Source organism: Ceratotherium simum, chromosome 4 (genome assembly GCF_057802395.1).
Source record: "Ceratotherium simum simum isolate JZ-2026a chromosome 4, ASM5780239v1, whole genome shotgun sequence".
Lineage (NCBI taxonomy): Eukaryota > Metazoa > Chordata > Mammalia > Perissodactyla > Rhinocerotidae > Ceratotherium > Ceratotherium simum.
The window spans coordinates 85,862,295-85,934,383 of NC_141903.1; the positions used below are offsets into that span (position 1 = coordinate 85,862,295).

General features: G+C 36.7%; 1 protein-coding gene across 10 annotated transcripts; it reads right to left on the bottom strand.

Moving 5' to 3' along the window:
* Positions 1-360: 360 nt before the first annotated feature.
* On the bottom strand, positions 361-48,161 carry ZFYVE16 (zinc finger FYVE-type containing 16). Of its 10 annotated transcripts, XM_087430114.1 has the most exons (21): positions 47,233-47,430; positions 46,213-46,335; positions 44,929-45,051; positions 35,417-35,525; positions 32,513-34,779; positions 31,518-31,614; positions 28,579-28,740; positions 26,519-26,661; positions 23,523-23,901; positions 22,170-22,292; positions 21,287-21,442; positions 20,491-20,715; positions 16,979-17,061; positions 16,094-16,198; positions 15,563-15,710; positions 13,319-13,399; positions 6,264-6,426; positions 5,661-5,762; positions 5,301-5,406; positions 4,215-4,382; positions 361-2,320 (listed from the first exon to the last, which is right to left on the bottom strand). In XM_087430114.1, the coding sequence occupies exons 4-21, from the start codon at positions 35,484-35,486 to the stop codon at positions 2,159-2,161; spliced, it is 4,740 nt and encodes a 1,579-aa protein (XP_087286240.1). In that variant the 5' UTR covers positions 35,487-35,525; positions 44,929-45,051; positions 46,213-46,335; positions 47,233-47,430; the 3' UTR covers positions 361-2,158. The 10 variants fall into 10 exon arrangements, 9 of the variants coding, with proteins under 9 accessions (XP_087286240.1, XP_087286246.1, XP_087286241.1 ...); XM_087430120.1 differs by lacking the exons at positions 44,929-45,051; positions 46,213-46,335; positions 47,233-47,430 and adding an exon at positions 47,781-47,882 and having other exon boundaries at positions 32,513-34,317; positions 34,453-34,779; XM_087430115.1 differs by lacking the exons at positions 46,213-46,335; positions 47,233-47,430 and adding an exon at positions 47,781-47,866.
* Positions 48,162-72,089: the final 23,928 nt, after the last annotated feature.

Below are 72,089 nucleotides of genomic sequence, written 5' to 3' on the forward strand. Positions count from 1 at the left end.
TACTCTGTTAATTATCTGCTTCACACATTCAGCTCCAAGAGGGAAAGAACTATTTTATTCACCTTTCAATCAATGAAGCCTAATAAAGTACTCTGCATATAGCAAGTATATAGACACTGTTTGCTGGATGGCTGCATAAAACAAATGAGCTAGAGTTTACTTCATATTTCAAAATTCAGAGAAAGAGAGTAGTTTTAGAAGGCATAAGACCAAAAATAGATCACTGCAGACTGACTACAAAGAACCATTCTATTTCTTCACCTTTAAAAAAATTGAAATTTCAAATTAAGTACCAATGTGAAGAACAGGACCAAATAAGTAACAAATGCATTCAGAAACATATTCTACATCTACAAAGAATACTTTGAAATGTGCCTCCAAAGGCACGTAATTCCACTTTTTATTAAATGTAGAGACTTTATGAAAACAAATCCAAAGTTATCCCATCATGGGAAGAGTCCTCCACTGTTTGGTTATTTTAAGGTTGAAAGTTCAGTATTCAGAGATTGTGCAATTACTTATACTGCAAAAGAAACACACTATATAAAGAAAAATAATATAAATTGAATTTGATATGTAATTGCTTTATCTTACACCATTTCAATAAATTTCACAAATTATTACGTGTTGCCATTTTATTTGATATCTGCAACATTTTACACTGTTTATGAAGTAGCTACTTCCAGAAGACTGATATTCTCCTCCATACTGTGTCTTTGGCTAGTACTACAGATGTGATTCAGTAAGAACCATATGACCAAACTGATTACCATTCTCAGTCTCTCCTAGCCTGAGACCTCAGATCCTGAGTTATAACCCTGACTTGGTCTTCAAGTTGAGATGCTTTGTAAATATTTTTCTTAAAACAGGGCTCTTTAGTGTAGTTTATTTTTCTTGAGATATACAGTGAGTGTTTTTGATACAAAAACATACATAGTGCACATGAGAAGAAAAGAAGCATCAAAATAATGATTATATTTTATATAACTTAAATGACAGGTCTAACTAAAATATGCCCTTTTTTTTAATGCAACATACTTTTTTTTTTTTTTGCTGTTTGAAATAAAGAGGAAAGCTCTGCAACAGTTTCAAATACATAGATAACTTATGTTAATATCCTGTTATAAAAAATAACTATCATAGAAAGAATTTAAAATATGCAAAAGTGCTTAGTTCATTAAAATTTATATTTAATACATTGGTGTCAATGAAAATATGCAGACTTGCCAAGAAACTTCTAAGGTTTAAAGGAGAAGTAAAAAGTAAAAAAAAAAAACCTGTTTCAGGCTTCATTTATTGCTACATAATGACTACTTCAAGGGTCATCTGGCCTGTCGTCAATCACTCTCAGAAGTGGTAAATACAGTGGTATACTTTGGAAAGAAAGGAGGAAAAATAATATACTGCAATACAAAAATATTACCTATTTATAAATTATTAAAGATTTATAAAACACATACCGAATCACATGTTCTCACTATAAAAACAATATACTTAAATGTAGAAGCACAAAATCCTGAAGCACCCACAGTTATTTTAAGAATACCCATTTAATCAAGAAAAAACCATATATATATATATAATAATCTGAGAAGAAAAAAGGCAAAAATTCTGATTTTAATCCAGAGTTTATCTAATCATGGAGGTAGGTCTCCACTCCAATTATACAAATAAGTTATCTGCCTTATTCAAAGAATTATCATATAAGTCTAAGATCTGGAAACTGGTCTGTGCCATTGAAATACATTTTTAATAGATTTTAGAACCCAAATACACAAAGCAGATATTTCCCTTATAACGTTACATCTGAAAAGAGCCTTCATTAAAATCATTCTTGGCATAAAGAGGTATACCTAAGTGCAGATACTTTGGCTTATCATTTAAATAACACAGTAATGCTACAAATATCTTAAAGGCAGAAGAAATCCTTGTCTTTTTAGTACTTGTATTAAGTGTAAAGCTTCAAAAACTGTGGATCTCTTACATTTTTAGAGATTTAAATATTGTGCTAATGATTTAAAAAAATCATTCCTGCCTAAAGCAAAGCTTACACGTTTCAAACATTACATATATATTTTAGTGTTTGTAGTATTTCAGCTTTAATGCTGGAGTTAGTTTTAACAAATCAGTTTGCAATATATATGACCCACATCTTTCACTAAAAAAGATTTTCTATAATGAAAAATACTAATTCTATTTCTAATGGTAAACTAGTAGAGTTGGAGGTTCCACCGTGGATCACAGGGATTAGAGCACTATCAAGATCATTGAGATAATGCTGAGGGAGAAGTTGGCCTTCAGATCCTGCCTGAAATTCAACCTGGAAAAAAAAATCTGAATAAGTCAACCCTAGAAAGTGAGCAATCTTGTTTAGCTCAGCAGATGAATATAAAATAATTAAACTATTTAAAAATATCATTCAGTTTAAGCATATTAAGAAAATATTTGATATTTTATTCATAAAATGTTTTACATTCTCCTATACTTCTTTTATCCATCTACTACATAATTTATAATTGTCCCTCCCACAGATAACATAAAAATTTAAAAAACTGCCACTACTTCATATAGTTTCTTTTCAATGAACATGTGAATACATTGGAGGACTAAGGTTTTGAATGATGATCAACATGACTTAAAGAAAAACCACATTGGTATTAAAAAATAATCTAAAATATTTTGAATTTGTTGTTGCAATAATATTTAATATTTGAATTTCATGTTGCTTGTGAAAATTACACCTTAATACATTTGACTAAAAAATATATTAACAGTGCTTACTCAACAATTACCCAATGCTTCCTTGAAAAATGAACTTTTAACAGTGAGATGAAACTCTCAGTTCTTCCTTCCAATAAGAACTATGAGTATAACACATCCTGGCTGAAGAAGAGCAAACCTTCAGCATATGAACTCATTCATGTTTATATTAACCATTCTAATTAAGAAACTGCTTTGAAATCTCCTATATTGGATATTGGAAACAGTTAGAAATGCATATTAAAATAATACTGGAGTACCATTTTTCACCTATCAAATTGACAAAGTTCAAAAGTTTGATTACATACTGCTTTGATAAGGATGTGGGGGAAAGAACACTCTCAAATTGTGGTAGAAAATTAAACTGGCAAAACCTCTATTTGAGACAATATGGTAATATCTATTGAGTACGTACTTGGACCTGGCAATTCTACTTCTAGGAATGTTTCTTATATACTCACGCAAAAGCATAGTATTGTGGATAACTTAAATGTCAATCAGTACATACCAAGCATGCATAAGAACTAGTTAAATAAATTATGGTACATTTATATAATCAACTACTACTACACAACCGTTAAAAAGAATATGTAGTAATACGAAATATCTCTAAGATATATTGTTAAATAAGCGAGGTAAAAAAAAAACAACAGTGCAAAGGGGGGGCACAAAAAGGACACACATACTTACTTGCTCGTAAATGCATAAAATCACAAAGAATACATTGAAATGGGTAACATTTCATTGCCTGACCAGGAAAGGAGGATGAAGGGGAGTATAGAGGTAGACTAAAGGGTTAGGAATCAAGGCTAGGAAGGAGATCTTTCCAGGACTGTAATCTTACATAACTCTACTGGGAAGCATTTACACTGTAGCCTGGAGTTATTATCTCCAGGGGCCACCAAGTACACAGACTACAGTGTGAATGCTGCTCCCTGGAAACGGTCAACGAGGTGGTCCTGTTACAGACACACTGTTAGACTTCTGTAATTTTAAATCATGTGAATATAGAATCTAGTCAGAATAATAAATAAAAAACCCTACTTATCACGCAGGATTGTTGTGGAGCAGGGGTCAGCAAACTATGACCCGAGGGCCAATCTGGCCCATCATTTTATAAGCAAAGCTTCAGTGGAACACGGCTGAGCTTGTTAGTTTACATTCTGTCTAGTGCTGCTTTCGCACCATAATGACAGAGTGTAGTTGTGAAAGAAATCATACAGCCCACAATGCCTAAAATATTTACTGTCTGGCCTTTTACAAAAACAAGTCTGCTGATCCCAGTTGTGGAGAGTAAAGGAGATAATGTACATGAAGTGTGTAGCATACATTGATGATCAACAAATTTTAGTTCTCTTCATTCACCCCAAAATAAAAGGCTAAAGAGAAAACTTTTCATTATTTTAATACATGACATATTCATTTCAAAAAGATATCACAAAAACATGCCTCACCATATCAGTGTCAATGGAAACTCGGAGGCTGATTTTATTCATCCCATTACTCTTTAGAGTTTTCAGGTGAGGGCACAGTGCAGCACTACAAGCCATGGCTACTTCTTTTGCAAACTGATAACGAGTTGCAGAAATAGATAAATCCTGGTCCTTTAGGAAGTAAAACACCTGAAATGTATTTATTAGGAAACAAGTCATGATTAAGACTAAAAGTAGCTTTAAAAATGCAACAATTGCTACTTTCAATTCAACTTTAATAAAATCCCAATGTTAGTGCCATGAAATTCACTAGTTAAGAGCATTATATATATATAGCCTAATCTATACTGTAAGTAAAAACTTAAAACTGAAGGTTATGGAATATGGAAATGATTTAGCTATTTTTGCCTAAAGTTAACCTGCAGTAACAAAAGCCTTGTTAACTCAGTTTAGAGAAGGGGACTAATAAGTCCATCCTATAAGAGTACCATCTGATAAGGACATCTTAATGAAGTTAAGATCAAATAAATAATATTCTATAATTTCTGTGTCCTCTATAGTTTTGATCTATCTTGTACAAGCATAAAACCACAAAGAAAACATAAGAAATGAGTAACACTGATTGCCTGACCTGGGTGGTAGAATGAGGGGGAGTATGGACATGAACTAAGGGGTTGGGAGTCTATAATTTCATATCCTCTTATTAAAAAAAAATTGGAACATACGAAAATAACTGTCATATATATGTGAATGCTAATTATAAACTGATGTCAATATTTTATTTTTTGTAAAATAAGAGAAAAATGAAAATAATATGGTCAAACAACACATTACTGTACAAAGATGGCAATGATGCCAAAACTTAACTGTGAGCTGGCAGGCAGTACCACCCTACAACAGCCTGAAATAATCCTATGGAAATCCAAATCTGCTGTATAAAAGGCAGTCTGGGGTGAATACATGTGTGTCTCAAGGTATAATGTAAATAGTATAATGAGCTGCACTTAAACCTTCAGAGGTTAACTACTGCAAAATCTCCACGTTAAAAAAACAAAAACCATATCCAAACACAGCATGCAAAGGGAAGGAATCTTCTTTCTCAGTTACCTCGGTACACTTTACAATCTTCTCATCATTTTCAAAATCTTCTTCCAGCTTTATTTTTTCACTTGGAAATCCTTCTAATGATATTCCATCCACTGAACTGATAACACTACATAATACAACATAATACAACAGAATTATTAGTACCAAAGTGCTTCCTATGAAATGAACTATTAGATTTGAACAAATGGAATAAGGAGAAAAATTATGAAAGCTATAAATTTAAAGCAGTAGTAAGATATCTCAATTATATACAAAATAATTAAAACTGTAGTTCATATTCATTTACCAAGATTTCTTGATTGTGTAGCAAATTATATCTACTTTTTCATATGCCCAGTTCAGACCTGAGATTTAAAATACCTTAAATAGTCTCCTAACAGAAAAGCTGTCTCATGAATTTCAAAAACTCTACTTTGGAGTCCTTCAGCATTAGCCCTCTTCTTCCTTCTTTGCTCCAGAACCCTTAGCCAATCTCCAAAAAAGAAAGAAAATGAGTAACTGAAAAGAGGGAGTGGCAGTAATATTCTGTAAGGCCTCTAACGTATATATTATTGAGTTCAGTTGTTTGTAGTTACAGTGAATCAACATAATGCAGAATAAACATCCAAAAGGAATCCTCTACTTACTTGACAAAAATAGGCACCATATGACAGAAAAAGTGTCTTATCTTTCTCAGCCCTGGCATCAAGACCACAGTGCTACACAATGGACATTTTATCATTGGCCCCCTCCCAAACTGACCACCCTTTAATAATCTGCAGCATCCCGGCCAAGAAAACACCCATGCGGCTGGTCAGGCACATGTTTGAAAAAACAGACTGCATTTATTAACTGGAGTATAAGCATTTACATTCATGGTATAATTCTATATTTATTAATAAATATTTAATTTTATTAACAGGATGTTTCTATCCTTCCCCCATTGAACAAATCAATTAGATTTTAGTCACAAAAAATGCCTACCCTTTGTTTCCTTTTTCTTCAGAATCTACCCAGCAGATATCCACATATTCTCTCAGGTCTACAGCATCAACTTTCCCACATGTAATTTTAAAGTCCTTTTGTTCTCGTAGAGCTAACCGCAAGCCCTCCATGGTCTCTGGAGTTATTTGTACCATTAAGCCATCTAAAAATGACAGTTATGTTTCACATTTATTTTACTAAATATCAATTTATACGTCTAAGCCACAAAATTTGCTATCAAAATATGTTCTGTGCAAGTTTTAGATCATGTGTTAAATCATCTTAATTTTTTTTTCTACTAGGAAATAAAAATATTTCACAAAGTTAAGGATTCTTTTTTTTTAATGGTTAAAAAAGGTGAGAATTTCCATTTCTGGCTATACTGAAATAACTGATATAAAATTAGCCCTTTCATAACAACCAACCATAAGACTAGATGAGATGTATAAGGCAATTGTTTTCAGACTGGACAGCAGAAGTGCAATACGATGATCCCTAGAGGAAAACTCAACAGGTGAGCCCACAATTGCCCAGGCTCTCTGCTTGGGCACAACTTCTACATGGTGAACCATACTACTACAATGGCCCTACTGGGCAAAGAAGTCAGAGATGAGAGTTTGGGGAAGCCTGGAACCTGGGGTCAAGACACTGAAAAGGGGGCACCAGAAGACTCTGTAAGGGTCCTTTGGAGTCTCTGGACTAGAACTGGGGACACGTTAACAGAATGAGACTAGATGAAGCCTACCAGAGAACAGCTGTTCTAGTGCTGGGAACAGAACAGAGATACCAAAACTCAAGCAATCTTAGAGGATATTGGTGGCCTGGCCCAACCAAAGTAGAGAGACCTCATTAGCACCTCACCAACTTCAGCTGTAGCAAAGCCAAAACAAAGGCCTTACAAAATCTACAGAAAAAACAGATTTGGAGAATGAGTCTCGTCAGATTAGAGAAGATTCGTAAACACCTTAGAATTTCCACAGATCCATCCTAAAGTGAAAAATAAAGTCTACAGAAGCCGAAGGTGATCAGCCATGAAAATGCCTTTTGCAACACAAATAAGCCTTCTTCAGCAAAAGCCAATAGAATCTAAAGTCTCTAAAGCATATCAACAATGGCAAATACATAATAAAAAATTACTAGACAGAAACAGGAAAATGTGAGCCCCTACATAACCAAAACCAACCATGAGATGGCCAAGACATTGGCTTAAACACACAAACACTTTACAACATCTATTCTAAATACATTCCAAGACCTAAAGGAAAACACATTCAAAGAACAAAAAGCAAATATGGACTAAATGAATACACAGATAAAAAAATCTTAGAGAAACAGAAACTGGAAAAAGAATCAAAAAAAAATTCTAGAACTGAAAAGTGTAATCTAACTGAAATTGAAACCTCAATGGAAAGGCTTAATAGTAGCTTGAAGATGGCAAAAGAAAGAATCAGAGAACATGAAGAAAGATCAATAAAAATTATCCAATGTGAAGAACAAAGAGAAAAAAGACTGAAGAAAAATGAACACCGCATCAAGGACCCATGAGATGGTATAAGACAGTCTCATAGACAGATAGATAGGTAGATAATTTAGATATCTCCCCAAAGAAGAAAGACTGGGAGATAAAAATAAGATATTCCCCAAATTTGATGAAAAATATTGACGCACATATCCAAGAAGCTCAACAAATGCCAAGCAGGATAAATAAAAAGAAAACCACATTGAGGCACATCACAGTAAAACTGGTGAAAACCAAAGATAAAGAGGATATCTTGAAAACAGATTAAGGAAAAGGGCACATTAAATACAGGGAAACAAATTATTACTGACTTTTCATTAGAAACAATGGAGGCCAAAAGACAATAAAATGACATCTTTAAAGAAAATAACTTGCAAAGCAGAATTCTATATCTAGCAAAAATATTTTTCAAAAATGAGGAAGAAACAAAAATAGCTTCAGATAAATGAAAGCCCACCTATTTGTGCTACAAAAAAATGCTAATAACTTCTGGTTTCTGTTCCAATGTGTAAAGAGCTTGGAAGTCGTCACTCCTATCCTCACAGTAAGAAAAAAGCTGAACAAAGTGAAAATGAACAATTCTTAGATCTATCAGAGAATTGAGGTCACAGGGCAAACCGCTGCCCTGGAAAGAGTTTTCAACATAAAATCACCAGACATGCAAATAAATGGTAAAATATGGCTCACACACAGTGGGAAAAAAGCAGGTAATAGAGAGTGTCCCTGAGAAAAACCAAGACACTGTACTTACTAAACAAAGACTATAAAATGAGTTATTTTCAGTATGTTCAAAGAACTAAAGGAAAACATGTCTAAAGAACCAAAGGACAGTATGACAATGATGTCTCACCAAATAGAGAATATCAATGAAGACACAGAAATTATAAAATTATAAAATAGAACCAAACAAATTCTAAATTTCAAAAGTAGAGAAACTGAAATGAAAAATTGACAAGTGGAGCTCTACAGCAGATTTGAGTAGGAAGAAAAGAGAATCAGTGAACTTGAAAACAGGTCAATTGAGATTATCTAGTCTGGTGAACAGAAAGGAAAAAAAGAATGACAAAAAAGGAACAGTCTCAGAGACTTGTGGGAACATCATCATCATCAAGAGTACCAATGTATGCATAACAGAAGTCCCAGAATGAGAGGAGACAGAGAGAAAGAGGCAGGAAGAATATGTAAACAAATAATGATGGAAAACTTCCCAAATTTGATGAAAAACATTACTGCACATCCAAGAAACTTAACTTCATGAGGATAAACTCAAGGGGATCCATACCTAGACACATCTTAATCAAACTGTGAAAGACAAAGAGAGACTCATGAAAGTAGCAACAGAGAAGCAACTCATTACATTCAAACAATCCCAAATAAAATTAGCAGCTAATTTATCATCAGAAACTATGAAGGCCAGAAGACAGTGGGATGACATATTCAAAGTGCTGAAAGAAAAAGACTGTTAACCAGGAAATTCTATATCCAGGAAAACTGTCCTTCAAAAATGAAGGAGGATTTAAGAAATTCCCAGATAAAAACTGAGACAATTTGTTGGTAGCACACCTGACCTACAAGATATATTAAAGGGAGCCTGTCACACAGAACTAAAAGGACACTAGACAGTAACTCGAATCTACATGAAAAAATAAAGAGCACTGGTAAGGTTACTACATAGGTAAATATATAAGACAATATAAATGTATTTTTGGTTGTAACTCTTTTTTCCTCCTATCTGATTATTTTTTTTAAATGTTTTATTTATTTATTTTTTTCCCCAAAGCCCCAGTAGATAGTTGTATGTCATAGATGCACATCCTTCTAGTTGCTGTACGTGGGACGCGGCCTCAGCATGGCGGGAGAAGCAGTGTGTCGGTGCACGCCCGGGATCCAAACCTGGGCCGCCAGGAGCGGAGCGTGCACACTTAACCGCTAAGCCATGGGGCCGGCCCTCCTCCTACCTGATTTAAAAGACACTGCATAAAGCAATAATTATAAATCATTGCTGATGGGCACACAATGTATAAAGATGTAATTTGTATGACAATAATAGCACAAAGGAGGAGAGAGGGAATGAAGCTACATAGAAGGAAAGTTTTGGTATACTATTGAAATTAAGTTGATATTTACTTGAACTGTATTATTATAAGTTAAGATATTAATTGTAATGCCCATGGTAAGCACTAAGAAAATAACTCAAAAAATATATATATAAGAAATGACAAATGAATTAAAATGGTACACTAGAAAATATTTAACGCAAAAGAAGGCAGTAATGGAGGAATAAAGAAACAAAAAAGAATGGACAAATCTTTAGCTAGGATGACCAATAAAAACAGACTGTGACCATATTTGGAGACAAGGCCTTTAAGGAGGTAATTAAATTTAAAGGAAATCATTAGGGAGGTGCCCTAATCTGATAGGATTGGCATCTGTATAAAAATAGACAACAGAGCTCACTAGCCATACACATGAACAGAAAAAGGCCCTATGAGGACACAGTGAGAAGGTGCCATCTGCAAGCCAAGGAGAGAGGCCTCACCAAAAACAAACCCTGCTGGCCCTTCAATCTGGGACTTCCAACCTCCAGAATTGTGAGAAAATAAATTTCTGTTCTTTAACCCACTCAGTCTATGTATTTTGTTATGGCAGCCCAAGTGGACTAATACATTAAATATTAAAAGAGCTTGAGGAGACATAATCATCTGAAGTTATTGGATCTCATTTGGATATTGATTTGAACAAACTTAAAAAAAAGTGAGATAATGGGGGAAATGTGACTAGTGATTGGATATTTGATATATAGAAATTATTGATACATTTTTTAGGTGTGATAATAGTATTGTGATTGTGTTTCTGAAAAGATGCTTCTTTTAGAGATATATATTGAAATATTTATGAATGAAATTATATAATAAAATAATCCAATGAGGGGAGAATAGATAAGGATATAAGTAAAATAAGATTGGCCATAAATTAATAATTATTAAAGACGGATGATGGGTCCATTAAGGGTTTATTATTCTTTTTTACTTTTATGTATCTTTGATGTTTTCATAGCAAAAGTAAAAAATGAAAAAATAAAAATAAGATAGTATGGTACTGGTGCCAAGTAAGACAGACCAGCCAAAACAGTTATAAAAACTGAACACAGAGCCCAGAAACAGATTCTTGCACAAGTAAAACCTGATATGCAACAGGATTACATTAAAGATTACTGGGGAAAAGGGACTGTGGTATAATAGGAAATGTATACTTGGTCTTTGTCCCTGGGTCCTGGCACACACCTCCTAAAACCCTTGGAATCTCCAGAAGGATAGGAGTATCTTTTGTATGCTAATGAGATAAGAGGTGGCTGAGAGCCCCTAGATAGCTTCAGTATAGGAGCTGATCCCCAGACAGACTAAGGCATGATTAGAGGATTGAAGGTTGGAACTTTCATCCCACCCCCATCTCCTCTCGGGAGGGGAAAGAGGCTGGAGGTTGAGTTCAATCAGCAATGGCCAATGATTTAATCAATCATGCCTCTACAATGAAAGTTCCATGAGAACCCCTAAACACTGGGGCCTGGAGAGTTTCCACATTGGTGAACACACCTAAAGTGCTGGAAGGGTGATGTGTTGGGAGGGTGGTACACCTGGAGAGAGCGTGGAAACTCCATGACCCTTTCCCCATACCCTGCCCTATGCATCTCTTCCACTTGGTTTTTCCTGAGTTGTATCCTTTACAAATGCTTTATAATAAACTGGTTAACATAAGTAAAGTGATTTCTGTTAGCCATTCTAGCAAATCAGCCAACCTGAGGAGAAGGTGGTGGGATCCCTTGATTTATAGCCAGTTATTCAGAAGTACAACAGGCCCGACTTGTGACTGGCATCTAAAGTAGGGGGCAGTCTTGTGGGACTGAGCCCTTAACCTACGGGGTCTGTGCTAACTCTGGGTGGTTCATGTCAGAACTGAACTGAATTGTTGGACACCCAGTTGGTGTCAGAGAAAACTGGTTAGTGTGAGGAAAAAAACTCACACATTTGGTATGAGAGGTGGTGTGAGTGAAAAATCTCTCTCATTAGGACTATTCAATGACTGACGCTTGATCAATTCCTATTCAAATGCAGAAAAACGTCACTGGATCCCTACCTTACACAATGCATAAAAATAAATTCCAGATAAATTAAGGACTTAAGTGTTAAAGGTAAAACTTTAAATCTTCAGGGACAAGACAAGAGAACATCTTTTTAACCACAGGATAGGAAGATTTCTTAAAAAACATTAACCATAAAAGATTAATAAATTATACTGTATTAAAATGAAGGCCTTCTATTAAAAAGAGACTATAAAATGGTAGGGGAAATCTACAACACATATAAAACTATATAACTATAAATCAGTTAGAAAAAGACACAAAACAATAGAAAAATGGGCAAAAGATGTGAACAGGCATTTCACAGGAGAGGCAATATACGTGTCCAGTAAATATGTCATAAGATGTTCTACTTATTAGAGGAATGCTAATTATGACCATGTTCAGAGATACCTACCAGATTGACGTAACTAAGTAGTCTGATAACACCACGTTTGGAGAACATGCAGATCAATGGAAAATCTTATATATTCTTTTTTTTTTTTTTTTAAAGATTTTATTTATTTATTTTTCCCCCAAAGCCCTAGTACATAGTTGTCTGTCATAGCTGCACATCCTTCTAGTTGCTGTATGTGGGACACGGCCTCAGCATGGCTGGAGGAGTGGTGCCTCGGTGCGCACCCGGGATCCGAACCCGGGCCGCTGGCAGCGGAGAGCACGCACTTAACCGCTAAGCCACGGGGCCGGCCCGAAAATCTTATATATTCTGAGGGTAATGTAAACTGGTACAACCACTTTGGTGAACAATTTAGCAATATTTTGTAAAGCTGAACATTTACTAATCTACTGGCCAAGAAATTCCACTCCTGGATACATACTCTAAGAAACTCTCAGACACGTGCCAAATGCCCACATACACCACTAAGAATGCTATGAGCAACATTTGATAATAGCAACAAAGCAAGAAAACCAGATGTTCATGATCAAAAGATGGATAAACTGTCATACCTTCACAAAATAAAATATTTAATAGCCTTGAAATTGAATAAGCTGTAGTTGCCGGCAACAACATGCAAAAATTTTAGAGACATAATGTTGTATAAATACAGTTCCATAAGACTATGTGAAGAATGATATCACTTTTATAAATCTCCCAAATAAGCATAAACAAACAATAACATATGTTTAGGCATATGTTTATACAGAGTAAAAAAAAATTAAGAGAATGATAAACACAATATTCAGTCTAATAGTTAATTCTTGGATAGAGGAGGAAGAAGGCATAAGTAGACCCAAATACTGGTCATGTTCTAGTTCTTGGGTTGGGTTAATTTCATATAAGTTTGCAGTGCTATGCTTTATAACTTACATATATTCTTTTATAAGTATCAAATGCAGTTTTAAAAGGAAATGGAAAAAATCTTTACATTAAAACAACCTTAAAGATGGTGCTCATACCTTCAACTATGCTGGACTTAGCAAGAAATCCTGAAGAGGTTTTTAGAGCTCCATTGAATACCACAAAACTTGCACCTGTAACTGATAAAAAAAAAAAATACAACAATTATGTTTTAAGCTCCTCTTTTTTATCTGCTATTTGTTAAACGCATGATTTGGAGCATGGCAAATTTTACGTACTCAATGAATGCCATGCCCATACCACTTACATTAGAAAGCTAATAAACAACCAAACTAAACAAAATTAAGATAAAATACTGTATAAAGGTAATTTTTTTTTTTTTTTAAAGATTTTATTTATTTATTTTTCCCCCAAAGCCCCAGTACATAGTTGTCTGTCATAGCTGCACATCCTTCCAGTTGCTGCACGTGGGACGCGGCCCCAGCACGGCCGGAGGAGTGGTGCCTCGGTGCGCACCCGGGATCCGAACCCGGGCCGCCGGCAGCGGAGCGCACGCACTTAACCGCTAAGCCACGGGGCCGGCCCTGTATAAAGGTAATTTAATGTTTGTATCTAATAATCGATGGAGTGTTGTATTATTTGAAATGTTTATGTCTGTATCAGAGAGAGTGTGGGAAATCAAACATCCACTACTGGTGAAAGCATAAATCAAAACTATCTCTGTGGAGGACAACTTGAAAATTATCTATTAAAGTTACAAATACATGTATCCTTTGATGCACCAATTCCACATCTAGGAATAAATGGCACGAATACAACGTTATTCACAGTACTTTTTTTTGCTGAGGAAGATTCACCCTGAGCTAACATCTGTTGCCAATCTTTCCTTTTTGCTTGAGGAAGACTCGGCCTGAACTAACATCTGTGCCAATCTTCCTCTATTTTGTATGTGGGTCACTGCCACAGCATGGCTGCTGATGAGTGGTATAGGTCCATGCCCAGGAACTAAACCCAGGCTGCCAAAGCAGAGCACGCCAAACTTAACCACTAGGCCACCGGGCCAGCCCCCACAGTACATTTTTATAAATAGCCAAGGATTGGTAACAGCTATATCCATCAATAAGGGACAATTAAATGATGTAAACATATAAAGTGGAAAGTTATGTGGAATGTGAAAATTCTTTAAATACTAACATAAAATAATATTGAAGATATGTTAACAAAAGAAAAAGCAAGGTACAGAATGGAACAAATGTTACCACTTGTTTAAAAAAGTGGAAGAAAGATGTGTGTGTGTTTGCTTAATTACACATATAAGCAAAAAAGTCTCAGAAAGGATATACAAGAAACTGGTAACACTGGTTTGGTTGCCTGTGGGGAGGGGAAGAGGGCAGCTTGGGGGTCACAGGAGGAAAGGAGATTTTATACTATAAATATTTTTATCTTTTGAATTTTATACCACAGAAATATATATCTATTCAACAAATAAATATCAAATAGTTGTTAACTTTTAATGACAAAAATGTCAATACCATGTTAAGTTAAAAAAGCACAATATAAAAATATAAAAATATCCAGTATAAAATCATCTATTTAACATATATATTAATATAGGAAGGAAATATAGTAAAATGTCAACAATGGCCATATGTTGGCACTTTCTTTTCTTTTACTATTTTTCAAAACATATTTTCCAAGCTTACTACAAATAAGTATACATTAATTTTATAATCAGAAGAAAACATTTTATTAGCTGCCAGAATGTCAGACTATTTTAAATATGTTATTTTATCATAATGTATTCATTTTATGGAATATTTACTTCCACTTAACTTTCAACTTGTTAGGCCCTCTACTGCAAGGGTTTGGTAATTGCAGCATTTACTGAGGCCATTCAGCCAGAGCTGAGAGTAATGTCACCCACACACGCTACACACTCCACCATTTTTATAGTTTTTATATCCCCAACCACTTACGGTTTTATAAATCATTCTTGATCGTTATCCACCCTGCGTTCCCCTAACTAAGAGGAGTTGGAGCAGACAGCAAACAAAGGTGAAAAAACCTCACTCCAGAGAGAAATTACTGAAAATAAGACTTCTACCATATGGGACACAATAAGCCTGAAGATACCTAAATACAGTATTCCAAGTCTTTAAACCTAATGTCGCCCAAGAGAAAAACACAAAAGCAATTTTTTAATCTGTGTAGCTAAAATTTTAAAGCATACTGTTTTATTACTATGGATTCAGCAAATAAGTAAAATATATATATTTCCTCTTTGAAAGGAATTCTATTTATTGAGGTGGTTTTACGGGTCAACACTAGGAACCAACACTCACCTTTTCTAGGATGGCCAGTGGCACTGCTGGCCTGTGTTTGATAAACTCCATCATTCTGTATACAGACTAGATGAGAATCTGCTTCTGTACTAAAACTAGCTCCAATGCTAATGACATGCTCATTAGAAGAATTTATTACTTTCATTACCTGGAAAAAAACAACATCCACTTAGAAACACTTTTATTAACATTTTATGCCTTTATCAGTTACAGTAATTCAAAGAGTCACATTTCTGACCAGCTTCATAATTATCAAGCTTTGATCTGAACAACTCTCTGAGAATGTGATAGAAACAAATGTTTGAAGATAAAATCACCTCAATTAATAGATAGATAAAACAGAAAAGAAAAAAGATGAAAAAATAGGATTAAACAAATTCCTTACTAGGAAACAAATCTAAAATTTCAAAAACAGTATTTTTTGCCATTATATATTAGTCTGATTCAAAACAAATTTAATTTGACACACTTCAAAGGAAATCTAATGTTCAATAATTATCTTCCAGATTTGAAGAAAGTGATTATACTTACATCACTGTATTTTTTCCGAGGTATTTTTATGCAGCTTTTCCCCATTTCCATATGAATCAATAGCTGATCTATATTATGCAAGGTATACTGGTAATTTCGAAGGTCCTACACAAAATGACATTTCCATAAACCTTAAACTACTATCCATGAGCATTTACCCATTCATTAAATCCTTTTTTAGGAGGATCCATCATTTTAAGACTTGTGATACATAACTGTCCAAATGCCATCCAGAAAGCAGTACCAACTTAAAAAACCAACTAATCCTTCTAGCTCCTCCACAACAGTAATAAGGAATATTGTTCTCAGGAAGAATTCTGTAATATTTGGGGTTCATCTCCTCCTAGTTATAGATCTTCCAAAATAGAATAAGTCTTCAACTGAACACATATAAAGGAAACTAAAGTTCACTGAAATACGTTTCTATGGTAACAGGTAAACACAAAATTACAGAAATTAGAGGTGGAAGGGAACCTGAGACTTCATCTAATCCAATCCTTCCTATTACAAATGAGGAAACTTAGGCCACAACTTGCTCAATATCACCCACCTGATTGACTTTACTAACACTTTCACTAAAGCTTCAAAAGCTTCAACAATTGTGTGATCTCATATTACCTAAATGTGTAAGCACTGCAGCAGAATGAATCAAAAGGCAATTAGAGTCAGGTACACATAAATTAGGAGATGTGTTCTAAAAAGCAATTCATCAAAAACAGGACCCATTTATATTATATTAAATGAATTAGGATTTATTATCAATGAACTTTCATCATACCAAATATGCCAAAGTAAAATAGGAAAATACAAATGTGTAAAATCTGCTAAATAAAATTTTAAAGTAACAATATAAGAACATTTAATAAAAATAGTTCAATTACTCACAACAAGTAAGTTCATAATAGTGTGTCCTATTTCTCCAAAAAGAGGTTTTCGGCCTCTGATACTTGTTAGAGGAGCAGGATATGCTATATATAAGAAAGGACAACAGGTGACTGTCAACAAAAACCCAAAAAAGTCTTGAATTTATTACCTTTAATTCTCATTTTTCAAACATCGTGGATAAATACCACCAAATCAGTTCTTTGTGGAAAGTGAGAGATGACATTAACCCATACTGTGTATCTACTAGCTGCTACATTGAACTGAGAACTTTACATACATTATCTTATTTAAACCCTATAACAACCCAATGAGGCAAGTATGTCTATCCCTACTTTACAAATGGGAAAGTAGAGACACAGAGATTAATAAATTTGCCTATGGTGACTAAGTTAATAACCAGTGAAACAGACTTGAAACTAGGCTTGCCTGATTCCAAAGCATTTCACGTTTTCATTATACCTGTTTCCACCAAATTATTATGGCTGGAAAATTACAATGATGGGCTAGACTCCTAAAGCTCTGATAATTTAAAAAAGAAATACAAAGAATTAAAGATTTTTAAGGCATTTACAATTAATTTTCAATTGTGCTAATTCATGGATGGTAGTAAACTTTTACAGTTCTTGTGTCAGCATGATGAAAGGGGCATGCAGAGTGAGTGAAATCAATGCAGAGAAGAGGGGACGTGGAGTCTGTCGCCTAACTACTTTTCTCTTTCTTTAGGGCACTATAAATACTGTGCACCAAAAAGGAAAAGATAACTTGCTGGCAATGCAGCAGGGCCTCTGGAAGAAAAGGAAGGTGAAAAGAGGAAGGTACGACTATTTCTATGATGACAAAAAGCAGACACATTTTTAACCTTCAGTTCTCAGCTTAGGTCATAAGCAAACAAACCTCTCTAATACCTATTATATAAATATACTTCCTTAAAATTCTAAGAAAACACACTTGACATTATCCTTTTTTTTTTTTTTTTTTGGTGAGGAAGATTGGCCCTGAGCTAACATCTGTTGCCAATCCTCCTCTTTTTGCTTGAGAAGACTGTCCCTGAGCTAACATCTGTGCCAATGTTCCTGTATTTTGTGTATGTGGGACGCCGCCACAGTATAGCTTGATGAGCAGTGTGCAGGTCCACAACTGCAACGTGAACCCTGGGCTGCTGAAGCAGAGCATGCGAACTTGACCACTATGCCCCCAGGCTGGCCCCTGACATTATCTATTCTAAAAACTTAAGTCACAGTAACTCACATCTTTGCTATTACAAACATATTTTGTAGTTTCAAAAAGGACAACTAAGTTATTTGGAGGACAGAGGGTGTAGATAACAAAAAAAATAAGAGTGTAAAAGACATTAAAATGATATATAATATGATTAAGGTAAATGCTGACTTTTTACTTCATCTTTTATGAATGTGGAAGCATCCTTGCAACTTGATAGAGGTAATTTTATTTAAAACACTATTTTCAAAAGGTTATGGCTTAGAATGACATCCTGTTAAAGTTACAAAGGCACTCCATAAATCATCTAATCTAACATTTAATGGTAATAATCCAAACAAATGGTCTCAACCTAAAAGCACAGATAATCCCCATTTGAAAATTATTAACTTTGGACAGTCTTTCAGTCTTTAATCTTGGAACTCTAACATCTGACATTAACTTTTCCATACGTATGTACCTCTACAACAAAATAAACGCACATTCACACACATCACACTTCCAAGTTGATATCTAAAGAGGCACAGGCACCAATAACATCAAATGCCAGTCTATCTAAACTCCAGCAGAACACCAAGAACTCAGGAAACAGCAGAGGCTAGTTAACTGCTGTGTGTAACCAGTGATTTGCCCTCATCATCGCTGAACAGCTGTCACAGCTTTACAGCACCAAGCCCTGTGATCTCTTGAGAGGTTCCTCATGTTGCTCCATGATTTCCCTACTTCAGTGTGAGACACACAGACTTAGTATCTAGAAGTGATACTGGCCAAACGTACAGATTATATGTGCCATAATGATTTAAGATTAGCTAGTATATTGACCTAACCTATAAAAATAGCATTCAAATATTAACATCAGAGAAAATATCAGGCTGAATGGATGAAACAGTTGGCTTAGAATGAAATTTCTTAAGCTCTTTGGTTTACATAGTACAAAACCTGAGATGAAAGTTAAATCTTCTTTCTTTTCACACAATTTAATAGCATTACATATTTAAATCCTAAATGGTAAGGACCTCCCCCCAAATCAGAGTTTAATAAAATTTGCCAAATAGAGGGATTTAAATGAATATCTCTTTCACTGAATTTGCCCATTTTGAAATAGTAATGGTCACTTTTATAACTTCCCTACATTTAATTTTCCTCCAAAAAAATATCTATTAAGTTATATTAGAATCCAATGCCTGAAACTTCATTACATGTGATGTACTGCACATGAAATAAATAAGTTATTTCTTGAAAAAAGCGAGGGTTAAAGGTAGGAATTCAAAAAGTTTAACACTAGAAATGATTTCAACTTAGAAATAACTGTAAACGTATTTCATAACAGCTTTAGACTCTCCAGTTATGTCAAGAGTAGATATGTAAATACACACACACACACTCACATATACATAAATGATATAGTCCACACATAAATGATATAGTCTACATCACTTTTGGATGATAAGCTAAACATCAGGAATATAAAATTAAGAATCAGGAACCTCAAGCTTAAAAAAGATGGCACCCACTATTTTTAAGTATTTCCTTCTCTAGAAAGTCAATTCCTGATTATAGTAAGTAACTGAAAGCAACAGCACTGATAATCCAAAAATCCTTTATGTTTGGCTTTATGATGTACACAAATGGGGGGGCAAAAATTTACCTTAATATGTAGGCAACATAACAAAATGAACTCCTTACAGTACATGCTTTTAAGAAAACTTTTCAAGGTTTATATGTTTTGTTCTGAAATTCAAAAAAAATTTCTTTAAGATAAGTTAATATAATAATTATGAACATCCAGAAAGTTCATGACACACCAAGCTTGTGTAGACTAATTTGGTAGTAGAGGAGGGTTGTTTTGGAATTTTAAAAGTACATCAATACAAAAGTAGTCCCATTAATCCATTAAAAAATTGATTTTAGGGCCGGCCCTGTGGCTTAGCCGTTAAGTGCGTGCGCTCCGCTACTGGCAGGTTCAGATCCTGGCCGCGCACCGACGCACCACTTCTCCGGCCATGCTGAGGCCGCGTCCCACATACAGCAACTAAAGGATGGGCAACTATGACATCCAACTATCTACTGGGGCTTTGGGGGGAAAAAAAAAGGAGGAGGATTGGCAATAGATGTTAGCTCAGAGCCGGTCTTCCTCAGCAAAAAGAGGAGGATTAGCATGGATGTTAGCTCAGGGCTGATCTTCCTCACAAAAAAAAAAAAAAAAAATTGATTTTAATGATATCCCTGAAATGCTTATTTTACAATCAGTATATTTGAACCTATGTAATTTAACTTATGATTCTAAAACTTACCTTTATATTCTGCACCCAATCTCAACATCAAACGCATGGGAAAAACCTTTGCCCAAGGAATCTCTAGCTTCTGAATAAGAATTCCACAAAGGAAAGGATTACTTGGTAATGGGAGATCATCAAGTTTCTGAAAAGTAGGTGTAATAAACAGAAATCCTCCATGATCCTTGCTACTGAGAAAACTCTCAGTAAAGGTAATATTGTCCAAGTTTTCTATGTATTTTCCTGGAAATAAAATCATTAATAAAAAGATTTTAAGTTGTTTTAAAGAGGCATTCTAAGTTTGAATGTCTCAATATAAACTTTCTTAAATTAAGGCAATGTAGAATTTTTTTTTCTTATTTCCACTCTTAAAGAAGCATCTATTGAATACCTTGTGTGCACAAAGCTCAGTTATTCCTGGAGACTCAGAATTGTGAACAAAAATTTGAAAATGTTTCTAACCACAGGTGTTTTTAAAATTTTCTCCTTACTGCACGGTCAAGTGAAAAATCATCCTGTTCCCCCAATCTTATAGAGACAGTAAGAAAAGTATATAGACATTAAAAAAAAAAAAAAAAAAAAATCAAGAAGGCAAATATATTTCCATTTCTTAAATTTTAAAAAATCTGTATAAAGACACTAATCACATAAAATGCTAGATTTAAGGAGACTGAAAATGATTACGATTTGTTAAGAAATCAACAGTCTCTTCACAAAACAAATCTTTAGTACAGTTAGCATAATGAAAAGCATAAATGCCTTTAATTAATTTATCCATTCCCTAGTCTGAACAGTTCAAAATAAAATGCTATACCTTTGAGAGCATCCTTATATATGGTGATAAATAGTGTGAAGATGTCCTTAGGAATAGTATCTTCATTTGGCAAACATAACAATAGAATAATAATTTCTGCCTGTCCCAAGCCATGCAATCCATTGGTTGAGAAGTACCAATATTTGTCTGAGGAATCTTAAGTGATAAAAGCATACAATTATAAATGTCAACTTCTATTAACCAAAAAAAACTAAACATAATTATTCTTTGCATGAAGCACCACTTTTCAAATTCCTTATTTTCCCAAAGTTCTCTTCACAAAAACTTTAAATTGAATTGTATAAGATTAGTATAAACAAGATAAAGGATGAAACATTATCTTATGGAGTTAATTAATAAATAACACTAAAATAAAAGATGCACTAATATGCTGAAATGTAGTGGGTAAGAATCAGTTTAGTTTCAAAGAACAAAAAGCTGAGAGATGCATTGTTGAGTATTGAGGATTATTTATTACTGAGGATTATTTATTTCCTTACTTTTAATTAGGTCACATGTCACTTACTTTAAAAGTGTCTTTATTGCTACTAAATCAGGATTCTTGCTTATCTCAATTACCAAATTTCAGTTTATCTAAAAGCTATATGAAAGACTCAATTATATCATGAGCACAAAAATACAGCTCAGCTGAGCCCATGACCTTAACCTAGGACTGACTGAGGGACACTAGTAAAAATCTGTAAGCTTGTATTTCAAGTCTTACTGAATATAAATTTGCAAAATTTATTTATATTCATATTGGCTGAAAAATCAATATCCAATGCACCTTATTTTTCACAGTTGCCACTCAAAATCTAACCTGAAGAGTAATTAATTCAGAAACTCTGCTTAGCAATTAGGCAAAAAAAGATGCATTACTTACAAAATACTAACTTGACATTCACAAGTAGATTAGCATTTAGGACAAATGTAACAGGATGAAAACCTTCGCCTTCAAGAAGGAAAATAATCTGCTCATGAGATGGGTGTTCTTCTACTACAGGCACTAAACCATGAAAGTAACATGTTAATTAGGATAAATAGGACTTCCTGTTAAATATGCTTGCAAGGAAAAAAACACATTTATAAATCTACCAATGGTTTAATCAAATTTAAAAACAAAAGCAAACATGTTTCATAAAATCAATCAACACCCTAGACAACTGTTATATACTCGTTACTTTTCTGTTTAGTAAAGATATCAATACTGTAATACATATAATCCTGATATATTATATATATAGTGTACATGCAAATATGTTAAACAGCATATTTATACAATTTTAGCACCTTTAAAGTTTTAAAACATTTTTGTAAAGTGGATTCCAGTCTGCCAGCTGCTATAATTATAAATTCTGAAATCTACAAGTCTGTGAAAATAACCTAGACCCAAGTTGCACATGCTGCTTGCTGCCATATGCCCTATGTCAGTGACAAGTGGCAAAAAAAGATCTTGACAATCAATAGGAAAATATGCATGGCATGCAAAGAACAAAGCTTAAGGCAGTTTTGCTACTACAGCTACGTTCATGAAATAGGTCCTACTGACAGAACAGAGATCCTAAGCTTCATTCCCATATGTTATCATGCACAGAACATAATCATTTCATGCTGCAGGATGCAGCTTAATGCCTGGGGTGACAAGGATATATCCTAGGGAACTACTTTTGAGGTGGGAGCTAGCCACAGAATCTCCAACTTGAAAAGGACGTTAGAGATCATCTAGGTTCTCTTCTTTTACAAAGGAAACTGAGGCCTAAAGAGATTAAATAACATGCTACAAGTCATACATGTATTAAGTAGCAGATGAGGATCTAAAATTCCTAGCTTTGTCATCCAATCCAATACTCTTTTTTTTTTTTAGGCACTATGCTCCTTTAACAAAAAAATGGCATGGAGTCAAAACTCCAATACAATGGAAATATTTTCATTTTGAGTTTCACTCAAAACTCTATGAGTTTCCCTGTTGTACTGGACTTTTGCCTCATTCTAAGTTAGGGACCCAGATGTGATAAATGAATCATATTCAACTCAACTCAAAAGTTCAGATCTTTTTAGAACTTGTTTTTATGTAAGACTTTCTGTAAACTAAAGTTACCAAGCCTTAGTACATATTTCAACCAAATTGTCTAAGTGTAAAAAAATGCATTTCATATAATACAGACAAAATCCATCAGTACATCCTTTTAAAAAAAAAAAAAACCTCTTTTTTAAATTTAAATAACTATTATCCTACCTGATCCCTTTTCTCCAGATGCAACCAGAAGAGGGGGCAAGCTGTCCTCATCATCAGGTAGAAGGCTAATCTTATTGCAAACATTCTTGTCAATACCACACAGTAACCTATAATCTGAAACACTAGCAACAGGTAAATTGCTGTTAACTAGGACACCAGTAGGACCAGATGGTTCCTCAATTTCTGCAAAAACATCATCATCTAGTGTAAAAGAACCAGAAGTAGATAACCCCTCAGTTCCTGTGTTTATAGGCAGTTTTTCCACAGATGGAACCTGAGAAATAGGATTCCGAATTATCTCATTTCTTGTAATATCTCCTATCTCATTGTTTGGTTTTTCCACTGTAGGAGAAGGGGCATGATCCACTGTGTTTACCATCTGTAAAATATGGAATAAAAAAAAAACCAGTTCATATTCTCTGTTCAACTGTGAAATGTTGATCTCTATAACCAAACGCATTTTTTTTTTTAAGATTTTATTTATTTATTTTCCCCCCAAAGCCCCAGTAGATAGTTGTATGTCATAGCTGCACATCCGTCTAGTTGCTGTATGCAGGACGCGGCCTCAGCATGGCCAGAGAAGCGGTGCGTCGGTGCACTCCCGGGATCCGAACCCGGGCCGCCAGCAGCGGAGCGTGCACACTTAACTGCTAAGCCAGGGGGCCGGCCCACCAAACGTATCTTTTTAATAAGAATATATAAAACCAAAATGGGCTCAGAAATTCTTTAGAAGCCAAATTTCCAAAGAAATAGTACCATTTTACTTTTTTAAATTCAGAAGTATAAGGTTTGGCTTTGCCATAAGCTTGGGGTAGGTATTAATGACTTTAATTTTATAGACTGGAAACAAGAGGCAAGGCAAACTTCAGAATCTTTACCATATCACAACAGTGAGCAAGCTGAGTTCAACCCAAGGCTCTCCTTCTCATGATGGCCAAAAAAGCCTTGAGTGGGCAAGGGAGAGGAAAAGGGAGGAAGACTGGGAGGCGAGTGGGAATGGTTGGGAAGCAGAGTGGTGAATATATGCCACAATAGTAACCACCTGGAAGAAATTACACCTCGGGTCTGCTTAAATGAAGCCCTTTTTTTTTAGACTGGCCAAACCTGAGTGAATATTAAATGAGAACCATTTACGAACTCAAGTAATACTTACTAGCCTGTTCAGAGCTTTCATTTTGTTAAAATATTGATTAAGAGTAGAAGCTAGCTAAGAAACATACCTTTCGTAATTATGGCTATTTGTAAAATCCAGCTCATGAATTCTTATCAAAAAACAGTATATGTTTATATGGTATGTAAAACTAAACAGAGCAGGATACATATCCATCTTGCCTAATGTATGTACCCAGGATAAACCACGTAACTGGCACAGAGTAGATGCTCAATAAATATTGTTCAACGAATAAAAACATTCCTATTTCATGTATTAATACTTGCTTCTATGAGTATTTTGCTCCTTTACAATGAGAGTTCTTAGTGGGCTGGGATTCTATATTATCTTCTATTTAACACCTAGCACATTTTGTCAATGCAAACATAAATATAACCATCAGATACTTTACTAAATGTTGGAAAATCATTAAACAACTATTAGTCTAAATTAAATTACTAAATCTCAGTTCTATAGCCCTACACCAGTGGTTCTCAAAATGTGGTCCATAGATCCCTGGGTTCCCAAGATCCTTTCAGGAAGTCAGTGAGGCCCCAGGATTTTCTTCATATAATTTAACCAAACAACATATCACAACAGATTGAATATAGAAGCAGACGTGAGAATATCTTCTATTAAGCTAGACATTAAAGAAATTTGCAAAAATGTAAAACAATGTTATTCCTCTCACTAAACTTTTGTTTTGAAATTTTTTCATAAAAATATTATTTCTATTAATATACAGTCATGCACTGCATAATGATGTTTCAGTCAACGATGGGCCGCATATACAGTGGTGGTCCCAGATAATTAGTACCATATAGCCTAGGTGTGTAGTAAGCTCTACCATCTAGGTTTGTCTAAGTACTGTAGGGGAGGAAGAAATTTTCCTCTACCCTTCTAGGTTCTTCTGGCTGGTCTAAGAATTAAATTGACATGAGACAGATTAACAGGACAAAAACAAAAGTTTAATAACATGTATCCATGGGAGAAACCCAGGAAAACTGAGTGACTTGCCAAAATGGCCAAAGCCCTCACCTTAACTACCATACTCAGCTAACGACAAAAGATGATACTGGGGGTGGGGAGAGTCTGGGACTTCAAAGGGAAGGAGGGCAATTCACAGGTAGGTGAAAAGCAGCAAATTTGGAAAACAGGTGTTTTTTTGGCCACACAGAAACAGAAGAACACAGAGGGGAGCCCAAGAAATAGGCTTTTCTAGGTTCCTCCCTGTCTACCCCCTGGTTCGTGTTGTGCTAAGGTGATAGCTCGCTTCCTGAGACAGGTTTTTTTAATCTGAATTCTTTTAGGCAGTTAAGGGGGAGGTAACAAGAAAAACTCTTGAGTTTTTTGTTTCTTAAAAATAATCAGCCTAAAATAATCCTGTTAAAAAGACACATTTTGGGGTGGCAAATTTTGTTCCCCTTCAGTACACTCTATGATGTTCACACAATGGCAAAATCACCTGACAACAACGCATTTCTCAGAACATATTCCAGTTGTTAAGCGACATGACTATAATGAGTTTATCTTTTAATTAATTTAAAATTTTTTTCTCAATTTTAATACAGTACTTATCAATAGGTAAAACTCACAAAACCTATAGCTCTTTGGGGTTTTTAATAATTTTTAAGAGCATAAAGCTATCCTGAGACCAAAAAGTTTGAGAATCATTGCCTTAAACTGACATTAAAAAAGGTAAAATCTAAAATATATTCACTACATCATATATTTCTCATTTTAGGAAGCTCACAGTATTAAAAATAAGTACTCTAATAATCATATAAGGAATTATCTACAAAATAAAATTTTATTAAATTAACAAGTCATTCTTTAGATTCCTTACCAAGGGCATATCAGGTTGGGGAAGACTTAAGTCTTCAGAACACTTTTTACTTCCAGAAGATAATTTTGTTGTATCTGCAACTTCACCGTTGGGTAATATGCCATCTGCAAACCATACTCTCTTCTGTTCTTTGGAGCATAATCCTAGAATCAGGTAAAAAAGGAGAGCATTTTAATTTGGCATTATTGCAACGATTTAATACTAAATGGGTCAGGAAATGTTTCCAAAAACTTTTTGCTATCCATTGGCAAGCTCTGCATTCTCAGGGTTGCAAATGCCTAGAGAAATGCCCTTTTGTGATGCATAAACCCAGAGTGGAAGGCTTCTTCTAATTTTTGCAAAGGCAGGGGTGGCCCTGGGAATCACTACTCAGAAAAGGAGTGGACAGGAGCAGTTACACCTTAGAAGATGCAGGGGCAGGTTTAAAGCCATATGATATTATTAAGGCTACGTCTGTGAGTGTGGAGTGGAGACTGAATAAAATTTAAGGAAGAAGGCATTGGGGGGGGGGGGGGAATGGACTAGACCAGAGCATGGCAGATAAGCAAAGAAAAACATATGAAGAACAGAAAGAGTCATAAAAAAAGGAAACAGGATCACTTGTGCATCAGAGGTCACTTCTTACTTTTCATTTATTTAACAAGAGAAGCATGACATTTGGTTCTTATAATGTGGGTACTGAACTTTATTAAGTTATTATTTTCCTCCCATATTTGGATGAAATAACTAGACATCAGCATAAATATGTTCTCTTTTGTTATACAATAGCATCTACAAAGGAAGGTTATGAAAACTGCTGCCAAATGATTTTAGAACAACATAAAAATCAAAAGGATCAATATCTACCTTCCAGAACAGAATACAGATAACACTGAAAACATTGGGATCATATATAATTTTTGCAATATGGGTGTACATACTAAATAAGGTATCTTTTTTGTATTTGCAATACTTTTATAATTTAATAATTTAGGATGTTAATATTATGAGAATACATAAATATTCTTAAAAGCAAATTTATTTATCTTTAGAGTATAATATACAACCATATATGCTGAATCTCCTTAAGTTATAATGATAAATGGAAAATAGCTATTAAGTGAGAGAGAAACTAAAGTCGAAAATAATTGTCAGAAGTATATTAATTTGCCTTTAACTGGCATTTACTATTTTCTAGCATGTTACAGACTAATAGCTTATATTTAAAAATGTACATAGGCTTTACTCAAGATCCTAAATTACAACAGGTTGTAAAAAAGAACAGAGAGCCCAAACATTCGAAAACAGATTTAAAAAACATTTTTTATTGTGGTAAAATATACATTTAAAAATAGATTTTTAAGGCAAGGGAGATATGACAGTTATCTACCTATTGTCTCTCAAACCCAAGCCCACCCGTCTGCACCATGCTCTTTGATGCCAGGCTAGAAGTCAGGAAAGTGCAACCCCCAAACCCCCTTGCTAGTTGGCTCAGGTCAGGTTCTGCCAATCGTAGGCACTGGTGGGAGACTGGAAGGTGGGAAGAGAAGGAATTCTTTCTGTTTCTAGGTCCTGCTAGGATTCTTGCAGCAGCAGCACCACCAGATACAGCTGCATGCCCCAGGATTTTCACTGCTTCCTACATCAACCCTGGAACATTCCTTCAGGCATCTGAGCACTAACCCTATGAGGTTCCTTGGTGGTTCTAACATTTGGCACTTGGTGTTCCCCCAGAGGTCACGGCACCAGCCACATGGTACCCCAGCATCTGAATCCCAGGTCTGAGAACCAAGCACCTCCTGGTGCTCCTGCTCTGAGCTCTAGTAAGGCTGCCTTTCCCCTCTCGCTCCCCCAGCCCCAGGGCTCGTGGCTGCCTCCTGCAGTCACTCATCTCTGAGTCACCAGAGCGTGCTCTTTGTGCTCTTCCAGCCTTCTAACAGACATATACAACCAGTCCCCATATTAAATCCCTTCTGATATCTAGTCTGCTTTCTCTTTCCTCACTAGACTCCATCAACACTGGAAAATTCTATTTTAATAATTTATCTTTAGTGTAAGACACAGCATTTTCTGCTAGTTACCTTCAACACCTGGTTGTTTAAGTGCTGAGATTGGTAAAGTTGTAGGTGAAGTTACACTGGATGTGTGAGTCTCCTGAAGAGGCTGGATGGTGGCACATTCATCAGAACAATTAGAGTTAAGATTAGAACCAGTTGGACTCATCATCCTTTCAAAGGCCTGAGCTATAAAGGGAAAGGAATAATATTAAAATCTCAGATGTTTTTGAACTTCAAAGTAAATTATGATAAATATTCTATTTTGCATGTTGTAAGGAGCAAGAAATCAATGGCTAAGCAAGAAAAAGAAGTGGCACTTGGCAAAGATAATGTCCTTATTTTAGCTGGCAGCACTCCACTTCAGTATAAGCTACCAATTAGTTATTTCAATACTATATTTGGCATATGTTTGATATCTACTAAAGAAAATAATTTTTATTTATTATGACTGTCTCTGTTTTTGCCCTTGTACCCCAAGAGTCTATTTCCAACATAGTTCAGGGAGATTCCGTTAAGACATAACTCATATCACATCATTCCTCCATTTAAAATAAAATCCTTTAATGGTTTCCCAACTGGAGTGAAAATTTAAGTTGTTACGGTAGCTCACAAGACCCTACATAGTCTGTATCCCTACTTCCTCTGCCTTCCCAATTAGGCTGTCTGACCTCATCTCTCACTACAATCTCAATTCGCTCACTATGATCCAGCCACCCAGGCCTCCTTGTTCCTCAAAGAGTCAAGCAAGCACTCTCCTAGCTCAGGCTCTTTGCTCATATTGTTCTCTCTTTCCGGAATGTTTCTCCCACAGATACTCACATAGCTTTATTCTCTTACTTTTTTCAAGTCTCTGCTCACATATCATATTATCATAAGGCCTTACTATAACCACCCTATAAAAGATACTATGCCTCTTGCCATCAGTCAGTTACTATCTATCCCTCTTACACTCTTCTATTCTCGTTTAGGATATTACCATCATCTGATAGTCTCTTTGCTTACTGTCCATTTCTCCCACATCCATAAGCTCCATGAGAACAGGGAGTCTATTTTGGTCTCAGCTGGAGCTCCAAAATGCAGAAAAGTGCCTGAACGTTGCTGAATGATTTTTCACCCAAATAACATGGAGTAGCACTGGTAGCTCTCCCTTCAGCATTTTTCCAAACTGATCTGCTATAAACGCTGCCACTGCTAAAATAATCTTCCTCAAGTGCCACTCAGTGATAGCACTCTCACGAAATGGCTTCCACTAACCAAGCGAAATCCAAACATCTTACTCTGGGTTTCAAAGTAATTTCCAACTTGCCGCAAATCTACTGAACGGCACTCACACACACGCTTCCTTGAAACTTACACAGTCTCAGCACAATTTCCTCATTATCCACAATCTCTGTTCAAACTATCTTTTCTTCTAATCCTTCATGAAATTTGTCTTACAACCCCTGAGCTATCTTTCTCCTCCTATTTAATAACATTATTTTAAATGATCACTTCTACCATTTTCAACCCTAAAGCTGATGTTAAAATAGCTTTTAATTCTGTTTCTGGTGGTGCATAAATTAATGATAGAGAACCATAAATAAAATTACATGCTATAAGACGTCAAAACAGAATAAATAAAACAGATAACTAAATAAACAAAGCCATTCCAAAATATTTTCTTTGATAAACCAAAGCTTGAGCTCAATATCCTACCGAGTCTCTTTAATGACTAGATTTCTCCCCTCCGGATCCTTATAGTCAGAATATGTTTTAATGCTCATCCAAAAATCTGGCCTGTCAACTCAAATAATGTCTCAAATCTTCATGGCTGTTTTATTTATTTTTAAGTGGGGAGAGAGAGTTACATAGGAACTTGCTCTAATACTTCTGAATTCTAACAGGCTGCCTTGGCTAACAGCACCAGCAGTCATCTTCTAGGCTATTCAGAGAGCTTAAGAAAAAACAAAACAACTATAAGCACTTAAACTAACCTCTTGGTGAACAATGGTGGTAATATGGAAATATAAAAAGATGTACACTCTATTATCTTCCAGAGCAGAGGTCAACAGCAGGGAGTAAAGCAGCTTACCTCAGGCTAACAGACTCACATCAGAGCTTTTTGGAGAATTGCTGAAAAAATTTATCTTCATTCAAAAGAGAAAAACAAATTATTATCAGGTATTTATCTCCCGGCTAACAGGAAGCAGTGCCTGAGCTAGTGCACAGGCCTAGTCTTAAAAAGTCCCAAGTAATATTTGCTGGGGATCAAACTGTCAACAAATCTTTGAAAATGCCGAGAAGTACTCAAAACAACAAAAGTGTATTTGAGGGAAAAAACACACACACATAACTGTGAGAACTCAAATAAGACCACCAAGATTATTACTGATAATGGTAGCTAGCTAGGGAGCCAGAGAAACAACGGGAAACACATACAAAGAAAACTCTAAAAACTGAGAAGGGAAAAAAAATATGTGAGACAAAAATGTGCAAATAGTGTGGCAGTCCTATGAATTTATGTATAAAATCATAAATATTACTACCTTATATTTTATTCTCATTTTAGGTTGTAATTTTCTAAAGGGTGGGAACTATTATCTTGCCTTATGCTATTAATATATAAGACTGAATACTATTTATTGGTAGGTATTCTATAAATGTTTAGATTAAGATGATGAGGATGACAATGATGATGACAAAAACAAATAGGCAGATGAAATGCAGCATTTAGGGACTTGGTACCTGTTAAAAGTTAATGAACTGCCACTCCAGAAACTGAATGCTTCCTTTCCAGACTGGTAGTATGAATTGTGAGAGTGGAACAAAAAGAGAAACCAAGCCTTGGGATGTCCCACCTAAGCCAGATAAGTCAACACTAGGTCCTCGCCTTAAGAAAATAAAGAAGTTTATCTTTGTCACAATTCAATTGTTTTTAAGATATATTCAATTACTAGAAGAAAATATGTTCAGTTAATACTCACCTTTACTAATAGTCTCATAGCAGACTATGCATACTCTTGCTTCCTTTTCTAGATACCACAGTTTACACTTCCTATTACAACAGACACCACAAAATACCTATAAAAAATAAAATATCAAATTTGGTTTTGTTTCAAGCATACTTATACCTACTGAAGTAAGTAAGGGGGAGGAGAAGCCCAAAATCTAATTAACCAAAGGCCATTTTTCTGATATAATTTTTCTAATCACCATAATCATAGGTAATTATTAAAATGATTCTCTTTTTTACTACTTAAATGAGGTTTCTGCAATTTAAAATATCTCTCTGACAAGGAGAATTCCTTTAAATCAATTCTCTTAATTGGAAGGAACAAAAACTCTTTAACAAATAAGTTTATAATTTAAAAAGCCTTCTGCGGTTATTTAAAACTTTTAAAAGCAGAATATTATTTTTCTAAAAGAGTAGAGTTGATCTGAGACCAACATATGACTAAAAAATGCTGAATAAAAAATGCAATGTTATTTCTATAGGCAACTTTGAGTTTATAGATGATTAAGGCAGTCAAAGTAAAATGAGGTCCACTTCGGTGTTCTGAACCTCGTACAAGACAATGTGCTTTTTTTTTTCCAGTGTCTCCCTGGGTATTGATCACAACACTAGCTGCAGAGTGGTCTTGAAATTAAGTATTCAAGGACAAACGAGGATCCAGCTGAATTTGGAACACTGATGTGTTAACATTACAGAGATATGGAGATGCATTCTTACGTTTCACAAACAAGTGTTCCTCATTTCCCAGTACTTAATACCCATGACAATGTGACATTTATTCGATTCTCAAGCAATCTGTAAAATGATGATGCTTTATATATTTCCATGTAGGTGAAAAACAATGATTTTAAATTATCATTTAAAAATTTAATCTTTTAACCAGCTATTAATCAGCTATTTTGTCACGTTAAATTTCATTTAAAATGTCTCAAAAGAACAAAAGACTTAAAGATTTTTATAACTTACTTTTCCACATGCTCGGCAGTGGTGTCGCCGTTTTGTAAAAGTAAATTTGACTTGACAGTTCATACAGTTTGGAGCTTCTGAATCAGGAACCCAAGTAGGTTGTTTCTGGCCCAAAACCAGGCCTTCTTTGCAAGTGTTTGCAGGGAGAGGCTCTTCGCTTGTAGTTACAAAACTGGCTCCACCTTCAACATTACTTTCTATATCAATGTAATTAGAGTTGAAGCCAACCTGAGGGTCAGTTGTAGAATCTGTAGAATCTGTTGGAACGATGGTATCTGCCACGCTGGGTTCACTCTCAGGCATATTTGGAACATCCGGCTTATTTGGTTCCTTTGAACTCCTTGCTCTTGATGGAATGCTAAACAATTGCTTAGGTCTGGCCCCTCCAACATGAACAGACTGACTATTAATATCAGAGACTGATAATTCATTCATCATCTCAGACTTACTGCTGGATAACCCTTGTTCAATTGTAACTGTACTTTTTTCCCCTAAAGAAAGGCCACCATTTTCTGTTGTATTTTGTTTATCAACTGTTTCACAAATCATATTAATACTAGGACTTTCCCCAGCAGCTCCTGCTTCAGCATTGAAGTATATGTTACTGATGTTCCCATCATCTAGGCCTTTCATATCCATCTGATTCATCTGAGATTTTGAGTCATTTACATTTTCTTCAAATGACTTTATGTTACTGGTCTGAAGATACTGTTCAGTCAGAAAGGCATCAAGTTCAGCATCACTAATTAGTGCACCACTTTTCATGCCTTCATCAATATTAAAGTAATCTAAGTCTTGCCCATCGATATCACTGCTTGAAAAAGTGAGACCTTTGCAACAATTAGGAGACTCTGGGGCATCAGCACCAGAAAGCTCCATTTGAGATTCTGCTGCTACAGAAGAACGGGTGTTATCAAGGGAATCCAAAGATTCAACTCTGATTACCGTCTGGTGGGGATCTACCTTTCTATCTCCCATCTCTTCGATTAATGGCTGATGAACTATGTTTTTACATTTTTCCTGTTTCAAAAGATCAGTCTCCTTCAATGGCTCCCCACCTAGAATAACACTCTTCTGTATTTCTTTATGCAGAGTGACTGCATCTTGTATATTATCTTTATGTTCATTAGGAGGTAAACAATCACCATGTGCTTTACTTTCAATTAATGATCCACACAAAGACCCAGGTACTACTGGAAGACAGGACAATGAGGAGTATGTATTTTCACTTGAAACATGTAAAGTTGAAGAAGAATCTTGGATTACATCTTTATTAAGATCTAAATTTCTTGAGTCTTCTTTTGCAGACTGTTTTATAAATATAGCAGTCCTATCTTCCTGAAAGGAAAAATCAGGTAATTTGAAATTTTCATCTCTTGAATTTGAATCATTTAAGCATAAATCTTCATTTTTTGGAAGTCTGCAAGGCAAAGCACTTGTGCTGCCTCCTTCTCTTAAACATTCTGTGGCAGCTATGGCTGCTACATGTATCTCCTCTTTTACCAAACAGCCATCAGCTTCTACTAATTCAAATGGCTGGTTCTTGTATTGTAGGTTGTCCTTGGCATCAAATGTTTCGGAACTTTGTTGAGTCAAGGCAGATGATGTGTTAAAATTAACAACTGGTTCTAACTGATTAGAGATCTTTTTATCATGTAAATTTTCTTTTCCGATGTAATCACATGAATCTGAAAGTGCTGTATCCACTTTTATACCCAGTTCTTTAGTTCCACTGATTTCTCTATTTTGTAATTCAGAGTTGATGACATCATTCTGTTCCTTTCTGACAGCATCATTACCATGGTCTGTTGAAGAAACACAAAGAGTTTCTGACACTGAAGATAAATCCAATCCAATTAAAGAATCTGCACTAGACTTAAAATCATCTGGCAGTAATTTTTTAATATCTTCTTCACTATTAGTTACATGAACTAAGTTACCCATGTCGCTTATCAGATCACAAACAGGTTTACCACATCTTCCCATATACAAAGGCTGGATTTCATCTGAAGCGCCACCATCCACAGAAGAAAGGAGATCAAGTCCTGTTACATTTTTTTCACTCTGTATAGAAGTTAGTCCCTCAAGTGTTTTTTCATTCAGGAAAATCTGATTTGTTTCATAGCATGTTTCTGATGAGCCACAATTAATACATTGTTGATCCTTTGATAGCAGTGAAGTTAGTTGTGAGGAAGCCAACTCTGAAGAAACTGAACAGTGGTTAGAATCATATGCTTTTTGTGCATCTTGGAGATAATCTTGTTCATCTAATTAAAATAGAGATACGATGTTATTCAGGAGACCCAAGTGAAAATTATTACAAAGATGTTTTCTAAGACTTCCAAACTAACTAAACCTTTTCTTTTAGACCAGAGATAGATTACTCTCTTGCAAAATGGTAATAACCTCCAAAATTATTTTCATTTGAAGTACCTGGGGTTTTTACTGTTGTAAAATGATAGAAATTTCACTCAAAATAACTCAGTTGTCCTCTAAAAGCAGACTAAGGAAGAGGCGAAAAACAATCTAACTTCTTTATTCTGCCCTCCAGCTTCCTAGTCTTCATTCTAAGATGAGGAAAACACCATCTCTCAGAGCAACGAAATACCAATTTACGTAGAGCTTTCCAGTTGCTTTTAGCTGGCTTATACGTTGGTTTTGGGTTTTCTTTTAGCTAAATTTGTATCTGGACAGAAACTTCTAGTTTCCCCCTATTTCTGGCTATTGGTTCTATTCAGCATAAGAATAAACTAATACGTTATAATGAAATAAGTGAACTTTTTACAAAAGATAACCATGTGACCAAAATTGAAACCAAATTTTGCTAAGTACTCTATAACTGAGATAACTGAATTACAGACATTTTAAAATTCCATTAGTGACAAAAATGAAAAACCAACAAACCTGGATTCTGTTCAAAATCATCAAGGAGTTTGTCTAAGTCACTGACTGCTGCTTTAAAATAACTGTCCATCCTACTTGCAGAGTTATTCAGAATTTAATTCTTGTATGCCTAAGAAATAAAAAATGATAGTTCATTGAATTCTCTAATGTATAAATATTATGCCATCTATTGCATCCAAGAAACATACAGAACAGACACAAATAAAATTTAAGAGTATTGCTTTGAGGAATCTACGATTTAGTCAGGCAAATTGCCTCTATATGTACAAAAATGACATGAAAACCAACTCTACTGCCATAACATGCATATATAAACTATTGTAAATTTTAAAACACTTATCTAGGGGCCAGCCCCGTGGCTTAGCAGTTAAGTGCGTGCACTCTGCTACTGGTAGCCCGGGTTCAGATCCCGGGTGCACACTGACGCACCACTTCTGCGGCCATGCTGAGGCGGCGTCCCACACAAGCAACCAGAAGGATGTGCAACTATGACATACAACTATCTACTGGGGCTTTGGGGAGAAAAAGGGGAAAAAAAAAAGAGGAGGATTGGCAATAGATGTTAGCTCAGAGCCGGTCTTCCTCAGCAAAAAGAGGAGGATTGGCATGATGTTAGCTCAGGACTGATCTTCCTCACAAAAAAAATAAATAAATAAAACACGTATCTAAATAACTCATGGGTCAAAGAAGAATTCATAATTGAAAGCTAAAAATAGTTATAAGTACCATATATCAAATAATATAAAATACACTACATACAAATAAAAATACACATATAAAAACTATGAGATTCAGCAAAAGTCTTCAATAGATGCTTAGAGGCTTAGATGCTTACATGAGGGAAGAAAGATTGAAAACTAATAAGCTAAGAGCAGAAATTAAAGAAATGGAAAACAAGCATAGAACAGAGGTACAAGAAAACTAAAAATCAGTTTTATGACTAAATTAGATGAACCTCTGAGCTGTGGCAGGAATTCCACCAAATGAGCCTGAGACACCCTGAAGGAATCTATCAATGACTAATGAGATAATACCAAAAGGACACAGGAGCGAAGTTAAAGGGGCTCCCACTGGCTTAAATGGGACAACTGAACATCACATGAATGAAGACTACAAAGGACTGAACACAAATCAAATACATAAAAAACCAAGAGATCATCAAGACACTACCACAAAAACACCACTCACTGGAGGGTTGCTAGCGCACTAACCCATGACCCTGAAAGTTGATACACTAAGGGAAAAGAGCCAAGAATTTATCCTGCCCTTTATTTACAAAATGTCCTTTAGGATAACAAAATAGTTGCTGAGGGAAAGTTCTTTAGATAAGAATTCCAGAGAATAAATATAAAGGATTTTAAAATTCATTTAAAATTTTAAAAATCATCTCTTCACAGTCCCTAATGCAATAAATGGACTAGGTGATGACTATCAATGGATGTTAAAACTGTTAGATGAAAGGTCGGAGCAGAATTTTATAATAGTGGGATCAGGCCAACAGATCTGAATCTAGTTATCAATTTCACCATCAATAAATGTGGAAGAACCAAACACCATGTGCCTCATGTAGAAGATACAGGGGCCGGCCCAGTGGCGTAGTGGTTGGGTGCGCACACTCCGCTGTGGCGGCCCGGGGTTCACAGGTTCGGGTCCCGGGTGCACACCAACGCACTGCTTGTCAAGCCATGCTCTGGCAGCGTCCCATATAAAGTAGAGGAAGATGGGCATGGATGTTAGTCCAGGGCCAGTCTTCCTCAGCAAAAAGGGGAGGATTGGCAACAGACGTTAGCTCAGGGCTAATCTTCCTCACAAAAAAAAAAAAAAGACGACGACGACGACGAAGATACAGCATCACGTATAAAGTATTCCCACCTAAAAAATTTGAACATGAATCTATTCAGGCTTTTAGAACTAACCCCACGTTTGCAGGAAATTCAAACACAGAGGGGCAACTTAAAGATTTTATTTATTTTATTTTTTGCCCCCAAAGCCCCAGTAGATAGTTGTATGTCATAGCTGCACACCCTTCTAGTTGCTGTATGTGGGACTCGGCCTCAGGATGGACAGAGAAGTGGTGCCTCGATGCGCACCCGGGATCCGAACCCGGGCCGCCAGCATCGCAGCGCGCGCACTTAACCACCAAGCCACAGGGCCGGCCCAGAGGGGCAACTTAAATGATATCAAAAGAAAGCAATCAGCTAAACTCAGAAGGTAGAACACTCTACAGCAATGTTCCTCAAACTGTCTATGGTGAATGACCTTTCTTTTTTTAAACTTTCAATCTGTTGCAAACTATTACTTTTTTAAAAACTGTTACTTTTGTAAAACACAACAAAACAATACAAATTTTGCAATAATACGTACAAAAAGATATACATTATTAAACATATTTGAATATAAATCTAACAAAATATATACAGGACCTATATGTGGAAAACTACAAAATACTGATGAAAAAAAATCAAAGAAGATCTAAATAAATGGAGATATATTCCATGTTCATGAATAGGTAGACTCAATATTGTTAAGATGTCAATTCTTCCCAACCTGATCTCTAGATTCAATGCAATCCCAATCAAAATCCCCACAAACTATTTGGTAGGTCTCAGGACACTGATTCTAAAGTGTAAATGGAAAGGCAAAGGACCTAGAATTGACAATATAATACTGAAAAACAAGAAGAAATTTGGAGGACTCACACTCTCTGATTTTAAGACTTTCAACACGGCTACAGTAATCAAGGCAATGTAGTATTTGCAAAAGAACAGACATACAGATCAACAGAACAGAACAGCAAGCCTAGAAATAGACCCACACAAATACAGTCAACTTATCTTTAACAAAGGAGCAAAGGCGATTCCAAGGAGAAAGGACAATCTTTTCAACTAGTGGTGCTGAGAAAACTGGACATCCCTATGCAAAAATACGAACCTAGATACAGACATTACACCTTACATAAGAATGTATTTAAAATGGATAACAGGGGCCGGCCCGGTGGCATAATGGTTAAGTTCGCACACTCCACTTCAGCAGCCTGGGGTTCACAGGTTTGGATCCCCGATGTGGACCTACACACTGCTCAAGTCATGCTGTGGCAGGTGTCCCACATATAAAGTAGAGGAAGATGGGTACAGATGTTAGCCCAGGGCCAATCTTCCTCAGCAAAAAGAGGAGGATTGGCAACCGGTGTTAGCTCAGGGCTAATCTTCCTCATCAAAAAAAAAAAAAAAAAAATTAATTAAAAGTAAATAAATAAAATGGGTAACAGATCTAAATGTAAAATTCAACATTACAAAGCTTCTTGAAGAAAACATGAGCAAAAATCTACATAACCTTGGGTTTGGTGATGAGTTTTTAAATACAACACCAATGGCATGATCCATGAAAGAAAAGTTGATAAGTTGGACCTTATTAAAATAAAAACAACTGCTCTGAAAAAGACATGGTTAAGAGAATGAGAAGACAAGCCACAGACTGGGAGATAATATTTGCAAAACACATATCTGATAAAGGATTTGTATCCAAAATCTACAAAGAACACTTAAAATTCAATAATTAGAAAACAAACAATCCAATTTTAAAAATGGGCAAAAGTTCTGAACAGATATCTCACCAAAGAAGACAGAGAGTTAGCAAACAGGCATATGATAAAGCGCTCCACGTCATTTGTCTTTAGGGAACCGCAGAGTAAAACAATGAGATACCGTTTCACATTTATTACATGTAATGGCTAAAATCCAAAAACCTGACACCACCAAATGCTGCAAGGATGCTGAAAGGCAGGGACCGTCATTTAGTGCTGGTGGGAATGCAAAATGGTACAACCACTTTGGAAGACAGTTTGGCAGTCTCTTACAAAACTAAACATAGTCTTACCATATGATCCAGTGATCACACTACTAGGTATTTACCAAACTGATTTAAAGATTTACGTCCACAAAAGAACTTAGATCTAAATGTTTATAGCAGCTTTATTCATAACTGCCAAAATCTGGAAGCATCCAAGATGTCCTTCAGTAAGTGAATGGATAAATGAACTGTGGTACATCCACGCAATGGAATATTATTCAGTTATACCAAGAAATGAGCTAACAGGCCACAAAAAGACATGGATGAATCTTAAATGCATATTGCTAAGGGCAAGAAGCCAGTCTAAAAAAATCTACACACTGTACGATTCTAATTGTATGATATTCTGGAAAAGGTAAAAGTTCAGTGACAGTAAACACAGCAATGATTGCCAGTGGTTGGGGGGTGGGGTCTGAACAGGTAAAGCACAGTGGATCCTTTAGGGTGGTGAAACTATTCTGTAGGATACTACAATGGTGAATACAAGGTTAAGCATTTGTCAGTACCCACAGAACTTTATAGTACAAAGAATAAACCTCAATGCATGCAAATTTTAAAAAATTGTTTAGAAGGTGGGGGCATCTCAGAACGGAATGCAGAATGTGACAAAAAAGTCTAAATGTATTACAAATGTATAAAACAACCTTCCTGAAGGGGGTGGAGGAATAAAGTGCTACCTTTGGAAATGAGTGGAGTCTGTACGACTAAAGGCAAAAGGAACACAAGCACTTACTCTAGCTGATAGAGTTGTTTCCCATGGGGGTATGGGTTAACAATTCCGAACCATCATACATGTACACTGGAATTGAAATTAAGTAAATGGATGGCTGATATGGGAGCCAGGTTTCTCACTGTTGGGAGGGGAAGGTTATAGATAAGCAAGGTGAGGAAGCTAGAATGATCCACGTGGTAATGGATTTGAGTTGGAGACATCAGTATAAACTCATATTTAGCTTAATATGGATGCAGATGGTTACACATCTGTGCTAATATTTTATCTGAAATATTTATAGATGTTAGTATAAACACATATATCTCTTGTTCTGTCAGCTGAGAGAGCAAGGCATCCCAGTGGCAACAAGCACATTTAGCACCCAGATCTTGGTTTCCCCAACAAAAGGAACCAAGGCTCCTTGGAGAAACAGCTGATTCTAAGATTGGGGTGGGAAATATACAAGCTCCAAGATGAACATGGAGCTCCTTGTAAGGCCAGAAAGAAAGTACAAGTGCGCGTGCGCGTGCATACACACAGACAATGAAGGAGGTATGTCAAAGGGATACGGAGCCAACCAAAAGAGCTCCCAAGGACCAAATTGGAACAACCTGAACAATAAAATAAATAAAGTAATACTGGATTATAACCCAAAACTTAAAAAAAATCTGAGGTCATACTGAGATAAATAAAGGGGAACAAATCTCTCATGCAGAAAATTCCAAATAATTTATTTAGATACTTTGCTCTCAAGGAAGTGGAACATAACTCTCCACTCCTTAAGTGTGTGCAGCACACAGCGACTTTCTTCTAAAGAGTACAGTATGGAAAGGGAGAAAAAAAGAAAATAACTTCACAGTGGAGAAACCTGACAAACACTACCTCAAGCCAGGGGATCAAGGTTAACACCAACAGTGGTAAGTCATGTTGATGGTATGTAGCCTGGATATGACGTGATGAGAATAGCACTTTGTTGTCTTCCTCCCAAAACATATTATTACCCCAATCTAATCACGAGAAAAACATCAGACAGATCACAACTGACAGTCTACAAAATACCTGACTAGTAATCTTCAAAACTGTCAAGAGGATCAAAAACAAACCATGTCTGAGAAACTGTCACAACCAAGAGGAGCCAAAGGAGAAAAGACTACTCAGTGTAACGTGGTATCCTAGATGGGATCCGGGAACAGAAAAAGCATAATAGCGAAAAATTGAGGAAATGTGAATAAAGTTTGGACTTTAGTTAATAATAATGTATCAATATTGATTCATTAAACACGACAAATGTACCATATTAATGTAAGATGTAATAATAGGGAAACTGGGTGTGGGGTGTATATGGGAACTTTCTGTACTATCTTTGCAATAATTCTGTAAATCTAAAACTGTTCTAAAATAAAAAGATTATTTTAAAAAATGAAATCAAGGCATTGGAAAATAAACTTGAGAAAATATCCTTGAAAGTAGAACACAAAGAAAGAGAAGGAAAACATGAGAAAAGATTAGAAAACTAGAGCCAATCTAATGAGGTTCAATATTCAAATAACAAGAAGTCCAGAAAGAAAGTGCAGGCGGAGAAAAGGAAGAAGTTGTCAAATAAAATACTTCAGAACTGAAGGATATGGTCTCCGGGTGGAAAGGGTCCATTTAGGGCCCAACATAATGAATGAAAAACCCTTACCAAGCCACATCATTGTGAAATTTCAGCACACCTGAGTGGTTTAAGGGACGATCACCCATTTCAGACTGCAATCTACATTCCTCATCTTCCCCCCCCCCACCTCTCCATCCCATCCTGCTCTTCTTTTCTCTTTTCTAAAGCACTTATTTACTTGATGACCTTCTAACATTTTGTATAATGTATTTATTAAATTTGTTATTTACCATCTGGAACAACTTCTCCCTCCAACAAATTTAAGCTCCAGGAGGGTAGGGATCTTGTATTTTTGTTTACCCATATATTCAAAGTATCTTGACCAGTGCCTGCCACATAAAATGTGCTTAACACATACTTTGTGAACAAATATAAAAGTTTTCAGAGAGAAATAACAGGTCACATACAAAGGACTGATTATCCAACTTAGTATAGACTTTTCAACAGCAACACTCGAAGCTAGAAGACAATGGAACCATGCCTCTAAAATTCTAAAAGTAAATTATTTACAACCTAGAATTCTATACTCAGTTCAGCTATCAATCAAGTGTGAGGGTAGAATAAAAAAACATGTTCAGACATGTAAAAATCCCCCAAATTTGCCTCCCATTCAGTCTTTCTCAGGAAGCTACTAGAAGATGTACTCTACCAACATGAGAGACACACCATAAAAAAAGAAGACCTGAAATCCTGCAAAGAGGCTATCCAACACAAGGGAGAGACAAACGGCATTCACAGATGATGGTGAAAGGACACTCTAGGAAGACAGCTGTGCAACAAGCCTAGAGGGTAACCCATCAAGAAGAATGCAGGGTGACAGACCATTACAGGAAAGATGTTGCAAGACAAACATAGATTATCTGATGCGTTTCAATCTACCAAAAGGAGATTTACATATCTTGTCTGAAGGGTTGTTAATAGATTAAATAAAAGATATAAAAGATACATTAAAAAGATATAAAACAGGGGGCCGGCCCCATGGCAGAGTGGTTAAGTTTGCATGCTCTGCTTCGGTGGCCTGGGGTTTGAAGGTTCGGATCCCGGTCATGGACCTATGCACCGCTCATCAAGCCATGCTGTGGTGGCATCCCACATACAAAATAGAGGAAGATGGGTACAGCTGTTAGCTCAGGGGCCAATCTTCTTCACCCAAAAAAAAAAAAGGCATAAAACATACTTTTATAAAGATACAAGAAAGATACATAAAAGAACGAAGATAATTTTTAACTCCAGGAAAAAAAAATTATGTAAGAATGGAAATATCATCACAATATACTACCTGGTTCAGCTGTACACAATATTTATATAGTTAAATAATGTGAACACTAACAATTTAACTAAAAATTAACATATAACTAATTTGCAAATATAGAGGAGGGGTGAAGTGCAGTGTTTAAAGGTGGAGGTTGGTGTAACAAACCTAAACTCCCATCTTCTATAATAGGAAATTGGTAAATAATATCTAAAACTGTGGTAGGATGGGGGTAGGGAGGGGAAACAGCTGTTCAAGTAAGCATGTTAAGGGGGGAGGGAGGAGGGTGAAAGGGATAATTCGGTACATGTGTGTGGTGATGGGTTGTAATTAGTATTTTGGTGGTGAACATGATGTAGTCCATGCAGAAATAGAAGTACAATGATGTACACCTGAAATTTTTACAATGTTATAAACCAATGTTACTGCAATAAACAAAAAATTAAAAAAAAAAAAAACAAAAAAAAACCTAGATGTGAGGGCCGGCCCCGTGGAGTAGCGGTTAAGTGCGCGCTCCGCTACTGGCAGCCCGGGTTGGGATCCTGGGTGCACACCAACGCACCGCTTCTCTGGCCATGCTGAGGCCGCGTCCCACATACAGCAACTAGAAGGATGTGCAACTATGACATACAACTATCTACTGGGGCTTTGGGGGGGACAAAAAAAAAAAAAGGAGGAGGATTGGTAATAGATGTTAGCTCAGAGCTGGTCTTCCTCAGCAAAAAGAGGAGGGTTGGCACAATGTTAGCTCAGGGCTGATCTTCCTCACACACACACACAAAAAAACATATTAAAAACCTAGAGGTGAAAAAGAGTTGAGCCACTGACTCTGGAGCAGCCTTTCTCAATATGGGTTCTGTGAAAGAACTAAGCCTTAATGCCTTAAGGCATCCACTTGATGTAATGAATTAACTTCTCTCCCATGCATCTAAAGTGTTAATAGTTATAAACCATCCTCGAGCAAAGTGAGAAAACAGTTACTCAAATCATTTTCTGTGTTTTGTGATTCCAATAAGGAATGCTGATTGAGCAAGTCTGCTTCAACAGAGTGGGATTCAGGGGAGAGAAGCACTGGGGTAGAAGACTATTATTTTTCCTTTAAGTCTTGTAGTATGATTTGAATCTTTAAATTATGTACAGCTATCCCTTTGATAAACATAACATTATATTAAAAAAATATATAATAGCAAAAAGTAGTAAAGGAACTCTGAATACAGAACATATAAAAAAATAATAAAGCACAGGAACTGAAAGGTCTAGAAATAGTTTCTCATTAGAAAAAGCTACAGAATTTTCTAAAAAATTATGGGATTCATTAAATAATATCTATTTACAGACTATCTCTATCTATATAGCAATGTACTACTAAGTATGATGTTATTTGAGGCACCTAAAAAGATATATAAAAGGTAAGATAAATAACAATAATATAATCCAACAATTTGTAAAAGGTATGACAATGCAAATACTGTGCCTCAAAACCTTTTAACATGAAATCTTAAACTGCACATACTTCCCACTTCCATTAAACAAGATGTACTTATTGTGCCAGTAACCTACCATGTATAGTAGAAGACACATAAGATACATAAGATATACTCCCTATTGTAAAGAAGTTTATGTGTATATGATAACCTGTTTTAGGTAATATTTTTACTCACTTGGCCATTTATGTACTCTCAGATTTACAAACAAATATTTGCAATATTTACAAAAAATGGTTTTGAAAATTCTCTTCATGATTTAAAAAAAAACTGGCAGCAACATGGTACATTAATCAGAAAACCAATAGTAAGGAGACTCCTAAAATGGTTAAGGTGAGAGATGATGAAGGCCTTTGCAGGGCAGATGGAAACGAGATCGATATAAAGCAGCTAAAGAATGGGAACGTTTGGAGAGAGCAAGCGAGAAAGCTAAGATCACTGCCAGGTTCCCATCATGGGTGACTGGGTGGATGGTGGTACCACTGACCATGAAGGCAATACAGGAGGAGCAGGACTGAGGGAAAACATGAGTTCACATTGGACTGTTGTCTGAAGTACCTTGAGAACATCCTGGGGGAGATGTCCAATAGGCAGTTGAATATAAGATCTGGAATGCAGGAGAGAAGTCTGAGAGAAAGATTTGGGAATTGGCAGCACACAGCTGTTAATGGATGAGATCACCTAGGAAGAGAATATAGAAGAGGACAAGAGCCTGACATCAGATAACCAAAGATCACAACCAGTGTTCTAAAGCCACTCTGGATAAAACCTTTCCTGGAGATATATGTACTTCTATAGAAAAATATCCAATAATGTTAAAAAACAAAAAATCAAATTGTAAAACTGCATGCATAGTACAAACCCATTTTTACAAATAAGTTGTTAAAAAAAAAAAAGTATTAGCAAAGGCCCAGGAAAAAAAATATAGAGAAGCAAACACCAAACTGTTAATAATGGTATCTATCTGAGATTATGTAAGCCTTTCACATCTACACTACGTCTCTACAGTATTTTAATTTTCTTTTAACAAAAATGTACTATTTTGTAAACAGGAAAAAAGAAAGATAATTTTGTTCCTTTCCTTAAAAAATTATAGCATGTATTCTTACAATATAAAAAAGATAATAAAAATCTGTTAGAAAAATACTTGGACACTGGACTATAAATGGGCAAATAATATGAGCACACCACCAGTCTGATTATGCAAAAACGTTCAATGCACAATCTGCACAAAGTAATGTGAATTAGAACATATACCACTTGTTGCCTACTAAATCAGAACATAATTTTTTTAATAATAAAAGTACTTAATGTTGGTAAGGGTGCCATAAAAAGCATCTCAGACACTTCTGACAGGAAGTAAACTGGTACACTCTCTCAGGAAACAATCTGACAATATATATCAAAAAGATTCCCAACATTTGATCTAACAATTCTCTTTTTAAAAATTTAAGAATATAATCCAAACACCTGAAAATATGCGGACAAAAATATTTTGCCAAATCATTAATTGAAACAATCTAAACACCAACATTAGGACACGAAGAAAATTATGCAGGCATCAAAAGTAATGTTTACATCTAACAAAAAAAAATTGTTTTTTAAGTGCATACTCTGAACTAGCAATTCCACTTCTACAGAAACACTAGCACTTGTGCACAAGAACACATCACAAAGAACTTTCAATGTTGCAGTGTCTGTAATAGTATAAAACTGCCAAGAACCTAACAGCTCATCAATACAAGAATGATGTATCAGCTTTCTCAAACTGGGCTCTGAGGACCCCTGGAAAACCTCAGGAGCTTTTTAGGGAGTATGTGAGGTCCTTCCTCTTCCAAATACCTATCTGTGCAAAGTTGGATTTTCTTAATATGCTTCAGCCTAAACAAAACAGCACACAAGACTGAAGGGAGAAGCAAATATGAGGATCCAGCTGTCTTCTATAATGCCAGACATGAAAGCGATCTGCAAAAATATAAAACAATGCCACCCTTCTCAGTAAATTTTTTAAAAAAATAGTTACTTTTCAAAAATATTATTTAATTTGATATAAAATGGGTTTATTATTGTTATTTTTAATGAATAAATAAAATTTTAAAATTTTCTGAGTTTTAATTTCTAAAAAGGTAAGTATACTGCATTAGAAAACAAAAACTGTTAGTCCTCAATAATTTTTAAGTGTGTAAAGGGACCCATCGGGTTAAATAAACTGTGATACCATCATATTATGTAACATTACTATTGGGGATAATAATTAAACAGGAATTTAGCTTTATCTGTAACGGAACTGTTTCCAAAGATATTTTGCTCATGTATTACCTGTGTAATCAAAAATCATAAAAGTTACGTTCATGAAGTTTTGAGGAAAGGCTTAAAATATAATTTCAAGCTACAAAAGCAGGCAATCCAACTGTATATAAAATCTCATCATCTTAATTAAGAAAATGCCATGGAAAAAAAGACTCAAAAGTCAAAATATTAACTGTGGTTGATTACCTTTCAGTGCTGGAATTATAGTAATTTTTCCTTATTCTTTATTATATTTAAAAAAATTTTTGGACACTAAGCATGCAGTTTAATATCCAGGGGAGAAACAAAGGAAGAAATCAGATGAAAAATTACATACAGTTCTACTGGGTCACACCATTAAACTTCTGCCAATTCAAAAGACAACAAGCTCAAAATAACAAATGGAGGAACCTAACTCGACCAACAAATTGCCTATTTTGTTAAATGAAAAAGATTAATCAAATCTCTGGGCTAGTTTCCGTACAAGTCAAACTAACAAGAACACTCAGTCTAGAATATAATAATTTGCAATTACGGTAGTACAAATAAGTTAACAGCGAAAAGTTAGGTCACCTTTTAGAATTTTTCCAAGGTACCTAAGGAAAGGTAGTGGGAAGGAAGACGATCGCATCTCTCTGGTCTAGAACGATGAGAGAACGCATCGGTGCGAGAAGGGGCTTCGCGAGAGCACGGGCGGCGATGACAGACCCGTCTGCGGGGGCCGAGGCCCCTCCGCGCCGAGGCTACCGCTCCGCAGGCGCGACCGTCCCCTCCCGCAGGGGCAGCCCCTCCCCCGGCGGCACAGGCCGCCCCGGGCGCCGCTACCCCGCGACGCCGAGCGCTCCGGGCGGCCCGCGTGGGTGGCACCCGGCAAACAGCCGCCGAGATTGCCCTCCCTGCTCGGACCCGCCCTCCTGGCTCTACCGACGGGACGCGCGGTTTGCGGGTGGTGATTCCCCGGCCAGCTCCGGGGGCGCGGAAAAGGAACCGGTCAGGGGCCCTGGAGGAAGGGGAGGGCCCGACCTGGCGCCCAGGCCGGCCGGTCCCGCGGCCACCTCGCCCCCTCTGGAGGGCAGCAGGGGTGAGGAGAGGCCAGGATGTCTGTTACGGGCCGCTCTTACCTCCCCGCCCCCTGCGAAGCTCTCCGGCGACTTGACGCGACCCCGGCCCGGAGTCCCGGGACTGCGCGGCGGCGGCTCCGCGTTTGTTTTCCCCCCCGGACCCCGAGAAAACAGACGGCGCAGGCGCACAGGAGGCTTTCCTCGGCTCACACGCCCCCTCCCTCCGCGCCTGCGGCCTCCCCCGGCCCGAGGCGCCTGCGCGCTGCGATGCCCGGTCGGAGGCTGGGGCGCCGGGCTTCTTACCGGAAGTGCCTGAGAAGGTTCGGGGGTGACGGAAACTCCCGAAGATCGGCCTTAGAGGCGACTCGGTTTCCCACTAGACGCGCTGGAGCCGAACTCGGGAGGCGGCCCGCGGCGGTCTCCGGCTTCCTTCGCCCTTCTCTGACCTGGACGCAGCTTCCCCCGCCCCAGCCTCTGCGTCCGCGGAGCCGGTGGGCGCTTCGGGCTGTACCGGACACGCCCACCTGCCGGGCAGCTGACCCGGCCGGCTCCCCGCGCCGCTGCCCTCCCCGAACGCCTACCAGACGGGCCTTACAACCCGTCCCTCTCCCCCGGCAGCAGCGGAAATGCTCTCAACCCACCCCGGGCTTCAGGCCCTCCAGCGGGCCATTCCCAACGGCCCTGCCCTCCGTCTCGTGGCTGTAGTTCTGCTTTCGTAAACGGGCCACGAGAACAGCTGCCGCCTCTGTCTAAAAACAAAGGCCAGCTCATCTGATGGAGAAATAAAATGCCGCTCACGTGATGTATATTTGTGCTTGTGGAGCTTGACTGTTTTTACCACAAGTTTCCTATACGGCTAAAGGAGGGAAGAAGAGACATCCGTGTGGGATCAGGGTATCATTACGGCCTGGGGGAAAGAATCCATCGGTTGCCAAAAGGTTTTACCAGCTCAAAATTCATACTGGTCTTTCGAAACTTTCGAGAGTTGTAATATCTCAGGAGTAGTTTAGTCACGTATGATTTGTGGTGAAAGAGTTGAGAATCAGTGTTCAAATCCTAAATCTGCAGTTTACAACTATATTTTGTGATCTTTCAAAGATATTTAGTATTGATTTTCTTTAATCTTGACTTTTTAGAATTCTGCAATAGAAGTGTGTGGTTTTAGCGAAACCGTGAAACTTACTGATTGCTTAAAATAATTTATCTGACATCCGCTGTGTGACAGACGCTGCGTTAGATGCTTTGCTTACATTATCTCGTGTAGTCCTAAGAATAATTCCACAAAGTACAGTATGCCTTTTCTCTACTATGTGTTACGTGTTGTTCACAGATCAATAAAATGGGGTCACTGCCCTTATGGAACCACAGTCTAATAGTGGAGACTCATGTAAACAAGTGTATATTTGGATAGAAGTATTTATATAGTGTAGTGTGAGGACAAAGAATAGAAGTTGACAACTTTAAGACCTTAGATAGATAGGGAAAAGCATATACATGAATGGTCAATTCACAAAATAGGAAATTTAAATGCCTACTACGTATTTTACTCATATTCAAACTCATTAATAATGAAATGAAGAGGAGAGATTATTTCCCATGGATCTAATTAGCCAGTTTGTTTAAAATGTGATTAAACTCCATTGGTGACGGTAGAGTGAAATAAGCACTCGTATCCAGTTGGGGATACGAATTAGAGCAAAGATTTTGGAAAGTTATTTGTCAAATCATATCAAGAAATGTTCTTATGACCTAATTCAATAATTTCCCTTCTAGAAATTATAAGAAGATATTCCAGAATACAAAGATTTGTGTGGAATAACAGTAAGGAAAATAAACAAAGTACCCAAAATTCAAATGCCTTTCACATACCAGTGCAATTATGCTTTATATCACATTTATTTGTTTATGGATGTTTCTTCTGTGCAGTGCATTATGCTAGGAGTTGTAAGGATTATAAAGATGGATATTTCATAATTTTTACCCTGAAGTTCATAATCCACTGTGCCATTCTTTTATTTACTAATATAAATAGTTGAGAGATTGCTGCAATATGGTAAGATTACAAGAGCTTTGTGTAGATTCTTGGTCAATTAAATTTTCTGTGATTTCCTTTGTGGATTGAAATGAAGAAGAAATCTGCACATCAAATGCAGTGTCAAATAAATTATTTACGAAAAAGAGACCTTGGCAAAGTTGGAGTAATAATTGCTGAAAAATTCCTTGTATCATCTTTAACCTCTCAAGATCCCATTTCATAACTAAATAGTTCCTGGACATGAGGAAATCATCCCAATTGTAACATATTTGGCCAATTTATTCCTTCAACTAACTAGTTGTTGCTTGGATCATCAGTAGTTTATTATTTTGAACAGTAAGCAGAATCTTGATGATTTTAAGAGGCTTAAATTCCAAGTTAATATGAACTTCCAAAGCTGTTTCCTTTTCATAAATAATCTGGGTGGAGAAAATACCAGAAGGAAATGAAAATAACTATTACAATTATTCATTGTTTCATGGCGGGGCTTATAATTACAAGCAATTTTAGAACTAGGGACTCATTGCTCCAAAACATGGAATATGACCTGGAACTGTTAGTTAACCATTAGTATTTAAATACTGTGCAACCACGTTAAAAACTCATGTTACAAGGAAAAGGGCTAAAACGTTTTTTTTTTTTTTTAATTGAGGTCATGATAGTTTATAACATTGTGAAATTTCAATTGTACGTTATTATTTGTAACTCACCATATATATGTGCTCCTTTACCCGTATGTCCACACCCCAACCCCCTTCTCCTCTGGTAACCACTAATCTATTCTCTTTGTCCATGTGTGTGTTTGTCTTCCACATGTGAGTGAAACCATGCAGTGTTTGTCTTTCTCTGTCTGGCTTATTTCGCTTAACATAACACCCTCCAGGTCCATCCATGTTGTTGCAAATGGGATGATTTTGTCTTTTTCATGGCTGAGTAGTATTCCATTGTATATATATACCACATCTTCTTTATCCAGTCATCAGTTGATAGGCACTTGGATTGCTTCCACGTCTTGGCTATAGTGAATAATGCTGCAGTGAACGCAGGGGTGCATAAGTCTCTCTGAATTGTTGATTTCAAGTTCTTTGGATAAATACCCAGTAGTGGAATAGCTGGGTCATATGGTAGTCCTATTTTTAATTTTTTGAGAAATCTCCATACTGTTTTCCATAGTGACTGCACCAGTTTGCATTCCCACCAGCATTGTATGAGGGTTCCTCTTTCTCCACATCCTCTCCAATATTTGTTATTTTTTTGTCTTGGTAATTATAGCCATTCTAACAGATGTAAGAAGATATCTCATTGTAGTTTTTTTTTTTTTTTTTTGTGAGAAAGATCAGCCCTGAGCTAACTTCCATGCTAATCCTCCTCTTTTTGCTGAGGAAGACCGGCTCTGAGCTAACATCTATTGCCAATCCTCCTCCTTTTTTTTTTCCCCCCAAAGCCCCAGTAGATAGTTGTATGTCATAGTTGCACATCCTTCTAGTTGCTGTATGTGGGACGCAGCCTCAGCATGCCCAGAGAAGCGGTGCGTCGGTGCACGCCTGGGATCCGAACCTGGGCCGCCAGTAGCGGAGCACGCGCACTTAACTGCTAAGCCACGGGGCCGGCCCTCATTGTAGTTGTGATTTGCATTTTCTCTGATGATTAGTGATATTGAACATCTTCTCATGTGCCTGTTGGCCATCTGTATATCTTCTTTGGAAAAATGTTCATATCCTCTGCCCATTTTTTGATTGAGTTGTTTGGTTTTTTGTTGTTGAGTTGTATGAGTTCTTTATATATTTTGGAGATTAACCCCTTGTCGGAAGATTTGCAAATATTTTCTCCCAGTTGGTGGGTTGTCTTTTAATTTTGTTCCTGGTTTCTTTTGTCTTGCAGAAGCTCTTTAGTCTGATGAAGTCCCATTTGTTTATTTTTTGTTTTGTTTCCCTTGCCCGAGTAGAAGTGGTATTCGACGAGATGCTTCTAAGACTGATGTCGAAGAGTGTGCTGCCTATATTTTCTTCTAGGAGTTTTATGGTTTTACGTCTTACCTTCAAGTCTTTAATCCATTTTGAGTTAATTTTCATGTATGGTGAAAGATAATGGTCTACTTTCATTCTTTTGCATGTGACTGTCCAGTTTTCCCAACACCATTTATTGAAGAGACTTTCCTTTCTCCATTGTATGTTCTTGGCTCCCTTGTTGAAGATTAGCTGTCCATTGTAAAACATCTTTTAAAAAGTTATCTGCTGGTCCAGGGCCAGTTAGATCAGCTGTTTGGAGCAATGTTACTCATGGAGAGATGGTTATAGTTTTGGTGACCATGAGAGCTAGTTTTTTAAAATGCATAAAAAAAAAAGCTTGGAAGGAAATCCACTAAAATATTAATTGTGATTATGTTCGGAAGGTGAAATTATGAGTGATTTCTCCCCCTTCTTTCTAGTTTTCCATATTTTCTAAGTTCTTTACAATGAGACATATTACTTTAATAATCCAAAAGGAAAAATGGAACACTTTCCTTTTTATTTATTTATTTATTTATTTATTTATTTATTTTCCCCCCAAAGCCCCAGTAGATAATTGTATGTCATAGTTGCACATCCTTCTAGTTGCTGTACGTGGGACACAGCCTCAGCATGGCCAGAGAAGCGGTGCGTCGATGCGCGCCCGGGATCCAAACCCGGACCGCCAGCAGCGGAGCGCATGCACTTAACCGCTAAGCCACAGAGCTGGCCCTGGAACGCTTTCCTTTAAAAAGTATTGCTGAATTCATAACTGAGTCAACCAATTCCCCTACACTCATTGTGCAGTCTCTGCATACAATATACTGCATGACTATGAGTCATAAGAGAGAAATAACCCAAAAGGATGGACGAGTACTTGTGTTTGGATACTGTCTTAGGCATGGCAACAAGGTACAGTCATTCCCAGGGCTCACGTATGATATAGCTTCAACATAGTGACACAGGTTTTCTTAACAAGGAAGTCATTTGAATTCTTTGCCAAATATTTCCAGTTCTCTTCTCTTCTGGGCGTATGGCAATGTACTTCCTGGCCCCCTTGTGGTTGAATAGGGCCATGTGACTGATTCAGGCAAATGAGTTGTGAGGAATGACGTGTGTCATTTCTAGACTGGATTCTTTACTCACCCATGTGAGACCTTCCAGAGCTCTCCTTCTGGCATAGCAATAGGTAAGACTTGACGTTGTGGATGCTCCATCAGTCTGAGTCCTTGAGGGAGTGCAATAGAAGAGCACTTCTAGAACAAGAAATAAACCTTGTTGTTATATGCCAGTGAGATTTTTTGGGTGATTTGTTACTGCAAAATCATAGCCTGTCACGGCAGATAAACTTTGTTTTATGCCTCTGAGATTGGGGGTCATGGCTACTCTGCATGGTAAACTGAGACAGTGCTTCAATGAGGCTATCTGTGGCAATATTGTTTCCTAACGTATTTTTCCTTCACAAATGAATTTACTCCATCCTCATGATTATTATGATTTGCCAGGTAAATACATTTCATTGTAAATGCATACTTACCTCTACAGCTTCTCAGAGTGATAGTGAATTCTTTTTTACTTTTAATTTTTTTATTGTGGAAAATGTCAATCACATATAAAAGTAGAGAGAATAGTGCAATAAACTGTGTACGTACCTCTCAGCTTCAACATCAACAAATCATGGTCACAGATCTTATTTTATCTATAAACTCACCCACTCTACCCCTCCTCCCATAATGGATTATTTTGAGGCAAATCTCATTTATTATATATTTTCATTTCTAAATTTTTCTACATGTATATTTAAAAGATAAACACTTTACAAAATAGAAATAATAATGGAATGAACTCCCTTGTATCCAATACTATCACTCAGCTTCAATATGGACAGCCTTGTTTCATCCATAACCTTACCCACCCATATTATTTTGAAGCAAATCCCATGCATAGTTTCATTTCATCCATAACTATTTCAATATACATTTCTAAAAGAAATAGCTCTTTACCAAAACATAACAACAATACCATTATCACACCTGAAAAAAAATGTAACAATAATTCTTCAATAATACTAAATATTTAGGCACTGTGTTTATATTTCCAATTGTTTCATAAATGTTATAATTTTGAAATAGTTTGTGTGAATCAAAATCTAGATAAGGTAAACATATTGAGATTGCATGGTGTCTAATAATATTCCCTCTTTCTTTTTCATTCCTTACAATTTATTTTTTGAAGAAGCCATGTCTTTTGGCTTATAGAATTTTCAGTATCTGGATTTTTCTCCACCTTCCTCCTCATAGCATCTTTTAACATATTTCTCTTGGCCCTATGTTTCCTATAAACTTTTAGCTAGATCTAGAGGCTAGGTTTGACACAGGTTCAGTTTTTTGGCAACGCTACTTCATAAGTTGTATTGTGTACTTCTACCAGGAAACACATAATATTTCGTTGACTCTCCTTCAGTGATGTTGGCAACCATTGCCAATCACTGCTTGGATCCATTGTTTGATTTAGGGTTTGCAAAATCGTGATATTCTAATCTATTATTTCTTTTTTATTTATTGGCTGGAATTTTTCTATAGAAAAAAAGAATCCCTCAACAACTGTTTAGTTTTCCTGAAATATAGTTCATATGGGAAAGGGAAGTTAAATATTTGACTTTTTATGTTACTGTTTTCAGAAGAATGAGTTGGTTCCCGTGTATGCTCTAAATGAGACCAATGGTGGTGGTAGTGGGGTTAATATATATAAACTAAATATATACATATATATGTATATATGCATGTATGATACTAAACCAGTTCTCTAGATTCTTTTTGGTATTTTTGTAAACAAATTTAAGATTTTCACCATTGTAAATCCCAATGTTTAATACTATAATAAACCCATGTCATATCCATTGCCATAATCATAATACTAAAAATACTATTAAAATAGTCAAAGGAATCATAGTTTAAATCAGATTAGGATTTACTTATAGTTCTAATGTTAGATTTCTACTTTTACCTAAGTCATAAAACGGGTCAATAAGAAAAGTTTTCCAAAACTATTAGTTGCTTTTATATATCTAAGGATAATCACAACTGAATTTATCTGCAAAAATTTCAAAGATATAGGCATACCAAATTATACTAATTTTGTGTTTGATGCTGGCATAAGGAAACTGACCAGGGCTCAAATGTATTCAGATGGAACTGACAATATCAGGCAATATACAGAGAGAAGAAGCAACTGTTAGTGATCTAATTCCACTGCAAGTTAGCATGTAAACTGGAGCCAGAAAGAGAACTGAAATTCAAATCAGAGAAGTGAAATTAATTATTCTACTTGTTAGTCACTTGAATAATGATATTTTGTAAGAACAAGCTCATAACAAAGGTTAACATCCTTTCTGAGTTATGTAAGTTTAACATTGTGCGTAATTAGGAGAAAAAAATGAACTCGAGTTACCATCTGCTTTCCTTATGTGTATTCAAGGAAAGAGATCATGTTTCCAAACATTGGGAGAAAGAGTTTTAGCTCTCTTCAGCTGGGGAGAAGATGAGGAACGCACCACTGAGTGGCAGAGCCCAAGGCCTGCAGGCACGCAGTGACCCTCTCTGGGACTTGGGGATGAGAGGCAGAGTCTGAAGTCAGTGGGAAGATCCCCTGTGAGATGCATCTCTGAGCCTGCTTGATCTTCAGTGCCCAAGAGGCAGGCTCCAGGGCTCCATAGCAGCATCCTGCAGTCAACAGAGCAATGGCAAAGATGGCAACCACGGAGAACAAAGAACAGCCCAACCTCCTGAGTTTGACATTACAGAGGCCCAGGATTGTTGCAGGACCCACGGAGAAAGAGAAGGGGGTCCCAAAAATGACTGGTTGAATTTTCACTCCAACCTCAGAACAGATTACATTTGATTTAGGAAATAAGGGAACGTGTTATTTCTGGTATCCTGGCATTGTGGAATAAAATTCATGACCATTATATATAGTTTTATAATGGTGATCTCTCAATAAAAAACATATAAATAGAATGGAAATCCTCCTGTTCTCTATTATGAGAGATGATGATGTTTTTATTAGCATTTTTTGTAATAGATTTGGTAGTCAGTTCAAAAGTGAATTCTCCCATATAAAATTTCTTTGGCTTACTCTTTCAAATCAAGAAAGAGAAATAGTGACTACCAGAAGAATTTTTACTGCATACTTTACAATTTGTCTTATTAAAAAAAAAAAGAATCGTGTGGACTCTGATATATATATATATATATACACATACAGTGAAGCAGGATAAATATGTACATATATATTTACAGTTAAACAGGTTAAAAGAAAGTATGAAAATATGCACTAAATAGGAAAAGGGATCATCACTTCCCTCATTTTTCCTCTTGAGGTAGGGCATTGCAAGAGTGTCTGCTGTGGTTGACCGGTGATATACAAGGAGACTGGACAATACGAGACCACATTTCCTCCTGTGGTGTTTTCTCCCTATTATGGTCATTTCCCTGCCCATTTCCTGCCAAACATCAAGCAGTCCTGGACAGGATCCCTGGTCTTAAATTAATGCTATTATTTTTTCCTAAATAGAATTTTCTTCCATGACTTTTAATCTGTTTTCATTTCAATGATGGCTTGTCATTTCTACTACAATCTCGGCTTTTCTTGCTGTCCTTCTATATGGTAGTGAGATTTAGATTTGGCTAAGGGTGTTAGTAGCCCCCAAATATCAGAGGCTTGAACTAAATGCTTGTTTCTTTTGCATGAACATCCAGATACAAGTGGCCTGAGGCTGCCGGGGAACTTTGTTCTATTAAGTCAACACAGACTTTGGATCCTTCTAGTTTTTTGCTGTATCATCTGTGGACCTGTACTCTCAAGGTCATCTCATGATCCAAGATGGCTACTTCAGGTCCAGCAATCACGGCCATATTTCAACCAGGAAGAAGGAGGAAAGAGGCATAGTGGGTCAAAGGGGTCATGTAAGCTGTTCCTCAAAGAAGGGTCTTGGAAGCTGCTACAGGATACTTCTGCTGATACCCATTGGTCCAAACTTATTCTCCTGGTCACATATAATAGCAAGGAAGACTGGGGAACTGTCTTTGGGGAGGTGCTATGCCCAGCTGAAAATCCTAATGGGAGAATGGATATTGGGAGGAAATAGCAGTTTCTGCCACACTCTATTTGAACAATGGTGCCATTGGGAACTCCCTTGTTGCAAGAACATAGTAATATTTCATCAAATAGCATGAATCTGAGCAGGCTCTGCGTGATTACTGCAACTCCAGAATAAAGGCTGACTTTTCAGTCACACAGGAACACACTATTAATGATTGCATTGTCAGTGAATAATCTTCACCTGCAAAGTCAAATACAAAAACCCTCCCTCCACCCCTCACTCTTTCTTCCCCTCCCCAGCCACATTTTTAGGAGGAGTGTTTGCTTTCACTGACTCACTTCCTCCCTTCCTTTATTTATCTTCAACCTTCTCCAGAATGGATTCTCTCTAATTACTCCTCTGTTCTTGCTAGGGCCAACAGTGACCCCATGAAACTAAATTAATCAGGTGCTTTTCTGTCATCTTCCTTGGCTTCTCAGCACCTGGTAAAGCTGACACTTCCTCTTTCTTGAAACGCTCTCTTCCATTGTATTCCATGACACAACACTCTTCCAGAAGCTCCTTGTAAATCTCCTTTGTGAGCTTCTCCTCCATCAGAACACAAAATGATGGCTCTCCTAAGAGCTCAGTTCTAAGTCCTTCTCTTCTCCACCACTACACATAGATGAATTCATTTACTGCAGGCTTCAATTATCACCATGTGCTGAGGATTCCCAAAACTACATCCACAATTTGATCTTTATTCTGTTTTGCAGTATCTTCTTTTTCTTTCAATGCCTGAGCAAGCAAGTGACTAACTTGTCTTGGATTAGCCAAAGCTATTTCTTTCTTTTTTTGTGAGAAGATCAGCCCTGTGCTATCTGCCAATCCTCCTGTTTTTTTGCTGAGGAAGACTGGCCCTGGGCTAACATCCGTGCCCATCTTCTCCACTTTATATGGGATGCCACCACAGCTTGGCTTGCCAAGTAGTGTGTCGGTGCGCGCCCCGGGATCCGGACCGGCAAACCCCGGGCCACCGCAGCAGAGTGCGTGCACTTAACCGCTTGCGCCACCAGGCCAGCCCCAACCAAAGCTGTTCTTTATAATCATCTGAATGCACAGAAATTTTTTAAAATGTGGGAGCTTTTCAGTAAACCACAGATTATATAGCCATATTAAGAGAAAAAATATTGTTATAGCTTATCATCATAATGTTTAGTCTTTCATTCCTTAAACTGTCAACCAATACAAATAATTAGGTGTCTGCTCTTTCTCAGACATATTCTCTGCATATTATTGAGAATTTCAGAAGAGAAACTAAAGACAATGTCTCTTTTATGGAGAATTTTAAAATATAGTTGAGACCAAATATATGTATTATATATAAATATACATATGTATTTGCAACATATACATAATTCTACGTGCACAAATAGCAATTTTAAACCCTTCTAGGGAGAAGTATAAGGTGATATAATGAGTCTTGCTGTGCTTAGTTTAGTCATTTATAAAATAAGGACAACAACACCCAGTTCACAGGATTGTTGTAAAGATTAAATGACCAATGTACATGGAAGTGTCTCAAAAGCTTTAAAAAGAATTCAATATACCACAGACACCTTAATAAACCTGAGATATTTTGAGCTGTACTTCTTGGAGTTTTATTTTCCATGCGACATCATTGAAATTTTGCTACATTTGTTTTGAATTTTTTTTCAGACCAAAACAATTGTTGTGGGTGTTCTGATGTGAAACACTAAGATAGCAAGTGAGTAGTTTTACAAGTGTTAGAGGAAATCCACATCTACTTCCTAGGGGAAATCCCTGGCTTCCCCTCCTGATACCTATTTGTGCAACCTCCTCACATGCAAACAGGAGGGTCTTCTATTCTTCCATGCCGACTCCCAATCGGTACCCATCTGCTTTCCAAAGCATCGGCTACACTAGCATTCCTGGATCCTCCTCAGAGTTAATTTTTGAGTTTTCTGCTGTTGTACTCATACAAAAAGTTTAGTTGAGGGGCCGGCCCAGTGGCATAGTGGTTAAGTTCGTGCACTCCGCCTCAGCAGCCCGGGGTTCGCCACTTCAGATCCAGGGCACAGACATATGCATCGCTCATCAAGCCATGCTGTGGCAGCATCCCACATGCAAGGTGGAGGAAGATGGGCACAGACGTCGACTCAGGCTAATCTTCCTCAGCAGAAGGAGGAGGATTGGCAACGGGTGTTAGGTCAGGGCTGATCTTCCTCATCAAAAAAAAAAAAGTTTAGTTGAGAGAAGTAGTTCTTGAGGAGTCATCTACAGGAACGTTTTTTCCTTGGATTAAATTAGATTCTGAGAAAGCATACTTGAACTACATTACCTAGCCCCTTGCAAAATCACCAGTACTGAACTGAATTTTAATATTATACTCCCAGCTTTTATCAAAGTTATTATAAGAAAAAGTCATATAATATTTGGTCTTGCTTTTGTTATTAAGCAAAACAAGGTCATTTTACTGCTCAGTGAGGTCATTTTACAACCCAATGGCATCTTTGGGTCTCTTGCCAGAAATTGCTGTTGGAATTTCAAGACTGAAAGAATGAGGTGTGTCTTGAGGAATAGCTATGCTTCTTCCTCCCTGAAAGTTCTGAAATCTGTCTTGGTTTGGTCCTGGCCGCTAAGAAGTTAAAAGGCAAATCAAATTTACCTTCTTTCATGATTGATTCTCTATTTCCATTTTATTGTATATAAGCACATAGATGATAAATAGATGATAGATAGGTAGGTAGGTAGGTAGGTAGGTAGGTAGGTAGATAGATAGATAGATAGATAGATAGATAGATAGATAGATAGATCTCCTTTAGGCTAAGCCACATAAAGTCTTTTAAGGAAAGATTTTCTTTTCTTCTACTGTGTTATGTATTTTTTTTAATGTTAAAGGAAATTTATCATTTCAGAGAGTCATTGCAAATACATAAGAAAAATTGGAATTAGGGTTAAAGGTTCAAGAAATTTAATAAGATATTCAGAATTATCTTCTCAGAATTTGAATACTGCAATAACAAACATTTAAATACATTCTAAATTTCAATTCAATCTTTCTTGAAAATGATCAATGAATAGATTTAAATTGTGATTTGATTTGCCTTACTAATTTATACATCATGAATTCTATTGAATAAAGTAAATTAGAATTGGTTTTGTATATTGAAGACTTAACAAAAACACAATCTCTAAAGAATATGACCTGCTTTGTTTAAATTACAAGACCTCTTCAATTGTCATTTTATTCTCCCATGCTGTTTTATATTTTTCTTAGGAAAGGCAATGCAAAAAACTGCAAAATTTTCAATGCAAATTACCATAAAATTTTAGTAGGCTTATAAAGCTGAAAGTATTTTTTTAAAGGGCTATTTCATTAAAATGTTTTAAAATTAATTAGACTTTACATTTTAAAGCAATTTTAGATTTACAGAAATTTGAGCAAAAGTACAGAGAGTTCCTGTATACTCCCCTTTCTCCCATCCACAGTACTATTTCATTTTTTTTTTTTTTTTTGAGGAAGTTTGGCCCTGAGCTAACATCTGTTGCCAATCTTCCTCTTTTACTTTTTTCTCCCCAAAGCCCAAGTACATAGTTGTATATCCTAGTTGTAGGTCTGTCTGGTTCTTCTATATGAGATGCTGCCTCAGCATGGCTTGATGAGTGGTGAGTAGGTGTGCGCCCAGGATCCGAACTGGCAAACCCCAGGCCGCCGAAGCAGAATGCGCAAACTTAACTGCTACACCACCAGGCCGGCCTCTACTATTTCACTTTTAATGAGAATAGTTTAAAAATTTTTTTAAGCCAAGATTATTTTCTCTCACCCTTCAATGTTCCCTCCAGAATCACATATGTTCAGTATTGGCTAAATAAATTAGATAAATTCAACTGTGGGTTTCATCAAAATTATCAATATTATTTCTTTCTGGGGGGTTCTCTTTAAATCATCCACATCTTTTGTTACTTTTTTTTTCACTAAACCTCATATTGTTTACATGAGACAGTAGAGTATACAGCAGTGATTCTGCTTGTTAATTTGAAAAGATGATTTCATTGTTACAATAGATCATTGGCAGCTGGGGTCCCCAGTGACTTCCTTTGTTATTCTATCATAGATGCTACACAGTTGTAAGTGAAACATTATAATCATAGCATTGCTTAAACTGAGCACAACTGAAATACTGTTATGTTTAATGATAGAAATATAAAAATTATATTTGACCATTGTTACTAGAATAATATTTTAACATTTCTTTTAAGGTGCCTCTAATTTATCTATTCTGATTTTCTTTCTATACATTTTGTCCATTTGTGCCAATTTTAGTGCCTGGTTCTTTTTCTTGATCAATTGTTGCTCAAAGTCTATTTGGAGAACATCTGCCATAAACTCCTCTTTACTCTTTTTCAGAAGTTCCAAGTGTTTTATTTTTCCCAATAGTTTTTTTTTTTACCTTCTTAACGATTTTTAACTGTACAGTTAAGTGGTGTTAAATATATTCATTTTTGTCCAACCATCACCACCATCCATCCCCATAACTCTTTTCATCTTGTAAAACTTAAACTCTGTACCCAGTAAATACTAACTCCCCGTTCTCTCCTTCCCCCAGCCCCTGGAAACCACCATTATACTTTCTGTCTTTATGATTTTGACTATTCTAAGCACCTCATTTAAGTGAAATCATACAGTATATGTCTTTTTGTGATTGGTTTATTTCACTTAGCATAATGTCCTCAAGATTCATCAATGTTGTAGCATGTGTCAGAATTTCTTTCCTTTTTAAGGCTGAACAATATTCCATATATTACCACATTTTGCTTATCCACTCATCCATTGATGGACACTGGGTTGCTTCCATGTTTTAGCTATTGTGAACAATGCTGCTATGAACATAAGTGTATACCAAGTGTTTTTGAAAGAATGTTTACCAGGTGTCAGAGACAAACCCAGAACAATTCTTGCCTAAATTCTGAGGCTGATGAGCAAATGTCATCCCCAGGCCTCCCGTCTTTCCCAGGGCCTAACACTGTGGCTAGGGTAAGTCTGTGATTTTTGACTGTCCATTCATACATAGAATGTGGAATTAACAATATGATGGATGTGTGCATGGTCAAAGCTTGGGAGTTTGTGAGGAATTACTTCGGAGTGATTATGGACTCAGATATTCCTGTGGGAAATCCCTAATTATTGATATCTTTGGGAATTTTCTCTTGAGTTAGTCATTTTCCCCGAGGAGTAACATACCAATCTCTTGGGGTTGGGGGAAGGATTGACGGAAAGAGAATGGGTAAATCTTGGCTGCCAGCTTTCTCGGAATCAATGGAGGGAAGAAAGATGGGGCTTCACCATTAGATGTGCAGACTTTCACTTAGTAATTTCTCTGGTTTCAGTACTGAGCCTTCTGCATTACGTAAAAAACAAACAAAAATGGCAGTTTTAAAAAAGGCCTTTTGAAAACAAAAAGTTCTCAAATTCAGCATAACAAAAATCAAACTCTTGCTATCCTCCCCAGACTTCTTTTCACAGTTTGCTCATCCTGATAAATGGTGACTTTATCCTCTGGTTGCTCAGGATAAACTTAGGCATCGTCCTTTCTCTTCTTTTTTTTTGTCCCCCTCACACTTACATTTATCAATCAGTAAATCCTCTTGGCTCCACCCTCAAAATATATCCGCTTCTCACCGTTTGGTGCAAGCCACCACAATCTCTAATCTACTGCAGATTGTTCCACTAACATTGATTTTTGATCAGCTGCCAAGAAAGAATCTATTTTATCTGCCTGGACTAATAAAGCAATACTTGCCTTTGTTTTTCCCTGCCATCGTTTTCTGCTCCGGACCTGACCATCGGTACTCTGACTTCCAGTATCTGTGAGCCTCCTTCCAGTCTAATCACAGTCCTGGATCTCACTACTTTAGACTTGCCCTACACCAAATCCAGGGAGAAAGGGCACCGATGGCGAGAAAAGGGAAAAAGCAAAAGCAATAAATTATCTGCCTCGTAATTGTGTCCCAGGCCATGCAAACAATTCCTCAGAAAATAACTGCGACTGTCACTGTGCTGCCATTTGTCTATTTGTCCTCAGATCCATTCCTCACCCCTCTTCCATTCTGCTTTGTGTTGCGGGGCCCTGACTCCTGCGAACTGCAATTCCCGGGCTCTTTGACAACTGTTTTCTAGTTCGGATGGACCCTTGCAAGACACTGACTGGAGATTGGAGAGTGAGAAGCAGGAAACCAGGGTATTTCTCCTCCTTTCTCTCTCGGCTTTGTGTGACATCTCAGGAAGGGCTCCGTCTCTGCCATGGTTCCGTCTCTCTCCAGGCCTCCTGAGCTCTGGTTCCACCGCCTCCTCCCTTGGTCCCTCTGACTGTTGGGGCAATAGCAGTTTCCTGCCATTGGTGAACTCTGTGTTGCCTCACTGACCTCTGATTGATCGACCTCTCAGCTCTCCCATCACTTTTGTGACTAATTCTCTGCATTAAATTTCCTCTGTGAGAAGACTTCGGTTCTGTTTTCCTGCCTGGACTCTTACAGATACCACCACTTCTCAAATTCCTGCCATAGGCTGCTGACACCTGTTCTAGTTTTATGCTTATAACCACACTTTCCACCCAATGCCTTGCTAACATTTGTTTGTCTTCATAGCTACTCTGAAAATTTAAAATAAAATTGCCCACCTTCTATAAAAGTGAAATATTTTTAGAATCATAGTCCAAATGTTTATTTCTTTTCTTTGTTTTTTTTTTTGTGAGGAAGATCAGCTCTGAGCTAACATCCATGCCAATCCTCCTCTTTTTGCTGAGAAAGACTGGCCCTGAGCTAACATCGATTCCCAATCCTCCTCCTTTTTTTCCCCTTTTCTTCCCAAAGCCCCAGTAGATAGTTGTATGTCATACTTGCACATCCTTCTAGTTGCTGCATGTGGGATGCCGCCTCAGCACGGCCGGACAAGTGGTGTGTCAGTGCATGCCGGGGATCCGAACCCAGGCCACCAGTAGCAGAGCATGCACTTAACCGCTAAGCCATGGGGCCGGCCCCTAAATGTTTATTTCTTAAGACAAGAAATAGCAGCGTCTGTTTTGGCGAATCCCTGTCAAGTGTTAGATACTGAGCTAAACACTTCACAAATATTTTCTCAAATCCTTACAATAACCTGCAAGGTAGTTACTACCCCTTATTTATCAGAGGAGAAAACTGAGGCACAGTAAAGCAAAGAAACTTGACCAAGATTGTGTAGCTTGTAGGTGATGAGGCTGGCTTCACACTTACATCTGTCTAATACTAGTGCTTTCCACTACCCCACTCCACTTTTCTAACACACTCCATGCCTACTTTCACATTAATCAGTGGTTGTTCATCCTTGTGATTTTAATAAGCACAAATAGGTTTTATTATATACTTACACAGTAATTTTAGAACCACATAAAGATATATGAATTTAGGAAATATTAAATACAAGCATAGGGAACCGATTATGTCTTGTTTAGGTCAACAGTTGTACATTGCTTCAACTGTCTTTCCAACCACCATTTGTACACTTGAACCATGGAAACAAAACCTAGTTTTAGATAAAACTAATCCTATGTTTCAGTATCCATTGAGCTCCATGATGAAGTTAACCTAGAACAGTTACTTCCGTTTATTCTACAAAAAATGGAGAGACAAAACCAAAACAGTAGTTTTACCTAATTACTGAATCTCTGATTTGAATAGAGGAAGCTAATTCCTAAGAGAAGCTGCCACTTTTAGCAAAGGAGCAGGGGCCATAATGGAAGCAGGTATTAAGCAATGCAAGATTCAAATCTGAAAAGCATCCTGGTACCTTATTTGCTCACAAACATGAGGGCAGGCACACACAAGTTTGTACATTATTTTTCAAGCACCATGTCCAAAGAAACTAGAAAGGAAAGTGTGAACCAAAGAAGTGATGGGGCCAGGATGTCAAGCGGGCATTAACAACAAACGAGGAATGAGTAGATTTCACTTGAAATAGAGAGTACAATATGATCCTACCTTTTCCTTTTTTGCTGTCAAATCCTTGAGCCCTGGCATTCGCCTTCGGTAGTTACAAATCCTTGGAAAGAATTTGGCCTAATTTCACGGATAACATGGGTATATCTGCATGCTCATTTGTACTTTGTGGATTTTTCTGTGACAAATTACCATTCTATGCTGATTTCCCACTGCTGCCTGGCATTCACTGGTTGCCAGTTCCTTCCAGTATTGGCTGCTATACATTGAGAAATGACAAATGAATTATAATATATAGTTGAGCAAAACACAAGCACCCTACGATTCCACTCCCCTGAAAAAAAATACCTCACGATCCACAATCTTATCATACATTTTTAAAACAAAAAGAAAAGATTTCTTGGATGATCTACTGTTTTAAAAATCCCTGTGCCCCTGATCCCTTATATGAGCGAAGAAGATCAGAAGTTAATTCTATATCATTGTTTATTGCAATGCAAAGAATGGTACATGGAGTTTAGATCTGATTAACTCACCAAAAATGTGATAAAAATAAAGAATCCTTCATTTAATAGTCATTTTAACAACCAATAATAAATTTTTACTTTCCAAGAAAAATCTGATTTCTAGCATTTAATGGGGACATTCCATTCACCATTTTAGGCCAGGCTTTTATAGTTGTAAATGCTTTCAGATAGAACTTAGTATAAAATTATTTTCTAGACTTCCACTGGCTGTAAAATATATTCATTACAAAACAGATGGGCTTATTTTATATCTTATTTTTAGAGACTGTTTCATAACCTTTCATGATTGAGTGCTGCCTCTAAGAGAATAGTTAATCCTGTTTTATTTACCCCACAACACTTTTTGCTGAGATTTACTTTCTTTTCCAAAACACTATAGTGCTAAGGCATTTAGCATTCCAGGCCGGAGTTAACAATGCACCCTCTAAAGATCTAGCATGTAGTCAGCAGATCTGGGTTTAAGACCTGGCTCTACCACTAAATGATCCATGTCACCTTGGGAAAGAGTTTTAACTCCTCTCAGCCTGAGTTTCCACATTTGTATAATGTGATAATAATTACAGCTACATGTCATTCACAGAGTTCATGTGAAAGAATGAAATGTATGTGAGAGTACTTAGAGAATCTGCCCATTCTGTAATGCTTGAGAACTTCAAGAATGACTGACATGGTGCCAGAGAAGCAGCAAGTACTCACCTATGCTCTCAGTCCCAAATTTCTAAGGTTTTCTACACTTCAACAATTTAGCAGAAGAGTCAACAGAGGAAGAACAAGAAAATTAAAAAATTTTCTTGTATTTAATTTTCAGATACTTACTTCAAGAAGGTAATCTTACAGACAGTATATGTTTCCTGAGCAATAATCTTCTTCTTCTTCTTTTTTTAAATCAAATATTGCAAGGGACTCCAGATGCTCTTGATTCAAAACCAAGAAGTGAAAGATTAGAAAGAATTAGTTAAGAAATTCTAACTGGCTTTACCTACCCTAGTGGCTCCAACAAAGTATAATAATCTCTTTTCGGCAATGTATATGACATTCATCGTCTACAAGATCTGGCACCCCCAGAATTCCATCTTAAAAGTTGTATCAAATGAAATAATCTGAAATTCTGGGTGATACTTTATTTTGTCTTGCTGTGTGAAAATATCTTAACTACCCCTAGTCCTGTTATTTTTTCCTTAATGACAAGTCAGAGAATTTTAAAAGTAAAAGTGGGAATATTCAAAGGCAAGTTAGAGAATTTCAGGATGGTGAAAACTAATAAGAAATTTTACAGGGCTTCCTCAAACCAAGCACTTAATTCTTGAGGCAAATTGTTTTCTTTTAGATAGCAAAAAACAGTCCTTCCCTGCCCCCTTTGGTGGAGAGTCCGAAAGTAGAGAAAAGGGGAGAGGATCAATGCGTAAAGCCTCTGAGATATGGTACCAGGGATCAGATTCACTCTCCCTGCTGGAACAACTAAAAAATCAAGCAAAAATATATGCAAACCACTTTTCAAGACATTAGACATCATGTATTGAAAACCAATGATGCCTGAGAGATCGGAAATGACAAAGTCAGCCCCACGCTCTCCCACTTTACTGCCTTGAGAGAGTTTCAAGGCCACGGAGTAGAGAAGGAGCGCCCAGGTAGAGCCTGGTGGACTCCCCAAGTTGAGGAGACAGAGCTGGGAGTCTAGGGAGCACAAGGAAGCCAGAGTTTGCAGGTCAGAGCACCAGAGAGGAGAGAGCTGCACAGAAAGAGAACCCCTGAGACTGGCAGAGGGTCCCCCTCAAAGATTCAGCGGAGTACTGATAAGAGCAGGTACATGATGAAACTACCTGCAGCTGGCAGGAAGTTAGGATCAGACAGAATAAAAGCCAGAGCTGACCTAGGGCCTGGAATAGTGCCTATTCCTACCAGCTGGACTGGAAAACCTCGTAATTTACTGAAAATTGGAAAGAGTGCTTAGAAGGGACTTGCCTCAGTAGTGGGGAATAACTGGCCCTAGAATAAATGCTGGGTTGGTCTATATGTTTCTCAAATGTCATTTCCTCTGCCATTTAGCTTTACATTTTATACAAAATTAAATGATGTATTTTAGTGTTTTATTATTTTATATTACTACAAAATTCTAGCACTGTCTCTATTGGTACACATTCTCAACATCTAAAAGATGTATCTATGTCATTGTGACACTGCATAGAAAACCAATTTTTTAAAATATTATCATTTTTAAGTCATTCTATATATATCTTCTTTCTGCTTACTTGCATTTTCAGAATTTAGCACTCTTTAATTTCAAGTTCCTTTAAGGATAATACATTCATAGTTTGCTACTTTTAAAGATTTCTTTGCATATAAATACATGTACATGGTTCAAAAACAAAACAATAAAAAAGATATGCCATGAAAAGTCTCACGCCCACATCCTCATCTCCCAAGATTTGCACACCATCACATACACATAACCACCTTTAGGAGTCACATGTGTTCTTCTGGTGCTTATATATACCAATATGAGCAATCACACTTTCATTTCTTACGCTAAAGGTAACATACTACGTACACAATATATTGTGCTTTTTTCACTTTATAATTTATTTTGAAGATTTTTCTATCTTAATATACACAGAGCTTCTTCATTCTTTTTTACAGTTGGATAGTATTCTATTCTATGAATTTAGAACCCATAGTTTGTTTAATCAATTCCCTACTATTAAATATTTGGATTGTTCCCAGTATTTTTCTCTTAAAAAAATTCCATAATGAAAAACTTTATATGTACTTCATTTCTTACGTGTACAGATATATCTGTAGTATGAATTCTCAGAAATGGAATTACTGGGTCAGAGGCTAAAATGCATTGGTAATTTTGCCTTCCATAAGGGTCACACTGATTTGCACTTCTGCCAATAATATATGAGAAAGCCTATTTTCCCACAGACTTGCCAACAAAGTGTATTCACTGCATATTTTGTAAATATAAAATTTTCTTTTTTGCTAATAGTCTAATACATTCTGACTGAATAAGAATATTTGCACTTCCATCATTAGAACACAAAGTATAATTTTTCATATTTTTAAGTATTCTTAGAAAAAATGGAATATTGAAATTAAAAAAAAAATTAGAGTGTTTGAGTATACTTCTACACCATCATGAATACTTATTTACTTTCGTTGAGAAAAAAATTAGTAGTACCAGAAATGAGGCCTGTGAATATTTGATGTGCCTATTCTCTTTGTTGACATTTTAAGTCAGTTTAATGATTATTGATATGTACCAGTCCAAGCTCAAAAAGCCTGCATAAAAAGCCATATTTTAAAAAATTTAGCTATATTGTAAGAAACATTCTTTTGAATAAAAAATCGGTACAAATCCTGAAACTTCTCAAGTTGTCTAGCATCAGTGGCTTAAAAAAATATGTAAAAGGGCCGCCCCGTGGCATAGCAGTTGAGTGCGCGCGCTCCGCTGCTGGCGGCCTGGGTTGGGATCCGGGCGCGCAGGGACTCACCGCTTGTCAGGCCATGCTGTGGCGGCGTCCCATATAAAGTGAGGAGGATGGACACGGATGTTAGCCCAGGGCCAGTCTTCCTCAGCAAAAAGAGGAGGATTGGCATGGATGTTAGCTCAGGGCTGATCTTCCTCACACACACACACACACACAAATGTAAATATGAAAAGAGAAGAGAGAGCAGCAATCAGAAGCTCATCACCTAAATGCACAGCTTAAAATAGTAACGCCTGAGTAATTACATGGTGCACACTTGTGGCAAGTATTACATTCACCAATCAGGCTGGGTCATGGGCTGTCAAAACAGCGGTTGTTACCATCATTTATTAACTTGAGGCCTTTCAAATCAAGGTGCTCTGTAAATGTAAGACATCAATTTTCTACTAAAAAACACACCACAATCAGATACAAGACAGAACTTGCCCGTGAAGCCTAAGAAACACGAGCAACAAATACGAACCCTCTGCCCAGTGGTCTGAGAACTCTGGGTCTCTGGTTTTCAAACTGATGTCTGTAGAATCCCTAAGATTCTAAAGAGGCTCTTTACGGGCTTCCAAACATTTGATTAGAATTTCACATTAAAACTATGACTATGGGGGCCAGCCCGGTGGCGTAGTGGTTAAGTTCACACACTCCACTTCGGTAGCCTGGGGTTTGCCAGTTCCAATCCTGGGCGTGGACCTACTCACCACTCAAGAAATGCTGAGGCGGCGCCCTATATAGAAGAGCTACAACTCTACAACTATGATGTACAACTACGTACTGGGGCTTCGGGGAGGAAAAAACAAAAAAAGAGGAAGATTGGCAAGAGATATTAGCACAGGGCCAATGTTCTGCCAAAAAAAAAAAAAAAAAAAGAAACTATGAATATGATTTTAAAAATCAATCTGAAATGGTATAACCACTATATAAAGCAGTATGACAGTTCCTCAAAAAATTAAAAATGGAATTACCACATGATCCAGTAATTCCACTTCTGGGTATATACCCAAAAGAATTGAAAACGAAGTAAGAAATATTTGTAGGGGCCGCCCCTGTGGCTTAGCGGTTAAGTGCGCGCACTCTGCTACTGGCTGCCCAAGTTCGGATCCCGGGTGCACACCAATGCACCGCTTGTCCAGCCATGCTGAGGTGGGGTCCCATGTACAACTAGAAGGATGTGCAACTAGGACATACAACTACCTACTATGGCCTTGGGGAGAAAAAGGGGAAAAAAGGAGGAGGATTGGCCATAGATGTTAGCTCAGGGCTGGTCTTCCTCAGCAAAAAGAGGAGGATTGGCATGGATGTTAGCTCAGGGCTGACCTTCCTCACAAAAAAAAAGAAAAAGAAAGAAATATTTGTGTATCCATGTTCATAGCAGCATTATTCACACTAGCCAAAAGGTGGAAGTAACTCAAGTGTCCATCAAGGGATGAATGGATAAACCAAATATGGTATATACATATAATGGAATATTATTCAGCCTTAAAAATGAAGGAAAGTTTAACAAATGCTGCAATATGGATGAAACTTGAGTACGTTAAGCTAAGTGAAATAAGCCAATCACAACATGACAAATACTGTATGATTCCACTTTTATGAGGTACCTAGAGTAGACAAATTGATAGAGACAGAAAGTAGAAGGGTGATTGACAGGGGCTGGTGGGAGAGGGAAACGGAGAGTTGTTTAATGCGTATGGAGTTTCAGTTTTGCAAGATGAAAAGAATTCTGAAGATTGGTTGCACAACATTGTGAATGTACTTAACATTTCTGAATTGTATACTTAAAAATGGTTAAGATAGTAAGTTTTATGTTATATGTATTTTACCACAATTTAAAAATAAATCTGAACTCTCAAATGTGTTATATAGGAATATCTGGAGGTCATCAACAAATTGATACATGTGCTACCAAATGATTCATTTTTGTACAGGCTTCAGAATAAAGCTTACTCTGCCATTTGTTTAATTTAACAGTATCCAGAAAGTCAAGTGATTAGATACCTGTCAGAATGTGGGTGGATCAGAACGCTCTCCACATTTTATAGCCAAAACAAATACAGATATAAATTACATGCTAAGGCCATCTACAAACCTTGATTTTATATTTGAGCTGATTAAAACAGTCTCCTTGTTCTTGCCAATTGATTTGTTAAAAAATAAATTCTATAATTTGCCATTATAAATTAAATTCACACCATCAAACAGCTCATTATAAGATTTTGTTTGGTGAAAAAGCAAACAGTCTCACGGCTAAAAGTGTGTGGAAAGTGCTTCTCTTAGATGAACTGTAGAATGTGACTAGGATGGCAAAAAAGGGAAGTCCATCCTATACGAAGAGATTTTTCCCTGAGAAAAAATAGCGCATGAAAATGAATACTAACAGGAAAATATGAGTTGATAAGATGGAGAAAAATAAGAATTTAATAAAGCTTGCAGTTAGATCATGTAGGACAAATGTCTACAGGTACAGCTGAATATGTATATATGTAAATACATATATTTCATAGATCTACAAATAAAAAATGTGGAATGCTAACATTCAAATCTGTCATATATGGGGTTCAGGACTCCTCTCTTTTTAAATCTATTCTATTCAAATTCTATTTCCCACTGCAAGACATTTATTTACTATAGGGAGAAAAATATAGCCTCATGGAAAATAACTGTTGATAAGCTAATCCAATATGTGTGACTAGCTAAGGAAAAAAATTTAATTACCAGACAGAAATGATTTGGAGCAGAAAAAATTATACTTGGTAATACATATTATTCTATCACATTAGAGGTAAAACATATGAAACATCTCTTGAAGACTCAATAAAGACATTTGTTAATGTCTATAATTTAATATCAGACTAAAATTTAAAGTGTTTAGGAATAAATCTTGCAGAATTGAACCAAGAAAATACAACACGTTATACTCCCCTTTCACTCCTACAATTTTTTTTAAGAGTGATTTCCCCAGTGGCATGGAAAATTGAAAGTTGATGATTATTCTTAACATATTTGTGCTCAAGGTGATATATTAAGTGATTCAGGAGGGACTGTTCTTAAGAGCTAGGTAAGCAGAAGGGGCAGGGAAATGAACCAGAATTCCTGGGCCATAAAGCACAACAGCGTTATGATGTGGTTTCAGCACACTAAGACCTGCTTTTTTTACTTGTCCTCAGATTAGAAATGGACCGCAGAGTCAGAACAGTAAAAGAGGGAGAGCATAGCTTTAAGTATGCATGGTAGCTTCTTTTGCTTATCTACAGAGAGGGAC

What these genes read in the sequence shown, in the direction of transcription:
- ZFYVE16 (XM_087430117.1), bottom strand. Translation starts at nt 35,486, where the DNA reads ATGGACAGTTATTTTAAAGCAGCAGTCAGTGACTTAGACAAACTCCTT. An exon ending in CACTGGCCATCCTAGAAAAG is followed by an intron (nt 13,400 to 15,562) that starts GTGAGTGTTGGT and finishes TTTTTTTATCAG; the next exon opens with TTACAGGTGCAAGTTTTGTG. An exon ending in AGATTGTAAAGTGTACCGAG is followed by an intron (nt 4,383 to 5,300) that starts GTAACTGAGAAA and finishes AATACATTTCAG; the next exon opens with GTGTTTTACTTCCTAAAGGA.